This window comes from Canis aureus, chromosome 10, assembly GCF_053574225.1.
Source record: "Canis aureus isolate CA01 chromosome 10, VMU_Caureus_v.1.0, whole genome shotgun sequence".
Classification (NCBI taxonomy): domain Eukaryota; kingdom Metazoa; phylum Chordata; class Mammalia; order Carnivora; family Canidae; genus Canis; species Canis aureus.
Window position 1 is genome coordinate 42,863,353 of NC_135620.1, and position 71,898 is coordinate 42,935,250.

General features: G+C 42.6%; 1 protein-coding gene and 2 long non-coding RNA genes across 4 annotated transcripts; 1 reads left to right on the plus strand and 2 right to left on the minus strand.

The window, feature by feature from the left end:
• Nucleotides 1-1,662: 1,662 nt before the first annotated feature.
• On the plus strand, nt 1,663-60,224 carry MTAP (methylthioadenosine phosphorylase). Of its 2 annotated transcripts, none has more exons than XM_077912136.1 (8): nt 1,663-1,821; nt 14,303-14,389; nt 15,648-15,706; nt 25,704-25,871; nt 47,257-47,359; nt 51,790-52,029; nt 56,796-56,918; nt 59,281-60,224. In XM_077912136.1, the coding sequence occupies exons 1-8, from the start codon at nt 1,678-1,680 to the stop codon at nt 59,317-59,319; spliced, it is 963 nt and encodes a 320-aa protein (XP_077768262.1). In that variant the 5' UTR covers nt 1,663-1,677; the 3' UTR covers nt 59,320-60,224. The 2 variants fall into 2 exon arrangements, with proteins under 2 accessions (XP_077768262.1, XP_077768263.1); XM_077912137.1 differs by lacking the exon at nt 1,663-1,821 and adding an exon at nt 2,257-2,389.
• LOC144322294 (uncharacterized) lies at nt 5,416-28,020 on the minus strand. Its single transcript, XR_013387886.1, has 4 exons — nt 27,153-28,020; nt 25,682-26,014; nt 16,385-17,061; nt 5,416-9,449 (listed from the first exon to the last, which is right to left on the minus strand). It is a non-coding gene; the product is annotated as an uncharacterized LOC144322294 (long non-coding RNA).
• Nucleotides 46,675-51,966, minus strand: LOC144322291 (uncharacterized). Its single transcript, XR_013387884.1, has 2 exons — nt 51,274-51,966; nt 46,675-47,210 (listed from the first exon to the last, which is right to left on the minus strand). It is a non-coding gene; the product is annotated as an uncharacterized LOC144322291 (long non-coding RNA).
• Nucleotides 60,225-71,898: the final 11,674 nt, after the last annotated feature.

Sequence of the window (71,898 nt, forward strand, 5' to 3'; positions counted from 1 at the left end):
TATGGTTGATTACTTTTTTTCCCAATAGTATCTATTGGTAGACGAGATAATCCCAAAGGCTACGGTTTTATTTTTATTTTTTTTGTAAAACATAAATCAGTTTTGTTTCTAATTTTGCCACCGTATTCTATCATTCTCTTTTCTATTGTTCGGCTTCTTATATCCTTCTTTGAATTTGCTTTGCCACTCTGCTGGTTCCTTCATTGATAAGCTAAGTGCGTCTCTGAACCGGCTGACTATATATTTATTTGAATGTTATGTTTTCAACTTTCTGAAAATTTACTTTGACTCATTCTTCTAAAATGGATTTTGATTAAGAGAACCCTGTAGTGGCTGTTATGAGTTCAAATCACCTATAGTTTGCCAGTCCCATGCTCCTAAGTACTTGTATGCCTTTTTCTCATAATGCATAATGATGAAAACTGCAGGAATCTCCTTGGGAGGTGAACGAATTGGTCTTAAACTACATGTCACACACACACACACACACACACACACACACACACACTGCCTCACAATCAGCTGGTGGATAGGTGCCTGGTTTCTTACAAGAGGTTAGAAAATTGCTTAAATTTTATCTAGAAATGCTAATTGTCTCCCATTAATGGCTTGTGAATTAAATCACTCAAAAAACTTGACCAGATTTGGGACAATTTTCCCTTCACAGATATCACATGGTCAAAAGCAAATGATTGAGCCCAGACCTACAAGTTACAGTAGAAAAGTCCAGAAGTCCAGTGTAACCCCTTCCAAGTTTCCACCTCCTTCTCTGAGGGTCTTCTAAGGCTTATGGTATCTGACCTGCTTACAGGGTCTAACTTAGGCAGAGACACAGTACTGAGTAGACACTGGACTTGCTGATCACATCAAAGCACCTAAATTGGTCAAGATCCCCTAATTACATAGCAGTGATAAACCCCAGGGTATGCGGGTCCCTGCCATGGTTCCCTTCTGATCAGAGGGCTTCCTGGTCTCCAATAGAGCAATCAGCAGACAGACTCCTAGAAAACCACATTTGGGGGACTCTCCGGCTTCTGCCCTTTCAAAGGAACACTCCAATCTATTCATTACCCATTTCATTGTGTAACTTAAGAGACAGAAAAAAACTTGCATCGTAAAAAAAAAAAAGTCAGACTTAGAGCGAGCAATAAATAAATTAATAAATAGAAGAGAGTGGAAGTCCATACTATTTCAGTGAACAGGTTAGATGGGCGGCACCCCCACAGTGATACTGTAGATGAAACTGTACTTGTGTCTCGTCTCAGTGTTTTGCTGCTGTAGGGAAAGAAGGCAGTATACTCTTCCACAGCCGTCCTTCTCCACCCCCGGGGTCATGTGCAGAGTTTTTGTGTCTCAGAACATTGCTGCCACCCAGCATTTACTCTAGGAGAGCTTAATCCATCAAGGGAGGTAAAGTGGATTATCCTAGCGGGGAAGGGATGGAGACTTTGAGAGTGAGGGACCGTCGCAGTGGAGGGCCGGTGCTATGCGCTGGGGAAGAGGGGGACACGGGAACGACGATGAACCCGTGAGTCTGGATTCTGAGTCTAGGTGTACTGGACATTGGCCGAGCTGGGAGAGGTTAGGGATGGCCTTGGCCGCGTCAAGCCAAAGGGCGGGGGGGGGGGGGGGGGGGGAGGGGGTGTGGCAGTGTCTCCGCCTCCCCTGAAATTGAAGATGAGCAGGCTACAGTCTGCACATCAGGTTATCCAGGAGCACGTTAGTCTGTTTATTTCCTTCTTGTCATCCCCGAGTCCGGGGTCAGCGCCGTCGGTGCTCTGCCTCCCAGGACTTCGGGGTCCAGGTGGTGGGAAGAGCAAGGTGAGCCGCGTCAGCAGCTGGAGGGAGGTCGCGGAGCAGGAGGGGGAGGAGCGGGTGGAGGGGGAGCTCCCTCCCGCGAGGACTTGTGGAAGGCGCCCCCGCCCGACCTCCCCGCGGAGGCCGAGCGCGCCGGGCCTGCTGGCGGAGCGGGGGGGGCGGGGGGAGGGTCTTGCAGAAGTTACCGGAGCCGGTTGAAGTGCAGCGCCGAGTGGGGGGCAGGGCAAGGGCTGACCGCCGGGACCCCGCTGCTCAGAACCCGCGTGGGGAGAGAAAGCACCGCGAACCGGAAAGGTCTGCAGAAGGGGCGGGACGCGGGAACCTCGAATTGAGGAAGGGGGCGGCGGGGGCGAGCCCGCACTAGCAGCCAATCCAGCTGTCCTGGGGAGGAAGAGGAGGAGCCAGGGCCGCCCCCGGGACTCCGCGCCGCGAGTCCGGAGCTGCCGCTGCCGCTGCCGCTGCCGCTCCCGCCCGCTCGGCCGCCGGCCCCGCGCCTCCGCCTCCGCCTCCGCCGCCGCCGCCGCCGCGCCGCGCAGCCATGGCCTCGGGGGCCGCCCCCACGGCCGTGAAGGTGAGAGGCGCCGTCCCGGGCCGCAGCCGCCCGGCCCCGTGCGCTCGCTCCCGCCCGGGGGACCGCGCCCCGGGGCCACGCGCCTGGCCTGACGCCGCTGAGACCCGGCCCGGCCGGGGTCGCTCGCCGGGGCGGGGCGGGGCGGGGCGGGGGAGAGAGAACGCTCGCGAGGTTAGGCCCCCGCCTGCGCGCCCCGTGGGCTCCGCGGCAGCCGCGCGGCGCAGGGAGCGGGCAGCCCTTTGGGGGGCGCAGTGCGCGGGGGCCGCGGGGGGCGCCGGCTGGGCGGGGGGGGGCCGGGGCTCCTGGCGCCTGCCCGCCCGCCGGACTCCGGCTTCCGCCCCGCCTCGGCTCGCGGAGCCCACGTGAACTGGGTGCTGGCCCTTTGGCGAGCTTCCGGCTTTTTTTCTTCTTCTTCTTCCAAACGCGGGGCTTTGCCGTCCTGAAGTGTTCCCTGCGGCAGCGCTTGGGGAAGTGCCGGGACTTCTGGACTCCCCGGCCTGGAGCCCGGGGCCGCGCCCTGCCTCGAGGCCTCTGGGTTTGTTGCAGCCCTGAAAGCTAGAGACCAGTTTCCTGGGGCCTCACACCTGGCGGGTCCCGGCCGGGAGGTGGGCGCGAGGGCTGAAGCGCGCGGCCCGCCGCCCTGGGGCTCTCAAACGCCTGGGTCCTGCGGGGTGTCTTGCTTGGGAGAGAGCGTGTGTAGAATTACAGTGCAATGGAAAAATCGGTGCTAGAACTTAAGATCTCTTCTAGGTTGTTTGGTTGGCTGAGAACTCAGTTAACTTGACTTTAGAAATTCTTGCCTGACGGCGTGGGAAGGTCTGGGATAGATCCTCCTTCGGGTGTCTGCAGGTCTCTCCGGTGTGTTACTCAGCCCGTGATTCGCTGATCAGGCTCTTTGGCTCTTAGAAGCAGAAGGGGTAGGGTGGAGAGTGCTGCGTTCATACTTAGAGACATGAAGTTTGTTTTGCCACTTTGAAAGGCATCTTGAATTTAACAAGTATTTGTAGATCGCCTCTCCCTGATCAGTAACCGAGAACAAGGCAGAACGTTTTTCCAAAGCTTATGTGCGAAGTAGGTGAGCCAGGGCCTTAGGAGCCAATCTGTAAATGGAGATTTTCCTACAGGGTTTGCTGGGATGGTTCCAATTATCTGTCTGGCACTGGTTGAAACTTATTAAAAGTTAGTGCTTAATGGGGGGGGGTGTGAAATTAATCTCGCATGACTTTTTTCCAGCAGTTCTGGTGTTTTATAGGTTATTATAAGTGTTACTAGGCCACAGCTTTCAGTGGGTAAGCAGGAAGTGATCAACTTTCCCTTACAGGAATACACTTAAAAGTGATGTTAAGAGCAGTTCTGGTGTTTTATAGGTTATTATAAGTGTTACTAGGCCACAGCTTTCAGTGGGTAAGCAGGAAGTGATCAACTTTCCCTTACAGGAATACACTTAAAAGTGATGTTAAGAGCAGGATGATTTTTAAAATTTTAAAATTTAAATCCTATTTAATTAACATATACCGTATTGTTAGTTTCAGGGGTAGAATTCAGTAATTCATCAGTTGCATAAAACACCCAGTGCTCATTACATCATGTGCCCTCCTCAGTGCCTGTCACCCACTTATCCCATCCCCTTACCCCCATTCCCTCCAGCAACCCTCAGTTTGTTTCCTGTAGTTAAGAGTCTTTTATGGTTTGCCTCCCTTGCAAAGAGGGATGATTTTGAAAAAACAGTCTCACTTCAGTCTTGTTTGGCATTTTCCAGCCACGCAGCTTCCCTGCAAAATTAGTGCAGTGCATTTAAGTGCAGAATGGGCGCTGATTAGAGCCCTGATGTAAATATTGAATGATGTATATTTTTGGTTTTGGCAAGATGCTGAATATAAAATTAAGAGGTACAAATAGCGCTAGGCCAGCCTGCTGATTGCTCTTTGAGCTTAGAGAGGTGACAGCTTTGCTCTGAGAATCCATGACAGTGACACCAAGTCCCCCAAACTGCTGAGGCATCATCCTCTACAGGAGACAGCAGGTGCCAGTGTGCAGAGCAAAACAGGTTCATAAAAACCATACCCTATCCTCTGATCATAGACTGCGGAACTAGAACATTTCTTAAGACCATATAGCCACACAGACCCCTTTTGGTGGACATAAAGCTGAGTCCCAGAGAGGTTGACCAAGCTGTTCAGAGCTACACAGGTGGACCTAGATCGAGAATTGGGCCTAGAAACTGGTGTTCCACCAACTAGATGCTGTGAGGCAGTTCTGAAATCTAACATGGGGTCTTTGGGCCCCATTTTATTATGTAAGTAGGGAGATCATGCCACCTGTTCCCCCCCCCGCCATGGACACTTGCCCATGTTATTCATGACAGTTGTTGTCTGGGAGGACCTCAGGGAGACATGATCCTCCAGCGTCAGACATGGGCAGGTGGTATGCATGACCATGCAGAGGGATGAACCGGTCTTTGGCACCCAGACAGAACATTCTAAAGGGCTCTTTCAATGGGCTATGGCTCCCCCAGGCAGCTGCCCAGCCTTTGTTCTGGAGGGTTAAAAATAAGCCTTATTAATCATGGTTCTCAGGACAAGGTGGGGATGTAGTCCTATCATAAGTGGGTAGTGGCCTACAGTAAAACTGCATTGAGAGACGGACAAGTCATGGAGTCGACTGGGACGACAGACCTTTTAAGCTCTCCTTTTGGCTCCCTGATTATAGCTGGCCAAAGCCTTCGGACTGAAAGTCCCTAAGTGACTCTCAGAAACCAAGGAACAACCCTCAAGTCCCAGTTGGAAGCCAAAGAACCAGCTAGCCTTCATGTTTTTGTTTAGTCCACAGTGGCATTTTGGGTAGGACAGTCCCTCCTTTTGTAGGACTGTTCTGAGCATTGCAAGACCTATTGCGCATCTTGGACGCCTCCCCACAAAATGCCCCAGTCTTCGTGGCAGCCAGAAATGTCCCCTTGGGTTTCCACACACTTCCGGGAGAGCCAGTACACACTTGGTTGAGGGACCTGGGCCAGATCCCTGATACAGAGACTGGTGAGGAGAGGTATGAGAGCCCACTTTGTATCCTGACCAGCAGAGAAAGACCAAGAGATAAGGAGACTTTTGTTGTTGCTTGCAGGGATGTTTTTTATTTTGTTTCTGTTGGAGATGGGGGGATAGACAGAAATAATGACGGGTACTAATGCGTTATTTCATTGGATTCTCATAATTCTGCGGATTAAGGAAGAATCTGACCGTTTCTGTACAGATGAGCAAACAGGTGATAGAAATTTTTGTGTGCAGTGGACCTTCATCCTTCACTGTGATTGTGATCATGGTATTCTAGTCTGTGCCTCAGAAGCATCTAAAGTAGTGATTCTCAAAGTGTGTGAGGCATCCGCACCTGCCGGGGGATTTGTTAGAAATGCACCTTATTAGGCCCTGTCCCAGTCCTGCTGAATCAGAAGCACTGGGTTGGGGGCCCCGCAATCTGGGTTTTGAAAAGCTTCAGTATAGGGCAGCCCTGGTGGCGCAGAGGTTTAGCGCCGCCTGCAGCCCAGGGTGTGATCCTGGAGACCCGGGATCAAGTCCCACGTCAGGCTCCCTGCATGGAGCCTGCTTCTCCCTCTGCCTGTGCCTCTGCCTCTCTCTCTGTGTCTCTCATGAATAAATAAATAAAATCTTTAAAAAAAAAATGAAGAGCTTCAGTATATTCAGATGCCCTCAAAAGTGTGACAAGTGGTGACCCAGAGAGCTTGGAAGACCCAGGCATCTTCATTTTTAACAAGCTCGCCAGGTGATTCGTGATGTACTAGTTTTCTGTGGCTGCTATAACAGTCACCACAGCCTGGATGGCTTAAAACTGTGCAAATGCATTCTCTCACAGTTCAGGAGGTTAGAAGTACAGAGTGAGTCCTGCTAGAATCTGGGCAGCTTCTCTTGGGAGATCCAAGGGAGAGTCTGTTTCCTTCCTTTTCCATCTTCTAAAAGTCACCAGCATTTTTGGCATCATGTTGCCTTCTTCCTCATTGGACCATCTTACAGGGGCGCTTATGATCACATTTAGGTCCTACCAGATAATCCAGGATAATCTCCCTATCTCAAAACTTTTGATTTAATCAGGTAAGGTGACGTTCACAGGTTCTGGGAATTAGGACACAGATAGTCACAGACAGTGACCTTCAGTGAGCCCAGATTTTGGAAATTCCTGGTCTGGGCCCTAGAGTGAGGTGCTCAGTGCTGCCTGCACATTAGAACTACCTGTGGAGTTTTAAGAAAACAGACTTTTCCTTTCCCGATTAAAAAGAGTCTCTAGAATCTTGGACCTGAGCTTTGGTATTGAAAACTCCCCGTGGGATTGAGGAACTCACCGGGTGGGGGCACCAGGAGGATTCCTGCTGTTGTCCCACAAGTAGGAGGGAGCTCTATAGAATACAATAAACATTGAGGAAAATGCTTCTCAAAAAAAAAAAAAAAATGGGCCATTTCAAGAGGTAAACTATATCTTCAAGAGGGTGTGTCTACCCATTAGAATAGCATCCTGACTTTGTAGGAGGAGATTGGTTAAGTAAAAATGATGGATGTTCTGTGTCATAAGATTGTCTCTGACCAAAATGTTGCTTTACTGTATTAGTTTGCCAGGCTGCCATAACAAAGTACCAAAAACTGGATGGCTTTCTTCATAGCCTGAGGGCTGGAAGGCCAAGATCAAGGTGTCAGCAGGGTTGGTTGCTTTAGAGGCCTCTCTCCTTGGCTTACAGACAGCCAGCTTCGTCCTGTGCTTCACACGGTCTTCCTCGGTGTGTGCTTGTGTCCTAATCTTGCTTTATAGGGACAACAGTCATAGTAGATTAGGGCCCTCCCCATGACTTCATTCAACCTCAATGATCTCATCAAAGATCTTTTTCCAAAAATAGTTACATACTGAGGTATGGGCGTTAGGACTTCAACATATAAATTTGAGCCAGTTCACCATGACCAATGCCTACAAGGGTGGCTTAGAGAGGAGCATCAGATCCAAGATAGAGCCCCCAGCCATCTCTGTGGACCATATTGCAGGTTTTAAACAGGCCATCCAGACTGAGACATTTGGCCACTCTCTCTCCATACAGCTGGCCTTTCAGGATTTTACAAGGCCCTGGGAGGCTCAAAGCCAGGTTGTCTTAATAAATGGAGAACTTCTGTCTGTTGCGCCTGCCAGATATGTCAGTGGCAACCAGAGCTGAAGGACTGAAGTGCTCAGATCAGGGATAGCTGCCAGCTTGAGCTCTGGTCCTCTCACCTCATCATGAATTTGAAGCACTCAGAGGCAGCCCAGCTCCCTAGCAGGAGTTAGTCTGAATTGCTTGGGCTTAGGTGTTTTAAGAATGCCGTCATGCAGTGCTGGTTTCTTTAAGGTAATGTATCTAGGCCTCAACGTGATGGTGAGTGGTTCTTGAAACCAAGTAGTATATGTGTAATTTCCTGGGTCCAGGTCCTAGGGGAAATAGACACAGGGTAGGGGTTCGTATGAGCCCTTTCAGCATTGCTGGAAATAACCATTCTGGCCAACATTCAGATAAAAGGCTTTTGCACTCTAAGGGAGGAAGTCAAACCCTCTTTTTTTTAAAGGAAAATGATGCAGTGGCCTGCTGTGGGAAAGTATGGGATGAACCCGTAGCTGTTAAAAGTTGGCAATGACCATGATTGACCAAGGGTTCTCTATTTCAGAACCTTATCTTGTGTAAAGAAGTCCCAGCTGAGTAGGACTGGCCCAGAAATTCCATCCCAGTCCTCAAATATATTTCTAGGCAGCCTGGGACTACCTGGACTAAGGACTGATGCTTTTGGCTCAGGAGGCCTAGTAAGGTCTTGTCCTTGCTTCCTGAATGTGGATGAGGTCACTGATGGAGAGGCCCCTCCCTTTGGAAGTGTCATTGCCCAGGGTCATTGTTTCTATACTTACCCTGTGACCTTGGCCCAGAACTTGACCTCTCTGAGCATCAGATTCCTCAGTACATGGAGAGAATACGACTTTCCTAAAGGGGTATGATATAAAGGACTCCAGGGGGTATCAAGAGACAGTAAATCATCGCAGTTGAGCGTGAAAAACCACTCCTATTCCAGCTTTGCTTCTGACAATTTGTTAGGAGTTTCTTAATTTGATACTTTTCTTTTGTCTTTGGGAAAATGAGTATAATACTGTAAGGCATATCTTATGGAGTGGTTGTGAAGATCAGATGAGGTAAGGTGGCTGGGGCACTGGGCACAGTGCCTGGCACATCTCAGTACTCAGACACAGTGACTTTATCACTGAGGCAGGTACAGAGTCAGCTGTTGGATTCAGAGGCTCCAGGCCTGGGAGTTCCATGCTGGTTATCCTTTGCTGTGGGGCCAGCAGGTGGCGACATTGCCCCATCCTGGCGCTGAGATCCTCCCTCTGCTGCAGGAAGATGGTTAGTGGACCATTTCCCGGTGTGGCTATATTGTCCTGTGTACCTTGCAAGATACGACTGTCTGTAAACAACTGGAGCCTGTTGGGTGACTGGACACGCTCACCTACAGATCATTCCAGCGCCAGAGACCCCATCCCAGCGTTTCTGGGGAGCAGTAGCAGGTCTTGCTTTCATGGCCAGTACATGTTTCTCTTCCAGGGCTTCCTAATGCAGTCATGCAGCCTGGGAGCTGTGGACTGAAGCTTGAGGCTGCTGACCTCTCGGGCTTACGGGTGCTGAACTTTGGCAGGACCTCTCTGGTGGGTGTTTCTTAGTCACTGCTGTGATGCTGGGCTAGCTTGCCCCAAACCGAGAGGTGGTTTCACCACAGTCAGTTTTGTTTTGTATGTGCAAGCCTGAGACTCCAGTGTTGAATCCAGAATATGAGATGCCATGGCCCAGGGGACCTCCAGAAAGAGCCAAGTCAAAGTGGTAAGAAACCTCTAAAAAGAGGAGAGAGGGCAGCCCTGGTGGCGCAGCGGTTTAGTGCCTCCTGCAGCCCAGGGCGTGATCCTGGAGACCCTGGATCGAGTCCCGCGTCGGGCTCTCTGCATGGAGCCTGCTTCTCCCTCTGCCTGTGTCTCTGCCTCTCATTCTCCCTCTGTGTCTCTATGAATAAATAAATAAAATCTTTAAAAAAAAAAAAAAAGAGGGGAGAAAAAAGGCAGAAATTTTCAAGAGCAACAGAATCCCCCAACTGCTGAGTATAATTTCAGAGTCAGCAGTTCAGTTTTGTGACCTGGGGTGAGGACACAGGCTGGGCAGCTTATTGGGTCCCCACCACCCCATGATCTGGGGTGCTTCGCGGATGTATGAAATGAAGGATAAAATGGAGTAGCCAGTTAGAGGAAGGATTAAGATTCTATAAAACCTATTTAAAGTTTTTTTTTTCTAGTGCATTGGCATGATTTAAGTGTACTGACTTAAATGAACACTTCTGTTGATGGGAAAACTGGAATATTGGTTAGTCTTAGGATGTTAATGAGGTAGCAAGGTAGGAGAGAGATGTGGGGTTGGCACAGAATGTGTAACCTGCTGTGGTTTCAACAACCTACCACAAGGTGGCACCAACTTCAAAAGCTAGTTTAGCCAACTTTAGGAAGTTGTGGGGACACTTCCAAGTTCTGAATCACGTAACTAGCAGTTCTTCAGTAAAATCTCACTAAATTGCCCCTATGGTTTTGTTTTGTTTCCAGAAAACTGGGAGCCAGAGAGATCACCATTTCCCCATATATTACTATAAAGTCAACTTGTATAACCTGATCTGAAAATTATTCAAATGTTCAGTGAATTCTTAATTCTGGGATTTTTTTTTTTCTTTCTCAAGGAGCTGTGTTTTTCATTTAGTAGAAATTTTACTCAAGCGAAAATAGGCTTAAAGCTTTTCACTGAAAAAAAAAAATAATGCTCAGTCACTTTCCATTCAGTTTTTAGTAAAAGTGTCCTCTCTCTAACCTGTCACTGATAATTTAAAAATTATTTTTCCTTTAGGAATTATCAACCCAGAGAAGCTTTAATGATTTCAGTCACTTAATTTTTAGTCAACACTTCAGTTAATATTTAGTTGTCTTTGTAACTGTTCCTGTTTGTGTTTATTAGTCATCAAATTAGATTAACCCTGGAGTTGCAGTACCAGATTCCTTTTTTTTTTTTTAATTTTTTTTTTTTTAAGATTTTATTTATTTATTCATGGCAGACACAGAGAGAGAGAGGCAGAGACACAGGCAGAGGGAGAAGCAGGCTCCATGCAGGGAGCCCGATGTGGGACTCGATCCCAGGTCTCCAGGATCACACCCTGGGCCGAAGGCAGCACCAAACCACTGGGTCACCGGGGCTGCCCACAGTACCAGATTCCTGTAACTCCCATTAGCCCTCGAAGATAGCTGTTAAGTTCATCTCTGCAAAATGCAATACAACACTTGAAATTTAAAAAAAATTCAGAGCTACCTTTGCATTATTCATATTGACTATATAAGAGGGATGGTTTGATTTTATAAATATACATGAGGCTAACTTTCTGCTTTTCCAGACTCTTATTCATGATCTCTTACAGCTCTGTGATTTTAGTGGCATAGGAAAGAGAATCTTTCTTGTTTCTTTATCAAATGGTATAATGAGGAGGAAACATTACCAACTTGGTATATAGAATATTTTCTGTCCTGGAGGTCTTTTGAACATTCCTTATTTCATAACCCATTTAGAAGACAAAATAAAATTCATTAGAAAGTACTGTCTGCATCCACACATGTATTTCTTGGGTTTTTTTTTTTTTTTTTTTTTTAAGATTTTATTTATTTACTCATGAGAGACAGAGAGAGGCAGAGGGAGAAGCAGGCTCTCTGCAGAGCAGAGAGCCTGGCTCAGGACTCAATCCCAGGACCCTGGGATCACAACCTGAACCAAAGGCAGACACTCAGCCACTTAGCCACCCAGGTGCCCCTAGGTTTGGTTTTCTAACTTAAGCTAGCTAAAGTATCTTTCTGTGCTAATTTGTTAATTTTCAGAGTCAGCAATAAATGTCCTAAACATGACCCCTGTTTTGGTTATTTCTGGAGTATGGAAGGCCCTCAAATATTTATTGAATGGGTGATTGTTTTTCAATAATGTGCAGTTTTTAAAAAGGACTGGGGCTGAGAGGAGTTAGGATGACAGAGGAGTAGGGGACCCTAAGTTTGCCTGGTCCCAGGAATTCAGCTAGATTGCTATCACATCATTCTGAACACCTGTGAAATCACTCCGAGATCTGAGAAAAGAAATGGTGCAATTCTACAAATAGAAAAGTGACCACTTTTTGGAAGGTAGGAAGTGTGGAGACATGCATCTGGGGTGATATGTTGGAGAATACCTTCTGGGGAGGGAGCCTCTGGCAGCCGGCACTAGGGAGCGACAGAGCAGCAGAGCCCGAGATGGGAACCTCAAGGATTCTGCTGTGCTGAGGGACATCCCTGCTGAAAGGCACTGGGGTGGCACAGGGCTGAATCCTAGGTGGGACAGTGCACAGGTCACAGGAAGACCAGGGGCAGCCGGCTGCCGTCAGCGAGCCCAGAGGTGGGATCTCGGCTCTGGGAGGGCATAAAGCACTAACCGTGGCACAGTCCTGACTGCTTTGTGGTTGGGTGACTGCTCTCCAAGTAGGGCCCAGCAAGCACCAGACCCTCCCTCCTTGTAGGGTAGGGATAGAGGGAACATTCCTCAATATCTTAAAAGCTATCTATGAAAAAGCCCACAGCGAATATCATTCTCAATGGGGGAAAAACCCAGAGCCTTTCCCCTAAGATCAGGAATGCGAGAGAGGTGTCCACTCTCACCACTGCTATTCAACATGGTACTAGAAGTCCTAGCCTCAGCAGTCAGACAACAAAAAGAAATAAAAGGCACCCAGATTGGCAAAGAAGTCAAACTCTCACTCTTCTTCATAGATGATACTCCATATAGAAAGCCCAAAAAACTCCACCCCAACATTGCTAGAACAGATACAGGAATTCAGCAAAGTGGCAGGATATAAAATCAACACACAGAAGCCAGTTGCATTTCTGTACACTGCCAGTGAGGCAGAAGAAAGAGAAATCAGGGAATTGATCCCATCTACAACTGCACCAAAACCCATGAGATATGTAGGAATAAGACCAAAGAAGTAAAGGATCTGTACCCTGAACATTAGAACACTGATGAAAGAAATTGAGGAAGACACAAAGAAATGGAAAAACATTCTATGCTCAGGGGTTAGAAGAACAAATATTGCTAAAATGTCTATGCTACTCAGAGCAGTCTATACATTCAATGCAATCCCCATCAAAATACCATCAGCATTTTTCACAGAGCTGGAACAAGCAATCCTAAAATTTGTATGAAAAGACCCCAAATAGCCAAAGGAATATTGAAAAAGAAAAAGCTGGGGGCATCACAATGCCTGACTTCATGCTATGTTAAAAAGCTTGATCATCAAGACAGGATGGTACTGGCACAAAAAACAGACACATAGACCAATGGAACAGAACAGAGAATCCAGAAATGGACCCTCAACTCTATGGTTAACTCATCTTTGACAAAGCAGGAAAGAATATCCCATGGGAAAAAAGACAGTCTCTTCCACAAATGATGTTGGGAAAATTGGCCAGCCACATGCAGAAGAATGAATATGGACCATTTCCTCACCCCATGTGCAAAAATTGACTCAAAATGGATTGAAGACCTAAATGTGAGACAGGAATCCATCAAAATCCTAGAGGAGAACACAGGCAGCAACCTCTTTGACCTCAGCCACAGCAACTTATTGCTAGACACGTCTCCAAAGGCAAGGGAAACAAAAGCAAAAATGAACTATTGGGACTTCATCAGGATAAATGCTTCTGCCCAGCAAAGGAAACTGTCAACAAAACTGTAAGACAACCTACAGAATGGGAGACTATATTTGCAAATGTCTTATCAGATAAAGGGCTAGTATCCAAATCTATAAAGAACTTATCAAACTCAACACCCAAAAGGCAAACAATCCAGTCAAGAAATGAGCAGAAGACATGAACCGACATTTCTCCAAAGAAGACCTACCAAAGGCCAACAGACACACAAAAGAATGCTCAACATCACTCGGCATCAGGGAAATACAAAACAAAACCATGATGAAATTCCACCTCACACTGGTCAGAATGGCTAAAATTAACAACTCAGGAAACAATAGATGTTGGTGAGAATGCAGAGGAAAGGGAACCTTTTTACACTGTTGGTGGGAATGCAAACTGGTGGACCACTCTGGAAAATAGTATGGAGATTCCTCAAAAAGTTAAAAAAAGAACTACCCTACCACCCAGCAATTGCACTACTAGGTGTTTGTCCAAAGGATACAAACATAGTGATTCGAAGGGGCGCCTGCCCCCCAATGTTTACAGCAGCAATGTCCACAATAGCCAAACTATGGAAAGAGCCCAGATGTCCATCAGCAGGTGAATGGATAAAGAAGATGTGGTGTATATGTACAATGGAATATTAGCCATCAGAAAGATTGAAATCTTGCCATCTGCAACAACGTGGATGGAACTAGAGGGTATTATGCTAAGTGAAATAAGTCAGAGAAAGACAAATACCATATGATTCCACCCACGTGGATTTTAAGAAATAAAAACGATGAACATAGGGGAAGGGGAGGAAAAATAAGACGACAATAGAGAGGGAGGCAAACTAAGAGATGCTCAACTCTAGGAAACAAACTGAGGGTTGATAGAGGAGAGGTGTGGGGTGTGGGGTAACTGGGTGATGGGCATTAAGGAGAGTACTTGATGTAATGAGCACTGGGTGTTACATGCATCTGATAGATCACTAAATTCTATCTCTGAAACTAATTTTTTTTAAAAGCAACTGGGGCTTAGGAATGGAGAAGAGTATATATATATAGTGAGTTTGCTTGCAATAATTTTGTTTCTAATGAAAAATGATCAAATCTGTTGTCTTTTTATTGTCTCCTTTAGATTGGGATAATTGGTGGAACAGGCCTGGATGATCCAGAAATCTTAGAAGGAAGAACTGAAAAATATGTGGATACTCCATTTGGCAAGGTTAATATCCATTTAGTGGAGACATACCAGCTTTTTCCTTCTTCTTGCTGGCTTGATTTTTAAGTTCACAAAAAAATTGTTTTAATTACCTTCATCTTGGAAGCACAGAGCTGTCTGCCCCAGGGTGAGAGGGGTCACTGGCCCTGTCCTTGGGTCCTAACAGCTGAGACAGTGTTCCTAAGAATGCCTTAGACTTCACAGATTATGAACATGCACATAGGACTTTATAATTTTTATCTCTAGAAACCAGATTCTCATTTCAGAGATAGCAACTACTTCTTCAGATCTCTGCATTCACATTAGCTCCTCATTTGCTTCTATGTCTTCCACGCTCATTAGACAGACTGATGGCAAACAGAAATAAATAATGCAAAGTAGCCCTTTTTTAGTAAGCCCTAGCCCAAGGCGGGGATTTCCTGAGGATCCAGAAAGCAGTGGCATAACTGAACTAAAAATCACACACTCTCCCTTTTCTGTTAAAATGATGCTGTTCTCCTAGCTCCTGTGTCATCCATCAGGATGAGGTGTCTACCTTCTAATTCCATAGTGCTGCTTCCAAACACAGCAGTTCTTCTGGTCCTCCTGTGAGGATCCCTGCATCTGGCAGCCCAACCCAACCCTTCTTTCCAGCCAGGTCCTCAGACCTCATGTTCTCTAGGACCTGCTCTCAGCTTAGCTCATCTCATGGCCTCATGTTTGGTTAACCCTCTCCAGTTTTCAGGACCTTCCCCTCCCTTACTTCAGGCCATCCCATGGCCACCCCCTCCCTTACCTTAAGTCATCCCATGGCCATCCCCTTCCTTGCCTCAGGGTATCCTGTGACAGCCTTAGACTTGGTTAACAGGACAAGCGGTTCCAATGCTGAGTTCTTAAATTCTGTGACAGTGGCCTCCTTATTGCCTGTCACTTGCACATCTGTTCTCATAGCTACCAAATACCGTTGACACATCTGTATTTGAGCAGTGTGACATCAGAGTCCCCCGGGGTGCTTGCTCCAAATAGATCATACTAGGTAGTATCTGTTCATGCACCCAAGACAACCCTCCCAGTCCCATGCACCTCTGTGCTTAAAGAGGGCTCAGTAAGCATTCCTTATTGAGTGATTAAGTTGGTGAAATCTGGACTCTTCCTTCCTTCCAGTGGATCTTCCAAGTTTCCATGAATCCTGTTGTGGTCAAACAACTGAAATGATGGTTTTTAAGTTGTCCTGTGAATGTTTTCAAGTCTTAGGTTGTAACCATTTTCCCTTATGTTCAAGCCTTCTGATGCCTTAATTTTGGGGAAGATCAAGAATGTCGATTGTGTCCTCCTTGCAAGGTAAGATACTTTTAAGCTTTTTGAATGTTGCTGCTATCGGAGGGATGAAATTCTGGAGAGTGTAATGGTGTGGGTGTGTGAGTATCTGGTGTTAGAGCCAGAGCATCTAGGGCACTTTTATACCCCACTCACAGTTTGGGAGCAAACTGTAGTGACTTTGGAGGTCAGAGATCTCACCCACTCCCCCACCCCCCCTTAGGCTGGAAAAGTGGTCAGCATCCTCAGTGAGCCATGGAAGGAGTCTGATTAAAATCAAAGCTTCTGGTTTTAGTTCTAACTGCAAGAGGGGAGATGCTTTCCCTTGTTTATTGTTTTTCTCCTAAGTAACAAGATAACTTCTTCATTCAGGACTGCTTCATTTGTTCCTTGTGGAATAATAGTTACGGGTTTACCAGGAGTGGGTTCCCTTTGGTATCCACACTGTTTCCTGGACAAGACTAGCAGGGGCACATCATTTTTACCACGCAGTTGGGATTTAGTCAGACTTACACGTATGAGTTTTCTCTTGCTGTGGAACAAATGATCATACATATAGCAGCTTCTGACAACATAGCATCCTGCATTTTCTGAGCACCAGGAGCGTGGGTGCAGCTTAACTGGCTCCTCTGCTCAGGATCCCATAAGGTCAACTCAGGGCCTGGTTCTCACCTGGAGCCCCAGGTTCTCATTCAGGCTTACCTGCTTGCTGACAGAATGGGTATCCTCACAGTTGGAGGCCTGGGGCCTTCAGCTCCTATGGGCTTGTTCACTTTCTTGGTCATGTGGTGTCCTCCAGGTTCCCGAGGGGCTCTCGAGGGCATGCTGGTGAGGTGGAAACCTCATCATGGAGGTGACCCCCAGCACCTTTGGTGGAGCCCATTGGCCAGAAGCAAATCTCAGGTCCACCTGCAGTGGCAGGATCACCCTATAATCTGCCATGCCACAGTTCTGAAATGGAAGTGACTTTGCTGAATCCAGTAAAACTAAATTGTAGTTTTAGATGGTCACATGGAGTCCATTTCAGGCAACCTCCTTTATTGGAGGATTGATTCATTTTTTTTCTAGGCTCTAGGAGAAAGCAGCTGGTGGTGTGGCCCTCTGGTGAGGCTTTTATGCTCCCACTCATTGAACGGAATCGCCTTGGACTGTGGACTCTGTCCCTCTGATGCACATGTTTCTTAACGACTTTGGATTTTTTAATTTCTATTGAGAATCCCGATTAGTGTATTGGAGACTAGCCTTAGGAAGATGCATACACTTCCTGGGCTTACGTGGACCTCCACCTTCTGAGAGGTCATCTGTCCGCTCGGTAAAAACCGTGACGTGCTCTGCCTCTCTGAAATTACATACAGAGCATTCTGATGTTTTTCACAGTCCTGTTGGTGAACAGAAAAGTTTTTTCTCAATATTAATACGAGATGAGTAGGGAGGAGCAAGATGGCGGAGGAGTAGGGTCTCCAAATCACCTGTCTCCACCAAACTACCTAGAAAACCTTCAAATTATCCTGAAAATCTATGAATTCGGCCTGAGATTTAAAGAGAGACCAGCTGGAATGCTACAGTGAGAAGAGTTCGCGCTTCTATCAAGGTAGGAAGACGGGGAAAAAGAAATAAAGGAACAAAGGCCTCCAAGGGGGAGGGGCCCCGCGAGGAGCCGGGCTGAGGCCGGGGCGAGTGTCCCCAGGTCAGGAGAGCCCCGTCCCGGAGGAGCAGGAGCTGCACCGACCTTCCCGGGGGAAAGGGGCTCGCAGGGAGTTGGAGCAGGACCCAGAAGGAAGGGGATGCCCTCGGGCTCCCCGGGTCAGTAACAGCAACTGCGCACCCAGGAGAGTGCGCCGAGCTCCCTAAGGGCTGCAGCGCGCACGGCGGGACCCGGCGGGACCCGGAGCAGCTGGAGGGGCTCGGGCGGCGGCTCCGCGGAGGGGGCTGCGCGGCCCCGGGAGCAGCTCGGAGGGGCTCCGGCAGAGGAAGAGGCTCCGTGCGGAGGGGGCTGCGCGGTTCCAGGAGCAGCTCGGAGGGGCTCGGGCGGCGGCTCCGCGGAGGGGGCTGCGCGGCCCGGGAGCGCGAATCCACCAGCGCAGGCTCCGGAGCACAGGGCGCCGGGACACAGCCCAGGATCCCGCCTCCCCCGGGACAGGCAGAGGCCGGGAGGGCCCAGGACAGCGAGGACGCTCCTGCCCCAGCTGAGCAGATCAGCGGCCCCGCCCCGGAGCCTCCAGGCCCTGCAGACGGAGTTCCTGCCGGAGCTGAATCCAGGGCTCCAGAGCTGCCCCGCCACTGGGGCTGTTCCTCCTGCGGCCTCACGGGGTAAACAACCCCCACCGAGCCCTGCACCAGGCAGGGGCACAGCAGCTCCCCCAACTGCTAACACCTGAAAATCAGCACAGCAGGCCCCTCCCCCAGAACACCAGCTAGACGGACAACTTCCAGGAGAAGCCAAGGGACTTAAAGTACACAGAATCAGAAGATACTCCCCGGTGGTTCTTTTTTTGTTTGTTTGTTTTTGTTTTTGTTTTTGTTTTGTTTTGCTTTTTGATTTGTTTCCTTCCCCCACCCCCTTTTTTTCTCCTTTCTTTTTCTTTCTCTTTTTCTTCTTTTTTTTTTTTTTTCGTTTTTTTTTTCTTTTTCTTCCCTTTTTTTTTCTCTTTCTCTTTTCTTTCCTTCTTTCTCTCCTCTCTTTTTCTCTTTTTCCCAATACAACTTGCTTTTGGCCACTCTGCACTGAGCAAAATGACTAGAAGGAAAACCTCACCTCAAAAGAAAGAATCAGAAACAGTCCTCTCTCCCACAGAGTTACAAAATCTGGATTACAATTCAATGTCAGAAAGCCAATTCAGAAGCACTATTATACAGCTACTGGTGGCTCTAGAAAAAAGTATAAAGGACTCAAGAGACTTCATGACTGCAGAATTTAGAGCTAATCAGGCAGAAATTAAAAATCAATTGAATGAGATGCAATCCAAACTAGAAGTCCTAACGACGAGGGTTAACGAGGTGGAAGAACGAGTGAGTGACCTAGAAGACAAGTTGATAGCAAAGAGGGAAACTGAGGAAAAAAGAGACAAACAATTAAAAGACCATGAAGATAGATTAAGGGAAATAAACGACAGCCTGAGGAAGAAAAACCTACGTTTAATTGGGGTTCCCGAGGGCGCCGAAAGGGACAGAGGGCCAGAATATGTATTTGAACAAATTCTAGCTGAAAACTTTCCTAATCTGGGAAGGGAAACAGGCATTCAGATCCAGGAAATAGAGAGATCCCCCCCTAAAATCAATAAAAACCGTTCAACACCTCGACATTTAATTGTGAAGCTTGCAAATTCCAAAGATAAGGAGAAGATCCTTAAAGCAGCAAGAGACAAGAAATCCCTGACTTTTATGGGGAGGAGTATTAGGGTAACAGCAGACCTCTCCACAGAGACCTGGCAGGCCAGAAAGGGCTGGCAGGATATATTCAGGGTCCTAAATGAGAAGAACATGCAACCAAGAATACTTTATCCAGCAAGGCTCTCATTCAAAATGGAAGGAGAGATAAAGAGCTTCCAAGACAGGCAGCAACTAAAAGAATATGTGACCTCCAAACCAGCTCTGCAAGAAATTTTAAGGGGGACTCTTAAAATTCCCCTTTAAGAAGAAGTTCAGTGGAACAGTCCACAAAAACAAAGACTGAATAGATATCATGATGACACTAAACTCATATCTCTCAATAGTAACTCTGAATGTGAACGGGCTTAATGACCCCATCAAAAGGCGCAGGGTTTCAGACTGGATAAAAAAGCAGGACCCATCTATTTGCTGTCTACAAGAGACTCATTTGAGACAGAAGGACACCTACAGCCTGAAAATAAAAGGTTGGAGAACCATTTACCATTCGAATGGTCCTCAAAAGAAAGCAGGGGTAGCCATCCTTATATCAGATAAACTAAAATTTACCCCAAAGACTGTAGTGAGAGATGAAGAGGGACACTATATCATACTTAAAGGATCTATTCAACAAGAGGACTTAACAATCCTCAATATATATGCTCCGAATGTGGGAGCTGCCAAATATATAAATCAATTATTAACCAAAGTGAAGAAATACTTAGATAATAATACACTTATACTTGGTGACTTCAATCTAGCTCTTTCTATACTCGATAGGTCTTCTAAGCAAAACATCTCCAAAGAAACGAGAGCTTTAAATGATACACTGGACCAGATGGATTTCACAGATATCTACAGAACTTTACATCCAAACTCAACTGAATACACATTCTTCTCAAGCGCACATGGAACTTTCTCCAGAATAGACCACATATTGGGTCACAAATCGGGTCTGAACCGATACCAAAAGACTGGGATTGTCCCCTGCATATTCTCGGACCATAATGCCCTGAAATTAGAACTAAATCACAACAAGAAGTTTGGAAGGACCTCAAACACATGGAGGTTAAGGACCATCCTGCTAAAAGATAAAAGGGTCAACCAGGAAATTAAGGAAGAATTAAAAAGATTCATGGAAACTAATGAGAATGAAGATACAACCGTTCAAAATCTTTGGGATGCAGCAAAAGCAGTCCTAAGGGGGAAATACATCGCAATACAAGCATCCATTCAAAAACTGGAAAGAACTCAAATACAAAAGCTAACCTTACACATAAAGGAGCTAGAGAAAAAACAGCAAATAGATCCTACACCCAAGAGAAGAAGGGAGTTAATAAAGATTCGAGCAGAACTCAACGAAATCGAGACCAGAAGAACTGTGGAACAGATCAACAGAACCAGGAGTTGGTTCTTTGAAAGAATTAATAAGATAGATAAACCATTAGCCAGCCTTATTAAAAAGAAGACAGAGAAGACTCAAATTAATAAAATCATGAATGAGAAAGGAGAGATCACTACCAACACCAAGGAAATACAAACGATTTTAAAAACATATTATGAACAGCTATACGCCAATAAATTAGGCAATCTAGAAGAAATGGATGCATTCCTGGAAAGCCACAAACTACCAAAACTGGAACAGGAAGAAATAGAAAACCTGAACAGGCCAATAACCAGGGAGGAAATTGAAGCAGTCATCAAAAACCTCCCAAGACACAAGAGTCCAGGGCCAGATGGCTTCCCAGGAGAATTTTATCAAACGTTTAAAGAAGAAATCATACCTATTCTCCTAAAGCTGTTTGGAAAGATAGAAAGAGATGGAGTACTTCCAAATTCGTTCTATGAAGCCAGCATCACCTTAATTCCAAAGCCAGACAAAGACCCCGCCAAAAAGGAGAATTACAGACCAATATCCCTGATGAACATGGATGCAAAAATTCTCAACAAGATACTGGCCAATAGGATCCAACAGTACATTAAGAAAATTATTCACCATGACCAAGTAGGATTTATCCCTGGGACACAAGGCTGGTTCAACACCCGTAAAACAATCAATGTGATTCATCATATCAGCAAGAGAAAAACCAAGAACCATATGATCCTCTCATTGGATGCAGAGAAAGCATTTGACAAAATACAGCATCCATTCCTGATTAAAACTCTTCAGAGTGTAGGGATAGAGGGAACATTCCTCGACATCTTAAAAGCCATCTATGAAAAGCCCACAGCAAATATCATTCTCAATGGGGAAGCACTGGGAGCCTTTCCCCTAAGATCAGGAACAAGACAGGGATGTCCACTCTCACCGCTGCTATTCAACATAGTACTGGAAGTCCTAGCCTCAGCAATCAGACAACAAAAAGACATTAAAGGCATTCAAATTGGCAAAGAAGAAGTCAAACTCTCTCTCTTCGCCGATGACATGATACTCTACATAGAAAACCCAAAAGTCTCCACCCCAAGATTGCTAGAACTCATACAGCAATTCGGTAGCGTGGCAGGATACAAAATCAATGCCCAGAAGTCAGTGGCATTTCTATACACTAACAATGAGACTGAAGAAAGAGAAATTAAGGAGTCAATCCCATTTACAATTGCACCCAAAAGCATAAGATACCTAGGAATAAACCTCACCAAAGATGTAAAGGATCTATACCCTCAAAACTATAGAACACTTCTGAAAGAAATTGAGGAAGACACAAAGAGATGGAAAAATATTCCATGCTCATGGATTGGCAGAATTAATATTGTGAAAATGTCAATGTTACCCAGGGCAATATACACGTTTAATGCAATCCCTATCAAAATACCATGGACTTTCTTCAGAGAGTTAGAACAAATTATTTTAAGATTTGTGTGGAATCAGAAAAGACCCCGAATAGCCAGGGGAATTTTCAAAAAGAAAACCATATCTGGGGGCATCACAATGCCAGATTTCAGGTTGTACTACAAAGCTGTGGTCATCAAGACAGTGTGGTACTGGCACAAAAACAGACACATAGATCAGTGGAACAGAATAGAGAATCCAGAAGTGGACCCTGAACTTTATGGGCAACTAATATTCGATAAAGGAGGAAAGACTATCCATTGGAAGAAAGACAGTCTCTTCAATAAATGGTGCTGGGAAAATTGGACATCCACATGCAGAAGAATGAAACTAGACCACTCTCTTTCACCATATACAAAGATAAACTCAAAATGGATGAAAGATCTAAATGTGAGACAAGATTCCATCAAAATCCTAGAGAAGAACACAGGCAACACCCTTTTTGAACTCGGCCATAGTAACTTCTTGCAAGATACATCCACGAAGGCAAAAGAAACAAAAGCAAAAATGAACTATTGGGACTTCATCAAGATAAGAAGCTTTTGCACAGCAAAGGATACAGTCAACAAAACTCAAAGACAACCTACAGAATGGGAGAAGATATTTGCAAATGACATATCAGATAAAGGGCTAGTTTCCAAGATCTATAAAGAACTTATTAAACTCAACACCAAAGAAACAAACAATCCAATCATGAAATGGGCAAAAGACATGAACAGAAATCTCACAGAGGAAGACATAGACATGGCCAACATGCATATGAGAAAATGCTCTGCATCACTTGCCATCAGGGAAATACAAATCAAAACTACAATGAGATACCACCTCACACCAGTGAGAATGGGGAAAATTAACAAGGCAGGAAACAACAAATGTTGGAGAGGATGCGGAGAAAAGGGAACCCTCCTACACTGTTGGTGGGAATGTGAACTGGTGCAGCCACTCTGGAAAACTGTGTGGAGGTTCCTCAAACAGTTAAAAATATACCTGCCCTACGACCCAGCAATTGCACTGTTGGGGATTTACCCCAAAGATACAAATGCAATGAAACGCCGGGACACCTGCACCCCGATGTTTCTAGCAGCAATGGCCACGATAGCCAAACTGTGGAAGGAGCCTCGGTGTCCAACGAAAGATGAATGGATAAAGAAGATGTGGTTTATGTATACAATGGAATATTACTCAGCTATTAGAAATGACAAATACCCACCATTTGCTTCAACGTGGATGGAACTGGAGGGTATTATGCTGAGTGAAGTAAGTCAGTCGGAGAAGGACAAACATTATATGTTCTCATTCATTTGGGGAATATAAATAATAGTGAAAGGGAAAATAAGGGAAGGGGGAAGAAATGTGTGGGAAATATCAGAAAGGGAGACAGAATGTAAAGACTGCTAACTCTGGGAAACGAACTGGGGGTGGTGGAAGGGGAGGAGGGCGGGGGGTGGGAGTGAATGGGTGACGGGCACTGGGTGTTATTCTGTATGTTAGTAAATTGAACACCAATAAAAAAAAAAAAAGAAAAAAAAAAAAAAAAAAAAAACCAAAAAAAAAAAAAAAAAAAAAAAAAAAAAAAAAAAAAAAAAAAAAAAAAAAAAAAAAAAAAAAAAAAATATTAATACGAGATGAAGCAAGGGTTGTTTAATAACAATCCAACACGTGGTACATGTGGGTGGCTCAGTGGTTAAGCATCTGCCTTTGGCTCAGGTCATGAACCCGGGGTCCTGGGATCGAGTCCCACATCAGACATCAGACTCCCTCCAGGGAGCCTGCTTCTCCCTCTGCCTATGTCTCTGCCTCTCTCTCTCTCTCTCTCTCTCTCTCTCTCTCTTTCTCTCTCTCTGTGTCTCATGAATAAATAAAAATTTTTTAAAAATCTTTAAAAAACAATCCTATGTGCAGGTAGTATTATTAACCATTTCACAGATGGAAAAAAATCAGGCTGAGAGCACTGAGTGGCTATGAGGGGGCCCCACCACTAGTGAATGGCAAAGCTAAGACTTGAACCCAGGCAGTTTTACTCCAAAGCCCAAACTTAATCGTCAGTGTAGAAAGTGAGATTTTTGTGTGTTCACCTACTTCTTGAAAGCCTGTTTCTGCATTATCACACATAAAGGACCCTGGACTCGACACTGCCTTTTTGTGGTGGACCGTTTCACCCTTCTATTGGTAGTTTCTCAAGTGGCCCAGAATAATTTTAACTCTATGAAATGCTGCTTATATAATGTATCATCAGGGCACCACTCAGTGGTTGAGTATCTGTCTTTGGCTCAGGTCATGGTCCTGGGGTCGAGTTGCACATCGGGCTCCTCACAGGGAACCCTCTTCTCTCTCTATGTCTCTGCCTCTCTCTGTGTGTCTCTCATGAGTAAATAAATAAAATCTTTAAATATATATATAAGTGTATCACCTAACATGTGAATTTTAAAAAAATAATTTTAGAAATTGGGTTCCCTTGACTGGCCATTTACTGGCACTCCTGGTCGTGTTCTGCATTCCAGCGAGGAGCAGAGATAAGGGCCTTACCCTCTCGGGGCTAATTCTAGTGGGAAAGATAGACATGGAAAAGGAACTGTAGTTTGAGCTAACAACAGGTGATAGAAAGAAAAGAAGATAGTGATGTGATTCTGACCCACTGGTTATGAAAAGCACTTCTCTGCAGAGGTGATGTTGGAGTCGAGACCTAAACCGGCCAGAGACTGAAGCAGGAATGAGCATAGAGGCCAGGAATGAGCCAGAAGGCCAGTAAGGCTGACTTAGGATGGGAGGAACACGGTCAAGAGCTGAGGCTGCGTAGTACACTGGTACCCAAGTGGTATGAGGGCCATCATTAGGCGTTTGGATTTTATTTGAAGTATGGTAGGAAGTCATTGGTGGTTGTATTAGTTTGCTGGAGCTGGCACAGAATAGGTGAAAACAGAAATTTGATTGTTCACAGTTCCTGGAAGCTAGAATTCCAAGATGAAGGTGTCAGCAGAATGGGCCTTCTGAGGGCCTGGAGGGAAGGACCTATTCCAGGCCTCTTTTTTTGTGTGTTTTTTTGTTTTTTTGTGTTTATTTTTGGCTTGCGGATGGCCATCTGCCTGTGCCTTCCCACATTCTTCCCAGTGTGCAAGTCTGTATCCAGATCTCCTTTTCTTGTAAGGACACTGGATTGGGATCTACCATAATGACCTCATTTTAACTTCATTATCTTACTAGAGTCTCTGCAAATACAGGTGCATTCTGGCATACTGGGGATTGGAACTTCAAAATAAGAACCACGAGGGGACAGGCACACAATTCAGGCACTAACAGTGGTCATATGTGAGGCGACTAGTTCTTGGATGAAACCTGCTAGTGTCATAACAGCAGGGAATTATTTTTAAGGTTTCATTGACTTACTTGGGTGATCAGATCAGACAAAGGAATGGAGAGGTCAACTGGAAATTTGAGTTTCTATTTCTCTTTTGTACCTTTCTTCATTGGCACCTCTTGTTTTCCATGTTGGGGCTCCTGTGAAACCATCTGCCTCAGACTCTGGGGGAGTGGGTGCACCAGAGGATAGACACCGTCTATGTCTTCCTTACTTGCTCTTTTTTTTTTTTTTCTTACCTGCTCTTGATAGGAACATAAATACATACCACGTAAAGGCAGCGTGCACTTTAAGACCAAATAGTTTGTATTTGCAGTAGGCTAGTTACAGCCTCGCCTCTGCCCATTCTTTCTGTGACCATAAAAGTGCTCTGATGGAAAGGGCTAGAAGGCACTGCTATAAATTAGTTTTCTCTTCTTACCGGTATTCGAGTGCCCTGTTCACTCACCCTCTGCATTCACTCCTCGCAGGCACGGGAGACAGCACAGCATCATGCCTTCAAATGTCAACTACCAGGCGAACATCTGGGCTCTGAAGGAGGAGGGCTGTACACATGTCATAGTGACCACAGCTTGCGGTTCCTTGAGGGAAGAGATTCAGCCTGGCGATATCGTCATTATTGATCAGTTCATTGACAGGTGAGCAGGTCATCTGAGATGCTTTAGGCTCATGTAAAATCATTCCCAACCCAAGCAGATGTTGTATGGGGACCCAGGAGAGAAGGGGGAGGCAGGCCCACAGACTTGCTCTTAGCTTTTCATTGTGGGATGTTTTTAAACATCTGCAAACCAGAATAAGAATCCACTCTCAGGTTACCAGTTCCCAGCTTTGCCATTTATCAGTTCACTGCAATCTGTAACTTGAATAGATAAGGACTCTCTTTTAGAAACAAGCACATCACCTAATATTTCCCTAGTCTTGGCTGTCTAGACAGTGCTCCCCTTTTCCTTGTTGTCTCACAGACCTTGTTTGTTTTTTTCAAAAAAGGTGCCAGAGGGGCTCCACTCGTTACACGCATGAGCTGATAATGTTTCGGCCACCTCCTTTTTTCCTTTTCTTTTGTTGTCCTATGGTGTCCCCAGTTCGGATTTTACTGACCGCATCCTTAAGTGTCACTTAGTGTCTTCCCCTGCTGCCAACACAGGTTACTTGTAAACCAGCATTAGCTCTGAGGGCTGAATAAGAACCGGGTTCAAATTCTTGGCAGGAAACCTCCCTTCTGCATCAAATCAGCAGGCGTGTAATGTCTGGTTGTCTTTGGTGTTAAGATTGACCAATTGGTTTGGGAGTTAGGGACTCTTTTATTATTTAATTGTACAAGTACTAGATAACATTCCTTTACTCTCCCCCCCGCCCCCCCAAAAAAATCACCAGTATTAGACTGCCAAGATCCTGGGCTTTTTCAACATTTAGAATTAGTTGAAGAGGGGCACCTGGGTGGGTCAGTTGGTTAAGCATCCAGCTCTTGATTTAGACTCTGGTCATGATCTCTGGGTCGTGAGATTGAGCCCTGCATTGGGCTTCACCCTCAGCGTGGAGTCTGCTTGAGATTCTCTCTCCCTCCCCCTTTTCCGCTTTCTCTCTCAAATAAAAAAATAAATAAAATCTTTAAAAAAAAAAAAAAAAAAAGGAAAGAAAAAAAAAAGTTGAAGAAATCACAAGGGAAACCGAGTGGTCTCCAGGGGATTGCTTCCCACGGCGCCCTGCCCCCTTACAATTCCTAGTGAAAGGAACCACCTCCCAAGATGTTCTGGATAGAGACCGGTGTCTGCACTCCATGCCTGGAGTCAATGGTGGGGAGAAGTCGCACAGAGTATAAGCCATTTGGTGGATCCTGCTGAAGTCCCCAGAGCATCATCTCTGTCCTACCCTCCCCATCTGCTGTCTCTGAGTTTACTACACCCCCAAATGCCTCTTACCTCTTCCATGGGAGGAAAGTTTATTCAGTCCAGTTCTCTGAGTCTTCTTCCTATTAGGGATCTGTTCTAATTTAGAGTCTATCAGAAGCATTCTTGATGGTTTCCTGATGGAGCGAGACTATTAAGTTGAACCGTATGAAATTGACCATTCTGTAGGTCAGAAATAGTTGAGGGGCACCTAGGTAGCTCAGTCAGTTAAGTGTCTACCTTCAGCTCAGGCCATGATCCTGGGGTCCTGGGATTGAGCCCCGCATCAGGCTTCCTGCTCAGTGGGGAGCCTGCTTCTCCCTCTCCTTCCGTCTGCTTCTCCTCTTGCTTGCGCTAGCTCTATGTGTCAAATAAAATATAAAAAAGAAGAAGAAGAAGAAGAAGAAGAAGAAGAAGAAATGACTGAAAATCAGCACTTTGTAGGGGGGAGGGCAAGATGGCGGAGGAGTAGGGTCCTCACCTCACCAGGCTCCACCAACTTACCCAGATTACTGTCAAATCATCCTGAAAACCTACGAATTCAACCTAAGATTTAAAGAGAGAATAGCCGGAACACTACAGAGAGAAGGGTTTTTGTTTCTAACAGGGTAGGAAGGCGGGAAAAAAAAAAGAATCCAATGGGGAATGCGATGGTTACTGCGGGAGCTGATTCCAGAGCTGGAGAGCTGGCCACCGCCACTGTTGTTCTTCCTGATGTCACCCTGTGCCTGGGAGAGGTGGGGCCGCCAGGGAACAAGGGACTCACAGGACAAACAGCTCCACTGAGCCTGGCACCCAGCGGGGGGCGGGGCAGCTCCCCCAGGTGCACACACCTGAGAACCAGCACAGCAGCCCCTCCCCCAGAAGGCCAGCTGGAAGGATGGGAAGAACAAGTTCTTGACCAAGCAGTGCTGGAAAGCTCCAGGGGAAGTTGAGGGGTTTACAGTATGTAGAACCAAAGAATACCCCTCCTTTTTTTTCTCTTCCTTTTTCCAGTACAACTCATTTTTATATCAGACTGTAAATTTCCAATTTTTTTCTCTTTTCCCACCTTAACTACAATATTTTACCACCTTTTCATTTTTAAGATTCTTCCTTTTTGACTTTAATATTAATTTCTACAATTACAGGTCCTAGATATATTTCCCACTTCTAGATTCTCTTCAACATATGCAACTTAATTTTTTTTTTAATTTTTATTTATTTGTGATAGTCACAGAGAGAGAGAGAGAATGAGGCAGAGACACAGGCAGAGGGAGAAGCAGGCTCCATGTACCGGGAGGCCGACGTGGGATTCGATCCCGGGTCTCCAGGATCGCGCCCTGGGCCAAAGGCAGGCGCCAAACCGCTGCGCCACCCAGGGATCCCTGCAACTTAATTTTGGGAGATATACAAGATATGTTGTTTTTGTTTTGTTTTTTGAGAAATCTGCCTCATTTTGTTTTACAATGGTAGAAGTTAATACCTTCTAAAACATGACCAGTATGCACCCAGAACCAAGTGGTATACTGTGCTGGTTCATTCTGTGAGATTCTTCATTCCCATTCTGCCTCCCTCTTTTATCTCCTTTATTATGTTTTGGTGGTCAATACTGGGGCCTTCTACAAGTATTTCTGGTTTATATAAATTTGGGACTGAGCATCTTCTAACATACAGAACTTAATATACTCAGAAACAAGAGGATCACCCTCTAGGACCCCTCAGGTAGACTACATTCTCCCTCTACTACCACTTCGTCATGACCACCATCTCCCAGTCCCCCTCCCCTTTTTTTTTCTTTGTTTTTCTTTTTCTCTCTTCTTTAGGATTCCTGGCCTTTTATTTTTTACTACTTTGTTTTAAAATTTGTTTTTCACTTTAGTGGTTCTTTTGTTTTATTTTGTTCTGATCTTTGTTTTCAATTTCTGGTCTCTGACTTTAGCAGAATCATCTAGGGTGAAATTTACTTAGGTTGTGGTTGACTCTTGATGCAGCCCACTCATACAGCCACTCTGCAATGAGCAAAATGACTAGAAACAAGAACTCACCACAAAAGAAAGAATCAGAAACAGTACTCTCTGCCACAGAGTTACAGAATTTGAATTACAATTCGATGTCAGAAAGCCAATTTAGAAGCACAATTATAAAGCTACTGGTGGCTCTGGAAAAGAGCATAAAGGAATCAAGAGACTTCATGACTGCAGAATTTAGATCTAATCAGGCTGAAATTAAAAATCAATTAAATGAGATGAAATCCAAACTGGAGATCCTAAGGAGGGTTAATGAGGTAAAAGAAAGAGTGAGTGACATAGAAGACAAGTTGATGGCAAAGAAAGAAGCTGAGGAAAAAAAGAGAAAAAGAATTAAAAGACCATGAGGAAAGGTTAAAGAAAATAAATGGCAGCCTCAGAAGGAAAAATCTATGTATAATTGAGGTTGCAGAGGGCACCAAGAGGGACAGAGAGCCAGAAAGCATATTTGAACAAATCATAGCTGAGAACTTCCCTAATTTGGGGAGGGAAACAGGCATTCAGATCCAGGAGATAGAGAGGTACCCCCCTAAAATCAAAGACTGTTCAACACCTCGACATTTAATAGTGAAACTTGCAAATTCCAAAGATAAAGAGAAAATCCTTAAAGTAGCAAGAGACAAGAGATCCCTAACTTACATGGGGAGAAATATTAGATTAACGGCAACCTCTCCACAGAGACCTGGCAGGCCAGAAAGGGCTGGCAGGATATATTCAGGGTCCTAAATGAGAAGAACATGCAACCAAGAATACTTTATCCAGCAAGGCTCTCATTCAGAATAGAAGGAGAGATAAAGAGCTTCCAAGATAGGCAGAAACTGAAAGAATATGTGACCACCAAACCAGGTCTGCAAGAAATATTAAGGGGGACTCTGTAAAAAAAGAGGAAGCCCTAAGAAATAATCGACAAAAACAGGGACTGAATAGGTATTATGATGACACTAAATTCATATCTTTCAGTAGTAACTCTGAATGTGAATGGGCTAAATGATCCCATCAAAAAGTGCAGGGTTTCAGACTGGATAAAAAAAGCAAGACCCATCTATTTCCTGTCTACAAGAGACTCATTTTAGACGTAAGGACACCTACAGCCTGAAAATAAAAGGTTGGAGAACCGTTTACCATTCAAATGGTCCTCAAAAAAAGGGGTAGCCATCCTCATATCAGATCAATTAAAGTTTATCCCAAAGACTGTAGTAAGAGATGAAGAGGGACACTATATCATACTTAAAGGATCTATCCAACAAGAGGACCTAACAGTCATGAATATTTATGCCCCTAATGTGGGAGCTGCCAAGTATATCAATCAGTTAATAACCAAAGTAAAGACCTACTTAGATAATAATATACTAATACTGGGAGACTTCAACATGGCACTTTCTGCAAATGACTAATATTCTAAGCACAACATCTCCGGAGAAACAAGAGCTTTAAATGATACGCTGGACCAGATGGATTTTACAGATATTTACAGACCTTTACATCCAAACGCAATTGAATACACATTCTTCTCAAGTGCACATGGAACTTTCTCCAGAATAGACCACATACTGGGTCACAAATCAGGTCTCAACCGATACCAAAAGATTGGGATTGTCCCCTGCATATTTTCAGACCATAATGCTTTGAAACTTGAACTCAATCACAGGAAGAAATTTGGAAGAAACTCAAACACGTGGAGGTTAAAGAGCATCCTGTTAAAAGATGAAAGGGTCAACCAGGAAGTTAGAGAATTAAAAACATTCATGGAAACTAATGAAAATGAAGATACAACCATTCAAAATCTTTGGGATACAGCAAAAGCAGTCCTAAGAGGGAAATACATCACAATACAAGCGCCCCTCAAAAAATTGGAAAGAACTCAAATACACAAGCTAAGCTTGCACCTAAAGGAACTGGAGAAAGAACAGCAAGTAAAATGTACACCAAGCAGAAGAGAGTTAATAAAGATTCGAGCAGAACTCAATGAGATAGAGACCAGAAGAACTGTGGAACAGATCAACAAAACCAGGAGTTAATTCTTTGAAAGAATAAGATAGATAAACCATTAGCCAGCCTTATTAAAAACAAAAGAGAAAACACTCTAATAATATCACAAATGAAAAAGGAGAGATCACAACCAATATCAAGGAAATACAAACAAATTTAAAAACATGAGCCACTATATGCCAATAAATTAGGCAATCTGGAAGAAATGGACACATTTCTGGAAAACCACAAACTACCCATCTGGAACAGGAAGAAATAGAAAACCTGAACAGGCCGATAACCAGGGAGGAAACTGAAGCCGTCATCAAAAACCTCCCAAGACACAAAAGTTCGGGGCCAGATGGCTTCCTAGGGGAGTTCTATCAAAAGCTTAAAGAAGAAGCAATACCTGTTTTACTAAAGCTGTTCCGAAAGATAGATAGGGATGGAATACTGCCAAACTCGTCTTATGAGGCCAGCTACACCTTAATTCCAAAACCAGACATAGACCCCACCAAAAAGGAGAATTACAGACCAATATCCCTGATGAACACAGATGCAAAAATTCTCAACAAGATACTAGCCAATAGGATCCAACAGTACATTAAGAAGATTATTCACCATGACCAAGTGGGATTTATCCCCGGATGCAAGACTGGTTTAACACTGATAAAGCAATCAGTGTGATAGATCATATCAACAAGAGAAAAATCAAGAACCATATGATCCTCTCAGTAGATGCAGAGAAAGCATTTGACAAAATACAGCATCCATTCCTGATCAAAACTCTTCTGATTGTAGGGATAGAGGGAACATTCCTCAGCATCTTAAAAGCCATCTATGAAAAGCCCCCAGCAAATATCATTCTTAAGGGGGAAGCACTGGGAGCCTTTCAGGAACAAGACAGGGATGTCCACTCTCTCACCACTGCTATTCAACATAGTACTGGAAGTCCTAGCATCAGCAATCAGGCAACAAAAAGAAATAAAAGGCATTCAGATTGGCAAAGAAGAAGTCAAACTCTCTTCACAGATGACATGATACTGTACAAAGAAAACCCAAAAGACACTACCCCAAGATTGCTAGAACTCATACAGCAATTTGGCAGCGTGGCCGGATACAAAATCAATGCCCAGAAATCAGTGGTATTTCTATACACTAATAATGAAACTGAAGAAAGAGAAATTAAGGAATCAATCCCATTTAGAGTTGGACCCAAAAGCATAAGATACCTAGGAATAAATCTAACCAAAGAGGTAAAGGATCTCTACCCTAAAAACTACAGAACACTTCTGATAGAAATTGAGGAAGACACAAAGAGATGGAAAAATATTCTATGCTCATGGGTTGGAAGAATTAATATTGTGAAAATGTCAATGCTACTCAGGGGAATTTACACATTTAATGCAATCCCTATCAAAATACCATGGACTTTTTTCAGAGAGTTGGAACAAATCATCTTAAGATTTGTGTGGAATCAGAAAAGACCCTGAATAGCCAGGGGTATATTGAAAAAGAAAACCAAAGCCGGGGCAACACAATGCCGGATTTCAAGTTGTACTAAAAAGCAATGGTCATCAAGACAGTGTGGTACTGGCACAAAAACAGACACACAGATCGATGGAACAGAATAAAGAACCCAGAAATGGGTCCTCAACTCTATGGTCAACTAATATTTGACAGCAGGAAAGACTATCCACTGGAAAAAGGACAGTCTCTTCAATAAATGGTGCTGGGAAAATTGGACAGCCACATGCAGAAGAATGAAACTAGACCATTCTCTTACGTCATACACAAAGATAAACTCAGAATGGATGAAAGATCTAAATGTGAGACAAGAATCCATCAAAATCCTAGAGGAGAACACAGGCAACACCCTTTTTGAACTTGGCCACAGCAACTTCTTGCAAGAGACATCTATGAAGACAAGGGAAACAAGCAAAAATGAACTATTGGGACTAAATCAAGATAAAAGCTTCTGCACAGCAAACTGTCAACAAAACTAAAGGACAACCTACAGAATGGGAGAAGATATTTGCAAATGATATTATCAGATAAAGGGCTAGTATTCAAGATCTATAAAGAACTGATTAAGCTCAACAGCAAAGAAACAATCCAATCATGAAATTGGCAACAGACATGAACAGAAATTTCCCCAAAGAAGACATAGACATGGCCAACAAGCACATGAGAAAATGCTCTGCATCACTTGCCATCAGGGAAATACAAATCAAAACCACAGTGAGATACCACCTCACACCAGTGAGAATGGGGAAAATTAACAAGGCAGGAAACCACAAATGTTGGAGAGGATGTGGAGAAAGGGGAAGCCTCTTGCACTGTTGGTGGGAATGTGAACTGGTCCAGCCACTCTGGAAAACTGTGAAGGTTCCTCAAAGAGTTAAAAATAGAGCTACCCTGTGCCCCCAGCAATTGCACTGCTGGGGATTTACCCCAAAGGTACAGATGCAGTGAAGAACCGAGACAACTGCACCCTGATGTTTCTAGCAGCAATGTCCCCAATAGCCAAACTGTGGAAGGAACCTCGGTGTCCATCGAAAGATGAATGGATAAAAAATATATGGTCTATATATACAATGGAATATTACCCGTTAGACACGACCATTTGCTTCGAAGTGGCTGGAACTGGAGCGTATTATGCTGAGTGAAGTAAGTCAGTCAGAGAAGGACAAACATGGTTTCACCCATATAGGGAATATAAAAAATAGTGAAAGGGAATAAAGGGGAAAGGAGAGAAAATGAGTGGGAAATGTCAGTGAAGGTGACGGAACATGAGAGACACCTAACTCTGGGAAACGAACCAGGGGTAGTGGAAGGGGAGGTGGGTGGGATTGTTGGGGTGCCTGGGTGACGGGCACTCAGGGGGGCACTTGGCGGGAAGAGCACTGGGTCTTATGCTATATATTGGCAAATCGAACTCCAATAAAAATTAAAAAAAAAAAATCAGCACTTTCATGTAGCTTAGCCTAATAAATAACAGGGATAGACTAAAATCATACGCCCTTTACTTATCACTTTTACTATTATTTTTTCAACACCTGACACTATGTATGTATTATTCATCTTTCCCTCTAGAATACAGGCCATGTGAGGACAAAAATCCTATCTGCCACTTTATCCCTAACACTCACAACAGTGCATGTAGTTGCTTAGTCAGTATTTTTAGAGCAATTGAATGAACATGATCATTCGAAGAAAAGACTGGAATTCTTGACAAAGATCCCTGTGGTTGTGAAAGTCCATTTGTTTGGAAGTGATGATTTAAGAAAATGATTGTAATATGCTTGTTTAATAAAGCAGAGTGTATGTGCTGCTTGCCTGGCTCAGTCCATAGAGCATGGGACACTTGATCTCAGGGTCATAAGTTCAAGCCCCACAGTCGGCATGGGGACTACTTAAAAAAATAAAGCAGAATATAAAGCTTCCTATTCAGACTGATCCAGATATATAAAGTATCATAGATGCTCCTGGAAAGAAAAGTCTGACTTGGGTATTAAACCTCAGATTAATCTGTTACATAAAAGGTGTAACTGTACACTGTCACATTTGCCGGATCTTTTCTTCACAAATAGCAAATGTAAATGTTTCACATCCTGGCTCTTTGAAGAAAGTAGTTGGGGCAGAAAGATGAAGAATAGAAAGAAAACCGGTGTTACCATCATATCTGGTTTCATTCTGTCGTAGCACTCCTAAGCCGTGTAACCTTAAGATCTTCTGGTATCTATTTTGTTTTAGGTGGTGTCACCTAAACCTAAGTCAGGTGGATAACCTGACTCCTTATTCTTGCCTTGGAAATTCAAAGTCTCTAGCAAGTGCCTTTTATGGGATCTAGCACCTGTTGCCTGCCCAGTACATGGGTGCCATTATTTTGAATATGGTGTGTTGGCTGAAGGGGTCTGTAGTTAACAGCAGAAGAAAAGTTCTCTTAAAAGGAAGATCCCTGTGGGAGTATCATTTAGAAGAAATCTCAAATTTTATATTGCTACTACAATGATAACATTTTGAGTTTATTGAGTTAGATAAAATTTAAAGCTAATTTTACCTGTTTTTTTCCCGTTTTCTTTATATCACTGTTAGGAGATTTAATATTATGTTAAGTGGCTTGAATTATATTGCTGTTGGACAGTGTTTCTGAATGATGCTGCCGCTGGCTGAGTCATTTCACCAAGCTTCAGTACATACATGATTCACTGTATGTCTCAGAAGAGAAGAGAATCAGCACTTTCTGCTTTTATGAGTAATGGCCTTTATGTGTTGTACTAATAACACATTGTTTAAGGTAAATCTTGGTGTGTTCAGGCAGGCACCTGATGTGTCCTCTTGGTGCGTTCTCAGGCATACAGTGGTGGGCTAGAGGCTGTGCAGTTCATAGCCTGGTTCCCACTGCTGTGTCCCCAGCCTCAGCTTGGGTGACAAAATTGCAGCACCTTACAAAGCCACCCAGTGAGCCCTGGGTCAAGAGGTTTTGTCTTGGCTGTTTGGCCTCAGGCAAATCAATGACCTGTGGCTCTCTCTTCAGAATCCAAGGTTGAGCTCCACCATGGCTGAGGCATCTTCTCCCTACCCAGTCACTTCTCCAGGGACTGATCTGGAAACTCATGTTTCCTTATTGCCACCACTTTGCTGGCACATTATCTTAGAAAAAAATATTCTCGTCCTAAGGGGGTCTTCAGGGGTTTAGAGGAATCTTTTTAATCTTCCTAACATAAATTTGTGATGAAGAATCAGGATGGAGTAGTGTGGCTGTTCTTACTAGATGGCAGAACTAAAGCTCTCTTACGTCTTCTGCCCCTGGTGCCCAGCGTAGGGAAGAACACCACCGTCCTGGTCTATCGGCCATGTGTGTATACCTTCGAGGCCATTAAAATGTTGAAGACTGACAGGTGGCTCTGATTTTATGGTTGTTTTTAAAAACATTAGATTTCTACTCTAAAAATGGAATATACCCTTAAAGGAGTCTGATGGGCTGGAAGGTTTTTTTTAAGAAAATAAGCTTGTTGTCTTCTGAAAAATAATTGTTTTCTCTCGAGCTGTGTTCCAACCTGTGAAAAGTGGAAAGCCGGGCCTGAGAAAAGGGGAATCCGGGGTGTGGCTGACCTGGAGAGCACAGGACAACAGACAGGTGGGGACGGGAGTGGCTCCAGGTGTTTTTGGGGATGTGCGCAGTCGTGTGTCTCGTTCTCAGACATGCAAGGAGATGCCTTAGCTAATATATAAAGTGAAAATAATCCTCTTGGTGTTTGTGATCAGGGCAGCTATAGAAAGCAAAATGGATCTCGGCCTCAAATTTAAATATCAGAACTGGGTTGGTTTTGTCACTTTCCCATTCTTACGTACAGTGATGGGTTGCTTGACTCTTCCCTTGCCCCAGGGTCTGGGGGCTCCACATGCAATCACGGTACCAAAGTTAAAAATAGTTAATATGAAGAACTCACAGGAGGCTGGTCCACGATAAGTTCCTTCAGTGCCTGATGAATTGGGTTCGACTGATCCTGTTTCTTCTGCCTTGATGGAGGTCCTTGCTGTCAGAGCCACAAGTCATTCGACAATTTGGGATATAAAACCTGGTTAAGAATAGATCTAATTTCACTTCTTGATGGCGATTCCACAGTCCATCTGAACTAGGGAAAGAGTGCACCCGACCTTTCTTCTGCCCCAGGAGACCCTTGTGAGGCTATGTATACTTTAAAAGGATCTCACAAGGGAGGTACTCCAAGATCCATAATTTGGGGATTCTTCTATGATACAGACCCTTTATGTGCAGCATTACCTGTCAACCCAGACTACTGACGAGCCATGCCATGCAGGGTACACAAGGGTAGAGAATTCTAGCACTTCAACACATGACCTTTCTCCTTTTCACCATCACTTCTGATTGTTAGCATGGAAAAGGATGGAACTCACCACATATCTATAAACTGGAAATATGCCCACATTCTATTAAGTTAAAAAAAAAAAAAAGATGCAGGGGACACCTGGGTGGCTCAGTAGTTGGCGGTCTGCCTTTGGCTCAGGTTGTGATCCTGGAGTCCTGGGATCAAATCCCAAATCAGGCTCACCCACAGGGGAGCCTGCTTCTCCCTCTGCCTATGTCTCTGCCTCTCTCTCTGTCTCTCACGAATAAATAAATAAGATCTTAAAAAAGGAAAGAAGGATGCAAATTAGGAGGACCCATTAAACTGCTCTGGCTGTTGTCACTGTCTAAAGCTGGGTCCAGCAAACGTATCCATTAAGGACAAGGATAGGATTCATACTTTATTTTTTTAAAGATTTTATCTATTTATTCATGAGAGACACAGAGGGAGGCAGAGACATAGGCAGAGGGAAAAGCAGGCTTCTCCCAGATAGCCCGATGTGGGACTTGACCCCGAGACCCAGGGTCAAGCCCTCAGCTGAAGGCAGACGCTCAACTGCTGAGCCACCCAGACGTCCTGGGATTCATACTTTTAACAGTGGTCTTTATCAGGAATGTTTTGCAGATAAGGACTTTTTCTTTTTGGACAATGAGAAGAATACAACCAAAAAAAATTAAAATGAAAAACAGAGTGGAGTGTGATGCCTAGAGGCACATGTTTTCTGTAAAACACTGTTAACACATTGGCCTGATATGCCTGAGCCACCCAGCTAGGTTCTGCTTGAAGAATGCAGTGGGAGAAGCCCCAGCTTGGAAGTGGGAACATCCAGAATTGTTTCCTGGCTCTGTCCCCAAATTCTTTTGTCACTTAGTGTCCTCATCTGCACACTGAGGGTGTTGCGTCGATTCCTGAGTTCTAATGTCCCTTTTAGGAGGCCTGTTCACTAGAATAGGGCAAGGTTTGACTAAACTGTGCCTCTGATGCTTGCTGGCTTATTCATCAGGAAAGTCCCGCTGTAAACAGTGGTAAGGGATTATGTCACTTTATTTCCCCCTCCCAGAGCTCTGTGCTTTCCCCTTGATCTCCATGTCATGATGTAAGTTGTTGGTACCCGCCCCTGTGAAGGACTATTGCAGAGGCTGAGATGCGCTCTGATGTCCATTAATCACCAGCTTTGAATCTGTGGGGCAGAGGGTGGATTTTTATACACCTACGTCGGGGTTCTGGTAAAGAGTTTGCACAGGAAGCCCTCCCTTGGCTCTTTTCCCATTCCTCTTAGCAGCTATTTCAAACTCTTACTGTTCTCGCAGCTTCCCGCCCATCTCCTGCACTCTAAGTTGAGAATGTCACCTCTTTATAAGAAAACAGAAACCATTAGATATCAGCGGGCCATGTTCCTTCCCCCTCCCTCTCACCAGCTGTGTACCTGCCTGCCTTTTGTCATCTCCCTGCCTACACCTGTCCTGGAAGCAGGACATGTTCCCAAAGTTCCCACATTCTCCACAACCTAGTTGTCTTATCACTGCCTCACCTGAGAGCCCTTCCCTTAATAAAAATCTGATCAGCTCCGAATTTTTGAGTTACTACCAAGTGCCACAAATCACTTAATCCGTTCACCTCATACAAGGGTAGTATTCGCAGTGTATGGTTGAGGAAGCTTAAAACCCAAAAATATCAGTCATTGCCTAGTAAGTGGGACCTGTGGAGTTTGAATTCTGTGAACGTCCAAAGCCTGTGACCTCACCCACCCCCTCACACACAGACTTCCAGCTCTGCTCTCCCCGCTTCAGATTCACACTGGCCTCCAGGTATGGGACAGGGTCCCAAAGATACCTCGTGCTTTATAATTCAAGATTAAATTAGTCCCCTTGGATGCCTTCTAACCCCACACTTAACACTCTCACCCCACCTCAGCTCCTTCTTCCCTACTTGGTAAATTACTAGGTTGATCGTACTGTGGCACTGCCATGGCCTGGCAGGCAACTGCTATGGCTCTCTGCCACCCCTGCATGGAGAGACCGGCTTCAGGTCATGCCTGTTGGTGCTTGGAGCCATCCTCCATTCTTTGTCACCACTGCCTTCACTTGATCAGTGCTTTCTTTAATATCCCTGTTCTTTTTTTTTATAACCAGCATGCCTCCTGCAAAGCCAGTTTTGAGACTACTCCCTGAAAATATAATAGAAAGGAAGATATGATCAGAAAAGTGCTGGAGGGATGCCTGGGTGGCTTAGTCCGTTGAATGTCCAACTCTTGATCTCAGGGTTGAGTTTAAGCCCTGCATTGAGCTCCATGCCCAGCATGGAATCTACTTTAAAAAAAAAAAAAAAAGTGCAGAAAACAGCATCTGGTCCTCTGGGAGGGCTTGCCCTGGAACTTCATCTTCCATTGAGGTTGTTACCGAGCAGCGATTAATACCAGCTCAGAGTTAATAAGCACAGTCTGAGAGGAAAGAATGTCCTAACAAGCTCTCTATATAGAAAACCTCAGCTCTTCCTGTAATTTGATGTGATTTTTTTCCTAGTTCCTTTTGTCATCAATGCTGATGATCTTTGACATGTACTTAAAAATATCATCACCTTTGTGGCAGTTTCTTCCATTGCCTTTGTACTAAGTATCCCTGCCCATTTCCCTCTCCCCAGTGAAATATTAATGCTTATTAACTGGTTACAGCTATTCTTCTGAACATGAAGTTGTTATTTCTGGATAATTTTTAAGTGAAGAAATATTAAGCTCTTCCCACATGTCAAATGCCATTTGGTCCTGGATAATTAACATTCACATGCCTATTGCTGGTAGAGATAGTTAGGACTCTTTTTTTTTTTTTTTTTTTAATTTTGTTAAAGAGATTTACTTATTTTTAGAGAGGAAGAGCACACGAGTAAGAAGAGGGACAGAAGGAGAGAAACTCAGGCAGAGTTTGTGTTAAGTATAGAGCCCCGTGCCGGGCTCAGTGTCACAGCCCATGAGATTATGACCTGAGTCAAAAGCAAGAGTTGGACACTTAACTGACCAAGTCACCCAGGTGCCCCTAGAACTCATTAAAAGGCAGTCTGAGTTACTAATAAGTTCTAAAATATGCATGCCTTTCCAACAAGCCTTCCCTTTTGTGGCTTGTAGTCCTAAGAATAAAACCAACAAATGGTGTATTTTTCTAGACACATGTACAGTGATGGCTTCTTGAGTGAAGATCCTAAAGCAGCCGTCCTATGGAATGTAGTGAAGTTGTAAACAGGATTTGTTAAATCATACATTGACCAGGAGCCATATGCATGATACTTGATTGTGAAACAAAGCTGCTTCTGTGGTCCTAACTATATTCCTGGTGCTGCTAATTATCACAGCGTCATTAATGTACCCTATGACCCCCTTGTACAGATGAGAAAACCAAGGCCCTTAGAGACTTTATTCACCACCAATGTCAGAGCCAGGATTTTGTTCTTGCACTGCTGCTCTGCATGCTTTGTTTAGCAAGACCTCATGAAAAGTAGAAAATAAGAAGGGAGAACTGTACATGTTTATTAGGCAGACTTGCCTCCTCATTGGAATCTAAACATTATTGATTTTTCTTCTTTCCCATGGCACCATAATCACTCATTAGATAGACCAATAGTGAGATCTTAATGACATTTGTCCAAATACAGAAACTCTCAGTTCCTTCTGATTAATAGAACAGATTCATTCCATGTCATAATGAGTTGCCGTTCCTGTCACTCATGTCAAAGTTTCCTCTACTTCGCTCCACTTGAGTTTTAATTTTTTTTTTTTTTGAGAGAGAGAGAGAGAATAAGGGGAGCAGCAGGGGGCAGAGGGAGAGGGAGAGAGAGAATTTTAAGTGGATTCTACTCTCAGTGCAGAACCCAGACATGGTTCTCAATCTCAGGACTCTGAGATCATGACCTGAGTGAAATCAAGAGGCAGATGCTTAATGGACTGAGCCACCCAGGTGCCCCTTCCCACTGCAGTTTTAAACTCTCTTTCTCCCCCTAAGTGCCCTACATTTCTGCTCCAGATAAGAACCTTATATGCCCTAACTCCATGACCCAAATCTTCTAGGATTTGATCCTTCACTTACATACATGCTCACAACAAGGTGGGGTAGTTGGTTGAGCGTCTAACTCTTGGTTTTGGCTCGGGTCATGATCTTCAGGGTTGTGAGATCAAGCCCTGTGTCAGGCTCTGCACTCAGTACAGAATCTACTTGAGATTCTTTTTCCCTCTCTTTCTGTCCCTCCCACTTGTGCTCTCTATCTCTAAATCTTTTTTAAAAATTTTAATTAATGAACATGCTCACAACAGTGCTGTCCATAAATATGTGCGTGCACATCCATACATGTGCACACCCACACCTAGAAATTTAGAAGACTTTCTCATAATCCTGTTGATCTTAAAATTACTCATATTTCCTAGAATATAAGTATCCTTTTGATGTAAACAGTTGGTGACTTGGCCTTATTTTTGTTGTTGTTGTTTTTTGCCATCTTCACCTATTTGTTGTATACTTTAACATTTTTAACTTAAATTGTCTTTAGGGTTCTAGTGTATGCCAAAACTAAAATGATATCCAACATACCTGTGTTTTAGAGCATTTAAAAAATGATACTTATATTTATAATGAAATAAATTTTAAAAAGTATAGGAGGAAATATGGTGGGGAATCCCTGGGTGGCTCAGTGGTTTGGCACCTGCCTTTGGCCCAGGGCATGATCCTGGAGTCCGGATCGAGTCCCACATTGGGCTCCCTGCATGGAGCCTGCTCCTCCCTCTGCCTGTGTCTCTGCCTCTCTCTCTGTGTCTCTCATGAATGAATAAATAAAATCTTAAATAAAAAAAAAAAAAGGAAATATGGTAAAAGTGAAACCCTCTTATGTTTCTGGTGGGTGTATTCTTGCTATAGCCCTTTGAAGGGAAATTTGGTGAAATCTCGCCATTAAACTTGAAAATGTGTGTGGCCTTTTACTGGAAATTGCTCCTTTTCTTCATTTTTTTTTAAGATTTATTTATTTATATTTTTTATTTATGATAGACACAGAGAGAGAGAGAGAGAGAGAGGCAGAGACACAGGAGGAGGGAGAAGCAGGCCCCATGCCGGGAGCCCAACGCGGGACTCGATTCTGGGACTCCAGGATCACGTCCTGGGCCAAAGGCAGGTGCTAAACCGCCGAGCCACCCAGGGATCCCCTCTTCATTTTTTGAGAACCATGCACAAGACAGTTCATGTGGAGATACTGGTTATGCCATTTTTAATTACCCATTGTGTTTTAAAGATTTTATTTGACAGGGGATCCCTGGGTGGCTCAGTGGTTTAGCACCTGCTTTCTGCCCAGGGCGTGATCCTAGAGTCCCGGGATCAAGCCCCACATCACGCTCCCTGCATGGAGCCTGCTTCTCCCTCTGCCTGTGTCTCTGCCTCTCTTTCTCTCTCTGTGTGTCTCTCATGAATAAATAAATAAATTCTTAAAAAAAAAAAAAGATTTTATTTGACAGCATGAGCACAAGGCAGGGGGAATAGCAGAGGGAGAGGGAGAAGCAGGCTCCTTGTGGAGGAGGGAGCCTGACAAGGGACTCGATCTCAGGATCCTAGGATCATGACCTGAGCCAAAAGCGGATGTTTAATCTATTAAGCCACCTAGGCACCTCTTTAATTACCTTTTTTTTTTTTTTTGCATATTTACTTAAATATACTGATATATCCATCGCCTTCTATTCAAAACTTTAAACAAGATTTATATGTGCTAATACAGAAAAGTCTTCATGGTCTGTCATCATTAAATCAAGCATATTGTGAGACTGTCAATATTGCATACCATTTATGTATTTTTTAAATTTTTTTTTAATTTTTATTTATTTATGATAGTCACACACAGAGAGAGAGAGAGAGAGAGAGGCAGAGACACAGGCAGAGGGAGAAGCAGGCTCCATGCACTGGGAGCCCGACGTGGGACTCGATCCCGGGTCTCCAGGATCGCGCCCTGGGCCAAAGGCAGGCGCCACCCAGGGATCCCCCATTTATGTATTTTTTAACACGAAAAAAAACAATATGTGACTGTAGGAATGCTAGAAAAAGAACAGTTTTTCTTTTTTATGCTATCCTAGCTCACAATGTGTTGTCTTCCCTTTTAACCATCTCTCTTAGCTTTCCACACTTGTAGTCAGATACCACTGTGTTCTTCCTAACACATGTACACTCTTCCATTGTTGGGTATGTGGTTTATTTAAGCTGCCTTCTCAGTGGGAAATCAGTTTTTATTGACTGTGGTTCAGGTAACAATGTCATGCCCACTCATCTTTTATTTGTGTGAATATCCCTGTAGGATAAATTGCTAGCAGAGCTACTGGGTGTCAGGGTGGCTATGACAGACTTGCTACGGAGAACACCTCCGCTTTCTCTCTGAGCTCAGGCTTTAATGAAAAGAGAAATTGGGGGCACCCAGGTGGCTCCATCAGTTGGGGGTCCAACTCTTGATTTTGGCTCAGGTTATGATTTCAGAGTCGTTGGATCGAGCCCTTGAACCCTGAGTTGGACTTGAGTTCAGTGGGGAGTCTGCTAGAGATCCTGTCCTCTCCCTCTGCCCATCTCCCTGCTTGCATTCTATCTTTCTTTCTCCCCACCCCCCACTCTCCCTCTCTTTGGGGCAAATAAGTAATCTTGAGAAAGAGAAAGGAAGAAAAGAGAGATTGGGAGGATTTTTTGTTTTATTTTGTTTTCTTAGAAACTGAGTTTGAATTTGTCCATACGCATTACTACTTGGATATCTTTTAAGACGTGAGTGGAATCATTTCCCCAAAACTATGCTATTTAGAAGCAGCCGTTGGCCCTGCTTTGCCAGTAGATTAATTGACTCATGTTCCTGCATGCTGAGGCTTGTTGGGGACATGTGCCTCCTCAGAGATGTGCAGTTGTGTTTGCTTCTGTGGTAGAACAAGTGTTTTCCTTGTTGTTTGCTCAACTTTTCCTTGGAGGAAAATTATTAACCAATGGCTCTCAGAGAGCCAATTCAAGAGTCTTGATTCAGAAACAACCTACCAGTCAGTTTTTTTCTGGGCTTGTCCCTGTTCTGTATGTGAAAGTGCCCAGTGTTTTCTCCTTGGCAGTCTGGAACTTACTTCCCTTGCCAATACACAACACAATTTTGCCTCCTTCACTCTTCCATGGGCAGTTTTTTTGTGTAAGCACACTTGACTTCTCTTAGCCTGGATCCCTGTTTGCTGGCCTCCACGGTTTTTGTATACTTTGAACGCGAGGTCTGTAAATGTGTCAGGCCCTGCAGTTGGCAAGTGAGAAGTGCAGAGGCAGATTTCCCATAAATGGCAGTTGGTAGTGCTGAGCACTTGCTTCCCGGGTCTCCTTAAGTCATCATATCGACCTTGGAAGGTAGGTGGTATTATTTATTCCCCATTCTAAATATGAGAAAATGGATACCAACTGAGGTGCAGAGATGAGATTGACTTTTCCCGGAGGCACACAGTCACTAAGTGAACGGTAAAGCCAACTGGATTGGTCAGTCCCAGAATCTGTTTTCCCAGAGGCCTCACAGTCCCCTTGCTAAAGAAGCCAGAGTGGGGGCCAACCTTCAGCATTGTTTCTTTATTACTGTGGAAGCCATTACTGGGTTGATTATATCTTAAACCACAGAAGTACATGTATTAGTGTCCTGTTGCTGCTGTAACAAATTACAGTTGACACTGACACCCATATCTGTTGAGCTGAAAATCCATGTATAACTTTTGACCTCCCAAAAACTTAACTGCTAATAGCCTACCATTGACTAGAAGCCTTCCTGATAACACACAGTTGATTAATACCTATTTATCTGTTATACATATTATATACTATATTCTTATGGTAAAGTATGCTACAGAAAATCATAAGAAAAAGAAAAATACATTTATACACTATACTGTATTAAGGAAAAAGTGTGCTCCACTCACCGCCCCAGTGATTGTAAATCCCATCACTCTTGGTCAGTCAGAATGCCTTCAGCATTAATCATACCTTATCATTTTATGCTGGACAGGAGTATTATTATTTACAGTGATTTAAGTTTAGGTTATTAGGTGTTTCATTGAATGTTTGATGCATAAGTTAGTTATGTGGAACAGCACAGAGAGGTGGGCAGGCTGTGTGAAGAGGTGTTTCTCATGTGCTGCTCCTTCCTTTTCCTAGATCTTAAACAACATAGCCATTAGAAATATTAGAAACCATTAGAAATAATGGTATTAAAGTCTTCATTGCTGGGGCTTCTGGGAGGCTCAGTGGTTAAGCATCTGCCTTTGGTACAGGTTGTGATCCCAGAGTCCTGGGATCGAGTCCCACACCGGGGTCTCTGCAGGAAGACTGCTTCTCCCTCTGGCTATGTCTCTGCCTCTCTCTCTGTCTCTCATGAATAAATAAAATCTTAAAAAAAAAAAAAGCTGGGTGGATAAACTACATTTTATGATTAGAAATCGAGAATCAAAAAGATATGGCTGTTTGCTCTCTAAGCCCTATAGCTTTGTTTAAAGAAAAAAATGGAAAATGTTCCACTTGATAGAGGAGTGAAAACCATAGTTAATGAGTATTGAGTTTATGTGACATAACTAATGCCTGTTTTTGTCTTCAGATGGGAGTTCAGAATGAAGTGGAGTGAGTAGGCAAAGAAGGGGTAGAAAAAGAAGGGAGAGGACATAGATAGGTAAGGTAGGGGTGTTATGGTATTTATGGGTGTATAGCTGCTGGAGGTTTCTGTGACCCTGTTTTCATACTTCATCACGGTTGTAAATGAGGATATTGCTAATCCTTGACTCATGGAAGGCTGATACCAAGCCAGAGCTGGAGTACGAGGCACGATTTTATTGGTTAATTGTACAAAAAGAGAAAAGCCTCTGTGTATGTGGGCTAGGACAGCCATTTGACCTGTGCTTCAACCCCATCTGGGACTGCTTTGGTGTTAACTTGGCCTTCCCCTAAGACACATAGGACAGAAGGCTGGGAGGAGCACAGGCTAGGTTTTCATCCCTGCAGAGCACTGAGGCCTCGTTATTAAGCCAGGCGACTTTGGTGCCAGCTAGTGCTACTGTTTTTAGTATGTGACAGGATGGAAGTAACAGATGAATTTTGGTAGGTGGGCACACCAGCTGTATGAACCCAACCAGTATATTTTCTCCACGCTGTTCCTTCCCTCCTGCTCCCGGAAGTAGATGTTAAGCCATCCGCCTCCCCCTCCTTTCCCTTGGGCTGTCCCTCGCCGGCCCTCCCCTCTGTAGGAAAGATGAAGACTCTCTTTCCTGTATTACTCATGAGTTCAAGTTGAGAACAATATAAAGGACATAGAAGGTGCTTTATTCTGAAAACTTTGGGTGAAAAATTGCAGGGTGACTTGGCTCCGGGTTAATTTTAGCCTCTCTTTTGTGGATTCAAAACGTTTTACCAAAAAGATGAACTAAGAGACTTCCGAACCAATTCTAGCGGGTAGAGAAACAAGCTAAATAATGTGGCAGAGAGAGTCCCCAAAGCGGAGCAGGACAAAGCTGCATTCTTCAGTGGGTCAAAGGAATGAAAGACTAAGGTTGGGGGTGGAGGGCAGGAGCTACTCTCATCAGAGACAGGCCAAGCAAATGCCAAGTTTAGGACCTTGTTTGGAACTTGAAACTAAAAAAGCATTTGTTAAAGAGAAATAATAATTTAAAATACATAAATGAAAGACACTTCTGAGGACATCAGGAAGATTTGCATATGGTCTGTGTATTAGTTGGTATTGAGGAATTAATTTTTATTGAATGTGATCATCACATTACAGTGAAAAATCCCGTATTTTGGTACATCTGAAGTAGGCGTGAAACGTCAAAGTCTGAGATTTGCAACCATGGAAAAGCTAACAGAGGAAACAAGGTGGACAAAATTTGAATGGTTGAATCTAGGTAATGGCGATGTGTGGGGCTCACTGTACAGCTCTCTACATCTACAATGACGGAATTTCCTAGTGACTTCCTTAAGTGTTTTACCCAACCTCCCAAGCTCAAAGTTGAGTTGTACCTGCAGTCCGCTGCAGTTGTCCTGTCAGTCACGAGACCACACCCTTGAATTCCTGTTGGAAGGCATGTTGCCACCAACCCAGAGCCAGAAAAACTGAATACTGTCCTGAAGGGGCTTTTCCAACAATTGCCTTCAGCTTATCCAGAGCTCCTGATTCTGGATGAAGGACCAAGGTGTTGACCTCGATACAGGGGATTCACCAGCCCCTGGAGGATGGAGTGATAGCTTTAAAAAAAAAAAAACAAAAAAAACTTTTCACTTTATTTTGTAGGACCACCAAAAGGCCTCAGACCTTCTATGATGGAAGTCATGCCTGTGCCAGAGGAGTATGCCATATTCCCATGGCTGAACCGTTCTGCCCCAAAACGAGAGAGGTTCGTAGTCTTTCTGGAAGGTGCACCGAAATAAGTTGTGGAGGGCTTGGGTGGCATCTAGAGTTATATTGATTGGCTAAGCAGGTGATCCCTTTTCCCCCTCTCAAGCTTGCTTCTTATGCAAGGTTTCTAGAAGACTTTCCCCTTGTTAGTACTGCCTCCACTACTGTCACTCAAAGTTGCGACCTACCTTTTTTATAGGTTTTGATTTTGCTGTCAGAATGTCTTTTAAATAATTTAGTGTAGGACAGCATATTAATCAAGAGTGTATAGTCTGGAACTAGATTACTTGGGATCAAATCTCTGCTCTTATGCTTAAGAGTTGTGTGTTGTTGGACAAGTTATTCCATGCCCCCAGGCCTCAGTTTCCTTGTTTGGAAAGTGAAGGTAATGATAACGTGTACCTCATAGAACTGTGTGAGGGGTAAATGAGTTATTACTTACAAAGTGCTTTGAACTCTACCTGTCAAGGTATGCAACATCCAACAACTGGTAACTGCTTTTATTAATTCAGTTTTTGATAATCTATAAATTGTCAGATTGGTATCATTGGCCTTTGAGCTGAGTTTGGCTATTACTGTTCAGCCTCCTCTCTAGGAATAGTAAAATCTTAGAACTAAGGGGGTAGCTCTACAAAGATCAGTGGAACAACTTAAGCATGTTACTCATTCAGAGAATTTTAACACCTACTTCTGGAAAGCAGATTTATTGTAACTTTTTTTTTTTTTTTTTTTAGATTTATTGTAACTTCTATGTCCAGCCCTCGTAAGTGTGTAAAAGTAGTTTTCTTGTAGTTAACAGCAAGGGCACCTTAACTTCACTGTGGACCCAAACAAAAATCTAGAATCTGAAGCCAGGAGTCAGGGGGAGCCATTTCAGATATATCACTGCTTGTTGATTTCTCTGTGATTTCTGTGAAAATACATTTTTTTTGTTTGTTTGTTTAAAAAAAAAATGGCAGGTTAAGTTTGTATTTGGGTATTTGGGAAATATATGTTAACAGATACCAGCAGAATATATCAAATGCTGCTGGTAGTCTTCCCTCTGAAACACAGATCTGTCCACATAATAGATTTGCTTTCCAAGGGTATTAGATGTATATAAGATTCTTGTCCATTTCAAAATCGGGACAGCTTAGGAAGAAATAGACTAAGGAGAGAATAGGCCTGAGATTTTGTCCCAGGGAGGGAACACTGATTTCAGGTACTAGCAGTAAAGATAAGAGAGGGGAAATACTAATGATGTATACAGACAACATGCAAATGTGGTGGCTTGGTGATTGTTCCCAGTAATAGGGTTTGGCCTCCCTTGAGACCACGCTAACTCAGCTCTTCTTGGTGTAGCTAAGCCAGGGTACCTTCCCATGTAAGACTAAAAGAACACTAGGTTTAAGAAAACAGGAAAAAAATAAGTCTTTGAAATATGACCTCATTCCTACATACTCTGAAAGAGATTTGTAAATACCATCCAGAAATATAGAGAAGTTGATGCTGTATCCCTTGATAATTATCTCTTTAACTTTCAACATTCACATGACCTTTCATGTACAGATGAGGAAGGATTGTCAAGGTGAACTGTCAAGTGGTGAACAAGATGTGAACAGTGGTTGTACCATATTTTTGTGTATATATAAAGAGGTAAATATGAAAGTATTTACATGCAAATAGTGTTTTTGGAAAATTGAACCAAAAAAACTGGTAGTTTTTTTTTTTTTCCCTTGGAAGGGATGAAGTGTGGTTTGCTACAAAAAAATACTTGTCACAGTAGTGGGGTAAATGTTTTGTTCCATGTCACTTTTACCCCAAAAATATTTTCACCTCTAGTCATTTTAGGAGGTAATCAGAAGCCAAGTTTTTCAAAAGTCCAGACACATAAAATATATTTAGCTTGGGTAATTTAATATTGCTAATACATTTGCAGGATAGTGGGAAATTCAGGATTTCCATTATCTTTGCTCCAAACATGCAAATGAAAGAGTCTTCACCTCAGACCCAGAGATCTCTTAGCCTGTGGTTTGGTGCAAAGTGCTGGTTCAAGTGACAAGACCCCGGAGTCTGTCTCTATGGCCGGTCCACATCCATAATCCTTCACTTCCTCCTCCTCACTATCATGGCACCTGCCTCCCAGGGTGACGTGAGACTCAATATGCCACAGCCCAGTATACAAGGTTGTTGTGATATTCCTTCACTTATCTTTAGAAGTACTGAAGTTTGCTTAAGACATACAGCTTTGTTATTCAGGATTTTAAAAGATATTTAATGAAAACAGGACTGGGCTGGCTGTATTTTAATTTGGGGATGGGGGGCATAGGTAGGGGAAGGAGGAATGCTTTAGGCCCACAAATTTATAATCTGTACTCTAGGGGAAAGTTTTTAAGCAGCAAAATCTTATTTTCAGCATATATAGTATAATAAATAAACATGATATAACCTCAACTGTTCATTGTGACTTGTCATGCTTCTAAATTTGGAGTTGCCAGGGCTCTCATTAAAATTCTTTCTCCCGTTGCTATAGCATAATGAAAATTATTTTTAAAGAAATAGGTTAATTTGCCTATGTGGTTCTGACATGTGCAGGCTAGACTTTGGCCTAAATTGGAGCCTTTATTGACACTGAGTCACACTATTTTATATATAGAGTACCCCAGGAATCTTTGCCAATTATTTGGCAATTAAGTGTAGAAGGTGCCAGTGTAATTGTTAGAAGACTGGTTTAGCTTTATCCAGTGTTTACAGTGTGCCCAATACAATTCTTTGCTGTATTATTTTTTAGCTCATTTAATCCTCACAATACTTCTATAATACAATCTAATTATTCCCATTTTACAGATGAGAAAATGAAAACATTGAAAGATTAAGTGAATTTTTGGCAGTGCTTAATCAGGTTAACAATTAATTAATTGATTTTTTTAAAGATTTTATTTATTTATTTATTTATTCATTCATTCATTCATTCATTCATTCATTCATGAGAGACACAGAGAGAGGCAGAGACATAGGCAGAGGGAGAAGCTCACAGGGAGCCTGATGCAGGACTCGATCCCCAGACTGGAGTCATGCTCTGAGCAAAAAGACAGACAGATGCTCAACCGCTGAGCCAGTCAGGCGTCCCAACAGTTAATTTATTTTTTTTTCCAGCTAAATTTATTTTTTAATTAGAAAGGAATGTTGAAGCAAAGGCTAGAAATTGGGCAGCCCGGGTGGCTCAGTAGTTTAGCACCGCCTTCAGTCCAGGGCCTGATCCTGGAGACCTGGAATCGAGTTCCACGTCGGGCTCCCTGCATGGAGCCTGCTTCTCCCTCTGCCTATGTCTCTGTCCCCCGCCCCTCTCTGTGCCTCTCATTAATAAATAAATAAAATCTTTAAAAAAAAAAAAAAGGCTAGAAATTGATAACCTGAGGATTAGATGTGTATTAATAATTAGACTATGGAAAAAGTGATCATTCTTTTATTTATTTTTTTTAAAGATTTAATTTATTTATTAGAGAGAGAGCGAGAGTAGCATAGGGAGAAGCAGCCTCCATGCAGGGAGCCTGACACGGGACTCGATCCTGGGACTCCAGGATCAGGGCCCTGGCTAAAGGCAGCGCTAAACAGCTGAGCCACCCGAGCTGCCCGTGATCATTCTTTTAAATAATGTTTTTAAAACCCATGCATGGCCTTAAAGTGGTATCATGATAAATTTATTCTTAGAAAAAACCAGAATAGCTTCATTCTGTTTTTGTATGTGTTTTGGGAGAGGCAACAGGCTAAAGAGATTATGAAGAAACCATTTTCTTTTTGGGGGGTGTGGAAAGAGAGAGAGAGAATCTGAAGCAGGCTCCATCTCCATGCCCAGTTTGGAGTCCGATACAGGGCTCCATCTCACAACCCTGAGATCATGATCTGTGCCAAAACAAAGAGTTGGATGCTTACCTAGCTGAGCCACCCAGAAATTGTTTTCTAACCAAAAAAGGGTTCTAGAAAAGTCTTTAGCTCTTGTGTGAAATACCAATCAGGAGCTTGGAAACCATTCTTAGCATGTCTTTGAGGAGATGTGAGTCGGACTGGCACCCTCGCTCAGCCTGGGAGGGGAAGGGATCAGACTCAAATCCATGTTCACAACCCAGCTTAGTCTCTTCAAGCTGTAAAGAAATAAGTGAAATTAAAGTATATAAACAAATGCCTGGTATATAGAAAAAGTTCACAGTTTGCTTTTATATCTGTAAGCTGTGTGTGCAAGGGGCTGGGGGAACAGGGTTACGTAAGTGGGTGAGGGTCTAGAAAACACCCTTCTGTGATCTCCAGGCACTGTCTGAGGACCTGAGGTACTGACCATTTACAGTAAAAATTTTAAGTAATGGAACATGTTGAACATCAGGGAAAACCCCAAAATAACTCAGCTGTTACTTATGTTTGTAAGTTTTGAGTTTGTGGTTCTTTGTTTTCTAGGTCCTCATAGAGACGGCTAAAAAGTTAGGACTCCGGTGCCATTCAAAAGGGGCAATGGTCACAATCGAGGGACCTCGTTTTAGCTCCCGGGCAGAAAGTTTCATGTTCCGCACCTGGGGGGCGGATGTTATCAACATGACCACGGTTCCAGAGGTGGTTCTTGCTAAGGAGGCTGGAATTTGCTACGCAAGTATTGCCATGGCAACAGATTATGATTGCTGGAAGGAGCATGAGGAAGTGGTACGTAGAATTCTCTTCTCAACATGTATGACCTGGGTTTCCAGGCATCATGGGAGTGTCTTAACTATTAGTTCCATTGTATTGGGTCTGGAAAGTGCCTTTCTACCAGGTTTTAAAGTTAGCTTTCCCTATGTGGTCAGGTATTTTCTTTATACTTCTCCTTGGAAGATATGATCTCCACAGGGAAGAAAAAGACACTTTGATCCAAGGATAAACAGTACATTTTGGACATGTAGGTGTGATGGGAATCATATTGTGACTTGGGCCTTATTTTAAGGATGAAAATGTGTTTTGGTTATCATTTCTTTATCCTGTGCTACTGGTTATTATGTTTGTTTTCAAAGGGAAAGACCTATTACCTCTTCCCTATAAGAGGACTCTATTCATATCTGTTTAACCTACCATGACTGGATGATGTTGGTGTAGGAATATGACAGCAGATAGACAAGCCTGTGAGAAGCAAACATTCTGAGGCTTTTGCGGGGTTGGGGGGGAAGTGCAGAGGTTAAGCTGACCAGTGTAAGGAAGCTCAGGGTTCTACAGAAATAGTATGGTGAACAGTACATATCCAATTGACCCAACCAAATATTTGCAGTCTGAAAAGGCTTTCTGGTGTAAGAATGGTGGGAAAGACAGGCATCCTTGGGTGGAGTGGAGAAGAAGGAGTAGACTATGTAAGTATTTCAGAGGGGAGATCAATTATGGGTTCTGGGCAGGAAAGATAGCGAGGTCCAGCTGATGTGTGAAGACACTAGACCACTTCAGTCAGGCTTCCAAAATAAATATACTTTTTTTTAAAGATTTTATTTATTTATTCATGAGAGACACAGAGAGAGAGAGGCAGAGACATAGGCAGAGGGAGAAGCGGGCTCCATGCAGGGAGCCCAATGTGGGACTCCATCCTGGGACTCCAGGATCACACCCTGAGCCAAAGGCAGATACTCTACCACTGAGCCACCCAGGCGTCCCAGTAAATATTCTACTTATTGTGGAAAACTTCAAACATCTGTAAAAAGTTGATAGTCTAGTATGATGAACCTCCAGTTATCCATCACACAGCTTTCCAGTTAGCCATGGCCAGTCTTGTGTCCTATATATAGTGCCCCTACCCACTTCTCTCTCCCCTGCCTTCATTACTTTGAAGTAAATATTTTTCCAGAAGGCCTCCTCTTTAAACTAAAATAATAACAAAATAACTTCAATACCACTATTGTAACCAAGAAATATTGATATTAATTCCTTAGTGTAACCAAATATCCAGACTGTTTACATTTTCCTTCTTGTCTCATATAACCGTTCAAATCAGGGTCCCTTATAATCCACACATTGCATTTGAATGATCTGCCTCTTAAATCTCTTCTGATATTCCCCATCTGTCTTTTCACTCCTTACATTTCCCTGGAAGAAGCTGAATCATTTGTCTTGTCCCCTGTCTGATTTTAAAATAGAGAAAAGGGGCAGAGGGTGCTTGGGTGGCCAGTCTATTGAGCATCTGACTCTTGATTTCAGCTCAGGTCATGATCTCAGGGTCGTGGGACCAAGCCCCATGTCAGGCTCCGCACTCAGGGAGTCTGCTGGAGATTCTCTCCCTCTGCCCCTCCTCCCCCTTAACATGTACATGTGCGCACTTGCTTGCTCTCTCTCAAATAAATAAATAAAAATCTTTTAAAAATAAAATAGAAAAAGGGACAAAATTACAGTCAAGGAGTTTTTAAGATTTTATTTGTTTATTCATGAGACACACACAGAGAGGCAGAGACGTAGGCAGACGGAGAAGCAGGCTCCATGCAGGGAGCCTGATGTGGGACTTGATCCCAGAACTCCAGGATCATGATCTGAGCCAAAGGCAGACACTCAACCACTGAGCCACCCAGGCACCCCCAGTCAAGGAGTTTTGAAGTAAAGAACAAGTGCACGGGTAGCTATTATGAGCACACTTATGGGAGGTGACGTCTTCTCCAAGATGACCCTTCCCACCATCTCAGAGATGCTTGTTGTGCTGTCCATTTTCATGTAAAACCGTAAGATATCCATCTGTCAGTCCATCTATGTATTTGGAATTTGGGTTGTACTTGAACACAGGTTCTTTGTTTTGCATGGATACCTTGTCCTGATTCCTCAGTGTAATTAACCACTGCACTACTAAGGTATTTTGTGTGTAAGAAACTTCCAGATCCTGACACAGCATAATCTCTAACTTGGCAGCTCTGGTCACCTAAGGGACACGCTCAGCCTTATGGATGTTAAGAAGCTTCTTCCAATTAGCAGGAGGCTCCAGCCTCTGCCACACCCTAAGAGCAGGTTGCTTCCTGCCTCTGGCTTTCTGCTCAGTCTAGTAATATTTGCCTCCTGCAGATCAAATGGTGCTTTCCTTTACTACATGAGGTTTGGAAAGAAGTCAGTTGGAGCCACTTGAGTTGAAAGCAGAGAAGCTAAGCTGTGTGTAAGTGGTAAGGCACGAAGGCAGATAATGCTAAATGCCACAAGAAAAGCACAGACGGAGATCACATCATCACCCAGCCATGTGTGTCATTGAGCTTTAAACCAGATGTGCGGCCTGGTGTGGTGCAAAGATTTGAGTTGCCTACACCCACCTTCAAATTCCTGTTGCTCCATTTACTTGTGAGACTGGACAAGTTCTCTAATCCATCTACTCCTGTGTGGGATGGAGCCAGAGGTGAGGGGTGGAGGTTTTTCACTTACACTTCTAACCTTGCAGGATTTCTGGGAGAATTAAACCAAATGTAGAGTAGCTGCTATAGTGCCAGCTCCTAAGAGAGGGTGGTTATCACCAGGCAGCTATGATGGAGAGAGGTGGTGCAGAAATGTTTGAGAAGAAAACTTGTTTTTTAGGCTGGACATTAAGCAGAGGGTTAGATTTTACTGTGAAGAGGTTAGTAGAATGGGCATTTTGGATGGAGCCCAACAGCAGAAACAAAGAGAAAAGAGAGGTCAGAGTCCAAAGAAGTCAATATCAGTCAAAAGAAGGAGTGCCTCAGTCAGTTCAGTGTCTACCTTCAGCTCAGGTCATGACCTCGGGGTCGTGGGATCAAGCCCTGCATTGGGAGCTCCCTGTTCATCAGGGAGTCTGCTTCTCCTTCTGCTCCCTACCCCCCACTCATGCTCTCTCTCTCTTGCTCTCAAATAAAGTCTTAAAAAAATACATCAATCAAAGGAAAAACAGTAAATATAAGGTAAATCTCTTGGATGCTTCATGAGCCTGCACTGGAAGACTCTGCTTAAAACTTGCTTCTGCAGGTACTTGGCAACACCCATTCACTGCTTTGAATTCCCACAGTGATGGAACTCCCATTGGCTACAGTGCTTGTCATTTTTTTCTAAATACATTTCCGTGTTTGTGGGATGGGTCTGGAGTTTATAAAAACTCTAAGAAATAGAAAGATGTAATCTTTGTGCGCTTGAACCCCAGATTCCCTCTAAGTATAATGAGGTGTGACAAGTACTCTACCTCTGATAGCCATCTTACATTCACAACTTTTTTTCAACGTTTTTATGGAAGCAATTTTGGTGATATATAGAAGTTGACCATAGTATGAGCTTTTGTAAATCAACATCCCGCTTCAATTGTAAATGTATCAGCTTAGGGCCAAATCATATTTCATCTGGACTCTGATCCATAATTTTATCCATAACACCTAACATAACCACATTATCATTATCACATCCCAGTGGTAATTCCTTAATATTTCAAAGCACAGTTCACATTTCTAGTTATCCCAAATATCACAACTTTTTACCTCCAAGTGTTCTGAAGAGAAACTAGGTCATTTGTCCTGTAGAGTTTCCCACAGGAAACTTTCTGGATCACTGAACTCATCTCCTTGGGGTATGACATCTCCTTTGACAGATTCCTCTGTCCTCTGTATTTCCTTTAAATTGACAGCTGGTTCTAGAGATTTGTTCCAATTCAGGTGTCAAAACTAGTGTTGAGGGGCAGCCTGGGTGGCTCAGCGGTTTAAGCGCCTGTCGTCAGCCCGGGGCGTGATCCTGGGGTCCTGGGATTGAGTCCCATGTCAGGCTCCCTGCATGGATCCTGCTTCTCCCTCTCCCTGCGTCTCTGCCTCTCTCTCTCTCTCTCTCTCTCTCTCTCTCTGTCTCTCTCTCTCTCTATCATGAATAATAATCTTTTAAAAAAATAACTAATAAATAAATCTTTAAAAAAAGTGTTGAATTAATATGATTCCTGTAAGGAAGCTCATTAAAGTGGATTGTTTGTTTTGGGATTTGTTTTTGTCGTTGTTCTGTGATGTTAGCTGTCCATCCATTAATTCATTGGGAGCTAAATACATTTGGGAGCTATATAAATACATTTGGGAGCTCCCAATACATTGGGAGCTATAAAAATGACAATACTCTGATTCCAGCATTTCTCTTTATTAGCTGGAAGACTTCTTGAAAGATAAATGTGCTTATCTTGTGATTGGCTAGCCAGTGTAGCAGCAGTTTTAAGACTGGAATCCATTCTATTGTGGATGTAAGGAGCATTAGCCACATCTTTCCAGACCTGCTAACATATTATACATCTGAGAAAGTTTCTCAAACGTTACATTGAAAACCAGCAGTTTTTTTCAGAGATACCATTGGATTCCTCCACCATCTCCCCTCTGGGACCAAGCCTGCCTTGAAAAGTGCAGAGCTAGTGCCCAGGGGATTGGAATTGGAGTGAACTGACTCTACAGTTCTGTGAACAGCAGTGGAATTATAAAATTGCTAGTAACATTTTCTGCTGTTTTTTTTTTCTCTAGGTTTCAGTGGACCGGGTCTTAAAGACCCTGAAAGAAAATGCCAATAAAGCCAAAAGTTTACTCCTCACTACCATACCTCAGATAGGTTCCATGGAATGGTCAGAAACCCTCCATAACCTGAAGGTAAGTACCCTCAGCCATCTGCAAGCAGACACTTCCATGGACCATCATCTGCCTTACACTAGTCTAGAGGTTCTCTACCAGTTTTCATGCTCTTTCCTACCATACTACCAGTGTGAAATTGAGTAGTTATGGATTTTGGCTAGTAATACAAGACTGCTGAAAGTTGAGGTGGTAAGAGTTTTATTATCTAGTCTGCCAAGTTCTTAACATTGTCATGCTCTACAGGATATTCCTAAGTCATACTACAGAAGGTTGAAGATAGTGCTTGTTCTGTACATGGCTTATATCGCTGACAAAGCTGTTTGCTTTTTGGCAGACCCAGGCAAAGTGTTGGCAGCCTTTAAAGCCAAAACACGAATAGCAATACCAAAACGGTGCCAGGAGTGTACTTAGGATTGATGTTATATCAGACTAAGACAGTGATTAATGATAAACATGGGATGGGTTGTAGATTGGTAGCTTTTCAACTCTAGCATTAGTTCCCAGAATATCATTTAAACTGAGTGCTAAACTCAGAGACCCATGATTTTTATTTGGACATTTTTTGATTCTCTTGATTAACCACACTGGATAAGGAGTTGCCTCAAATTGATTGGATAGTCCCCTATCCAGAGAAAGTAGCTAGCATGGCCTAAGGTGTTGAACATACTGTACTCTTGGGTCTTAAGACAGGTAGTTGAGAGAGGATTTGAAAAGTTGATAAAAGCCCTCCTTACCTGAACTGCTACCACCAAGGAGCCCTAGAATGAGAGTCACAATTTTAGTGTGATGAAGACACCGCATGGTGGTCAGTGATTGACAGCTGCTGGGCACAGAGGAGCCATGATTTATAGCAGATACTGACTGCATGGTTTAAGTGCTCCAGCATAGCCGATTTCAGTCCATCAATCCAAAACCACTGATGGATCCAAAGAGCTGATTCTTGCAAGCTGATACAGCAGGCTACACTACACACCCCTCTAACAAGGTGTCTCTCAGCCCTAAGGACTGGCAAGTCAGGAATATTGGAATTTGTATTCCAGTCTTTCCCACTAGACTTCAAGTGCATAAGAGACAGGAAATACATGTGTTGGTTTCAGCCTTTATACCTAGGAGCTAAATATTCTAAATGACTAAATGATAGCCCCTCTTTCCCCCATGAAGTGTTTCATCATAATTGAAATGGAGACAAACCTTGTTAATAATTACAAAGAAAAGGGAAACAAAAGAATTCTAAGAATTGAGGAAAGTCCGTTTAAACTGGAAACCGAAAAAAATAAAAAAAATAAAAAAAATAAACTGGAAACCGTTATATCTCCCTGGGTGCAGTGCAATAAGAACAGCATGACGTTAGCTTGTCTAAATAAGCACACTATTGATTGTGGGAAATATGACTCATACTTTTTGCTGCTGCTGAGGCTAGTGTCACCTGCAAGACGTGATGGGTTTTATTTTTTTCTTTAGGTTTTTCAACTGACCCCATTTTGACCATAGTCTTTCGAATTTGAATATAATTTCTCAAGGAGTAAAATTTATCATTTCAGCTTCATTTTTAAATAAATCTTAGATGGTAGAAATCCATGTTCTCCTTTCCTTCTGAGAAGTTTCTGAAAGTATGCAATTATAGTGTGTTTCCCTATGTGTGCATTTTTAAAGAGGGTTAATATTTATAGCTTTCATCAGATTCTCAAAGAGTTATACGATCTAAAGAAAGAAAATGAAGCATTTTGCTCTAGGCGAAACTGAGAATCATGGCCTTTGTTGTGACACATTAAGGCACACCCTACTAATAACCCTTTATTCTTGGGGGTATTTTGGGGGTAGTGTGTTCAGTTCTCTGTACACTGAAATGTGTGTCATGCATTCACTCATTTCAGAAACTGTGAGCACCTGCCATATGGCCAGCTGTGGTTTACAAAGGTACATAAGACCTGTGGTGATGAAGATGATCCTCTTATGTTTAGAGATACTGATGTACTAAAATTTCAAGGGTGTTTTCCAGTGGGATAAGGTGAATGACAGAGGTTGATATACATTAATCCAGGCTGGAGGTTAGTGCGTAATACATATCCTAGTGGATATGAAAGAGGGTGGAGATCTGGGAAAACCTGGACAGCCCTCTTGAGATAAACAAAACTCACTTAGCAGGAGAGTGAGGAACTACGAGTTAAGAGCTGTATTGCAAGTTCCACGTCTAGTTGGTTATTTTTAAGTTTTAATGAACATGAGAATTTTCTGAGTTTATTGAAAGTGTGGATACCCTGGGCCCTCAAGTCTCTGAAATCAAAATCTGGTTTTTAATAAGGACTCCTGGTGATTATCCTGATCTTAAGAATCACAACCTATAGCAAGCTTTTATCTGTGCCTGTTTTCTTTCTTTTAGAATATGGCCCAGTTTTCTGTTTTATTACCAAGACATTAAACTAGCATGGCCACCTAGAGGACAAGAAGACTTGCTAATTCCAGTCATTTGGGAAATTTCAGCTTAACTTGGAAAAAACATGGAAAAGACATGCAGCTCTCATGCCCTCGCCTACTAAGGAAGAACATATTAGACCACACGTGCACATACCAGAGATGCCTTCTAGAAGGGTTAGACTGCTTCAGAAAAATGGCCAATGAACATGTGGAAAAATTCTGACATCTGACACTTTAGAAAAAAAAATAAGACCTCATTTACCTTTGTAAATTTGTAATAATAAAGGGTTTCCCATGTTACCAAGGAAATATGAAGAAGAAATGGGAATTCTTAGACTGTTTATTGGTGTGACTATAAATTTCATACAGTCTTTTTGGAGGGCAGTTTGGTAAAATGTATCAAAAGGCTTAAAAATACTTATACTCTTTGTGCTGGTTACCCCACTCCTAGGAATTTATCTTTAAAAAATTATCAGGGATACAAAGAACCGTGTATAAGGAAGGATGTCTAATATAGCATTAGTCATAATAGCAAATATTCAAAAGAATCTTAATATCCCAACAGTCAGAGGTAAATTATGGTATAGTTCTAATTAGATTGTGAAGCAGCCAACTGAAGATCCTGTTTTCACATAATATTTGATGTCCTAAAGAAATGGTTGCTCTATAATATGAAATGAAAAAAGGGTATGTGTACACATTTTACATTGCTAATGTTGTTTTAAAGTTCTACATTAATGTACAAAAAGACCAGAAATGGATATATAATCTTTTGTTAACTGTATTTGGGGTTGGGACACTGAATCATTTTAATTTTCTTTATATTTTTCTGTGTCTTCACATTTTTCTACAATGAATATAACCAAATAATAAAGTCTTAAAAATAAAAAGATCCAGCTCTTGAAAACATACTGGTGTGAAGCAAAGTTTAAGATGGTAATCCTAAGAGGAGTTCTGTTTGAGTTCCATCTTCATTTTGTTAAAAAAAAAAAAAAAAAAAAGGATCAATGATAACTGTATAGTAAGAACGATACTTGGGCTTGCAACAACTTGAGAAAAGTTGGGTGTTTAATCATCACAGAGTAAATAAAATCTTTTTTTGTTTTTTAATAAAATCTTAAAAAAAAAAAATGTTTAAAAAAAATTTAGGGGCAGCCCCGGTGGCGCAGTGGTTTAGCACTGCCTGCAGCCCAAGGTATGATCCTGGAGACCCAGGATCGAGTCCCACGTCGGGTTCCCTGCATGGAGCCTGCTTCTCCCTCTGCCTGTGTCTCTGCCTCTCTCTCTCTCTCTCTGTCTCTATGAATAAATAAAATCTTAAAAAAAAAAAAGTTTAATCCTCACAGTCTGAAACTCTGAGAGATAATAGACATTCTAGTGTGTCAAGTTTTTTTAAAATTAATATTTGGCCTTTGTTTCTACTTTTTATGAGTTGATTATTTTACATGGGTGGGTGGTTTGGATTTTTTCATAAAACAGAAGCTTGCTTCTTACTCTTTTTTGTTGTTTTATAGGAATGTGTTTTGTTTTCTGTCATAAAGATCTTTTTTTCTTCAGAATTACTACTTTTCACTGTGGTCTGTTACTGGGTCTGTTAGTCATATAGCTTGTCTGTTTAAAGAGTGTAAAGTCAGTGTGTTTGTGTCTAAGGAGACTGTCCTCAAGATAATAAGCTGCTAGTTGTAAACAACAAAATAAACCAGTTATCCACCCCTCCCCCCCAGCATTAATATTGAGCTGTTTGGGTTACAAGTGATTATGATTCTCACATTCCCCAATGCAGTGATTCAGCCCTGGCTGGACATTAGTTATACACACATCACATAACAGATCTGAATCCAGGGCTCCCTGTCTCCGTAAACCCTGATCTGCCACTCTGTAATACTATATATATACTTTTCTTTCATTCTTAGTACATATCTGATGATGTCAAGGCAAAAATGTGAGCATTTTGCTGCCTTCAGAAAGCACAGTTCTCCCTCACCAACTTCTAGGGGCACTTTTCTTTCTTTTTTTTTTTTTTTTTTAAGATTTTATGTATTTATTCATGATAGTCACACACAGAGAGAGAGAGAGAGAGAGGCAGAGACACAGGCAGAGGGAGAAGCAGGCTCCATGCAGGGAGCCCGACGTGGGATTCGATCCCGGGTCTCCAGGATCGTGCCCTGGGCCAAAGGCAGGCGCCAAACCGCTGAGCCACCCAGGGATCCCAAGGGGCACTTTTCTTGATTCAGCAGTCTCGAGTAGCAACCTCACTTTCAGACTTCTCACATGGAGTATACTCCTGTTTCATTGCTATTTCCCATCAGCTGCTCCTTATTCAAAACCAACATAATCTTCCTGATTTCTTCGTTCTTGAGGACTTTGCTGACCATTTCTTCCTGGAGTGCTTTTTACTTATGTGATCTTTCACTTTTTCTTTTTTAAGCTAAAAAATTAAGTAAACACGGTGAACAGTTTATTTCAGTTTCCCCAGTGGATTATGGGCATAATGGAAAAGCTGTGGCTTAGTGACCTAGTCCTTTGGGAGAGTGCCAAGTTATTGATAAGTGCATTTGCATCTACTCTTGGTAATGCATCATTTTGCATTGTTTTTCATTGATTCTGTAGATGAACCTGAATGGTTCTATCTGTAGAGTGTTACCTCAAGAAAAGATGGAGGAGCCTGGAATACCAGGGTTATATTTGAGACCTGAAATGTTTTGCAAATTAGCCCCAGTGCATCCTGGAGTTGTTTATAATAAGCAAATGCTTAGGAAAACTTTTGAGATAAAATATTTAAAGGGATGTATGCAGTTAAGGACTTTCCCATCTCCCTATCTGATGAACTTCCATAAAAGGAAAACCTTTGTCTTTTTCACTTAGGATCCTGAGTTCCTTGAACTTAGCACAAGTTCAAGGAATCTTTGTGTAAATGAAAATCTAATCCGGGCAGCCCCGGTGGCTTGGTGGTTTAGCGCTGCCTTCAGCCCAGGGTGTGATCCTGGAGACCCGGGATCAAGTCCTACATCGGGCTCCCTGCATGGAGCCTGCTTCTCCCTCTGCCTGTGTCTCTGCCTCTCTCTCTCTCTCTCTGTCTCTCATGAATAACTAAATAAAAATCTTTGAAAAAAAAGGGAAAAAAAAAGGAAAATCTAATCCTGTCTTTCCTACATCACTCTCAGCTGGTCAAAGACCTCACTCTAGTGGTTGCCCATCTCCATGCTCAAATTTTCCCTCATTGGATCATTTTTCCGAGGGCACAAATATGCTGGTACTTCTCCCAATAAAAAAAAATTCTTGGCTACAATTCAGTGTGGTGTCTGTCTTATTGCTTTGCCTTTTATTGGGATAAAGTCCCCAAAGATCTCTGTCTCCAATTCCTCTTCTTGTTTCTTTAGCTCACTCCAATCCAAATTGTGCCAGTACCCCACTTTCAACATCACCACCATCCTCAAGGTCACCTCCTTACTAAATCTACTGGTGAGTTCTCAGACTTCATCTTTCTTTTCCTATCAGCAGCATTTGATACATTTAATCCCTCCCTCCTCCTTGATAAATATTCTTCACATGTCTTCCGAGGACACCACAATTGGTTTTCCTTCTACCTCAATGGTTGCTATTCAGTCTTTTCTGGTTTTTGCTGTTCTCTCAGATCTTTTAGTGTCACCTGCTCCAGCACTCATTCTTCATTCATTCCTGTTTCCAGCCCCCCTCCCAGATCTCTCCCAGCACTCTCCCATCTCGGTTGTTGGCAGTTTCATCCTTCCAGTCCCTCAGATCAAAAACGTGGAGTTATTCTTAACTCTTCAAAACCTACATTCGCATCAGCAAGATATTTGTTCACTCTACCTACCATCCAAAATATATCCAGGAGGGCAGCCCGGGCGGCTGAAGCGCCGCCTTCAGCCCAGGGCCTGATCCTGGAGACCCGGGATCGAGTCCCGTGTCGGGCTCCCTGCATGGAGCCTGCTTCTCCCTCTGCCTGTGTCTCTGTCTCTCTGTATCTCTCATGAATAGATAAATAAAATCTTTAAAATATATATATATTTATATAGGAAATGTGGCGCGTGGGTGGCTCAGTTGATTAAGTGTCTGCCTTTGGCTCAGATCGTGATCTCTGGGTTGTAGGATCGAGCCCCATGTTTGGCTCCCTGCGCAGTAGGGAGCCTGCTTCTCCCTTTGCCTCTGCTCCTCCCCCACCCACTCTCCCTCAAATAAAATCTTAATATATATATAAAGAAACTGACTTCCTCACATCAGCTACTGCCTCTACCCTGGCCTGAGTCACTCGCCTCTCACCTGGGTGCTGCAATAATCTAACTGGTTCTCCTGCTTCTACTCTAATAGCAACCCAGAAGCTAGAATGATCCTTGTAAAACATGAGTCATTCTTCTGCTCATTTCTCTCAGAATAAGAGCCCAAATCCTCATAGTAGTGCATGAATCCTCATAGGATCTGCACGTATCCCTAATCTCGAAATTCCTGCCATCCTCTGTACCACTGACCATGCTTTTCCTAGAACACACCACGCCCTTTTCAGCCTTTAATGCTAGAGTACTTGCTTTATGTTTCTTCTACCTGGGAAACCTCTCCCAGGTAATCACGTCACTCACTCTATCACCTTCAAACCTCTGCTCAAAAATCACCCCACTGGATCAACCCCAACCATCCTATTTTAATGCAGGGCAGTGATTCTCACTACACATCCCCAGTACTCCTGCCCATTCTCACCTGAATCAACTTTTGTTTTTCCACAAGCTCTTAACACCTCCCAACATACCCTTAATATTTGTGTTTGCTTGCTTGCTATTGTTTGTTGGTATCTTCCACCCCCATTCCCTACAAAATAAAAATTCTGTGAAGGCAGAAATCTTGTTCACTGATATATATCCCAAGTGGCCAGAATGTGGCCTTAGTAAACTTTCAGCCAATACTGTTTTGAATGTACAGCTTCCTACTGATTATCACAATATTTGCAAAGCCCTGCATGTTCTGACATTTCTGGCTTACTCCAGCCTCTTCTCTCTACCTCCAACACCTGATGGCACTCCAGGCCAGCACTGTCCATAGAAAACATAATGCGAGCCAGTATGTAATTTTGAATCTAGAAGCCACATTTTTTAAAATGAAATTGTAATAATATATTAACCTAATTGACCCAAAGTACCATGTCAACCTGTAATCAATATTAAGTCAAAAAATTTTATGCATTCTTTTTCAAATACTAAATCTTTGGAATCGATTGTGTATTTTACACTAACAGCACATCTCAAGTCAGGTGCTAAATTTTTATCAGAAATAATTTGATCTGTATTAAATTTTACTATGAAAGGTAGATCCACAAACCCAAGTCATTGCAAGTATAATGAAACATCAATTTTTAGTTCATTAAAATTTTGTACTAAAATTATAAATTCAGGGCACCTGGGTTGTTCAGTTGGTCAAGTGTCCAACTCTTCATTTCAGCTCAGGCCATGATCTCAGTGTTGTGGGATCAAGTCCTGAGTTGAACTTTGTGCTCAGCACTGAGTCTGCTTGTCCTTCTCCCTACCCCAAGCTCACTCTGTCTCTCTCAAACAACTAAAATCTTAAAAAATAAAATTATAAATTCCATTTCTCAATTAGCTACATTTCAAGTGTTTGATGACCACATTTGTCTAACAGCCATCATATGGGACAGAGCAGCTCTTCACTTCAGATCCAAGCAGGCTGGACTTTCTCCTTGCTTCTGCCCTTTGTTGTCTCTACCTGAAAGACTGCTCCACCACCACCTTCCTTTATTTGGCTCATTGCCTGGCTGTCCTTTTTCTGATTCCCAAATGCCCTGCTCTACTATAGTACTTGTCTATTTATAGTTGTTACTTGTCACACTGTAATTGCCCAGTTCATTGTCTAATTAGCATAGTGACTGACACATAAGAGTTACTATATATATTGATTAAATGTATAAATCCATGACACTTCTACCTGTGGATATTTAGTCATGCATCCATTTCCAAATAACTTCTCCCCAGGCCCAGAGTCTGGCTCCTTGTAATAGTTCAATTCATGATAAAAATCATAGTGTCCTGGCATGGCAGACACTGAAAGTCCATATTTTCCAAGAAAGGAATGAATATATTTACAGATATTATGTTGGTACCTTAATGAATGTTACTAGAGCCCCGTATCCATTCTCTTCTATTTTCCCAATTTATGTCCCCTTGTTATCTTAGCAGATATGGGGGTTAGTCAGGTTTTAATACAATTGAAAAATTCCTCAGATGGAGGGAATGAGGAATTCTGGGTATTGAATCTTGAGTTTAAAAATATATATATAATTTGTTGCCTTTACTATTATTTACATCTTTCTTGTTCATCTTGGCATGTAATTTGTTTTCCCAAGGAGATTGTAGTTTTCTGTGAGTGGTGGACTGATTCCCGAGGGCCTGGTCCATGCCTTACATTTAATGAGCAACCAATAAAAAGTTGTTGGTGTTCCCTCAATCAGTAGTTTAAATTGAACACACACAGAAATTGAACAGCTGGTCATATCAATAGGATCTTGAGGAAATGATTTTTGAAAAAGTACAAATACCAAAATACTTAAGTGTTTTAGAATTCAGCATATAATTGAAAAAGATGTATGCTTGATTTCATAGGTATTTTGCCACAGAGAACATTTGTTTCAGAACAAAAACAAAAGCATTTGATGATTTCATTTAGAGAAAATTAACAGGAAATTGTAGGTGTTTTCAAACGATGCTCTCAGTTTTATAGATGATTCAGATTTATTTATTTTTTTTTTAATTTTTTTTTAATTTTTATTTATTTATGATAGTCACAGAGAGACAGAGAGAGAGAGGCAGAGACATAGGCAGAGGGAGAAGCAGGCTCCATGCACCGGGAGCCTGATGTGGGATTCGATCCCGGGTCTCCAGGATCGCGCCCTGGGCCAAAGGCAGGCGCCAAACCGCTGCGCCACCCAGGGATCCCGATGATTCAGATTTAAAAAGTCTACACATCGGAATGTGATGATGTGTTCCTTAACTGCTCTTTTTGACCTCACCTTAGTTTACAAATCCCTCCCTATAAGAATTAAGGTTACAAGGTTAAAGCAGTAAGTTTTAGGAAAGTCAGTTCCAAATGTATACAAAAACAAAGAATAGTAATGAACCTTTATGTATTACCCAGCTTCAAGAATTTTCATCTCAGGGACGCCTGGGTGGCTCAGCAGTTGAGTGTCTGCCTTTGGCTCAGGGTGTAACCCCAGAGTCCTGGGACCAAGTCTCACATCGGGCTTCCTGCATGGAGCCTGCTTCTCCCTCTGTCTATGTCTCTGCCTCTCTCTCTGTGTGTATCTCTCATGAATAAATGGATAAAATCTTAAAAAAAAAAAATCATCATCTCATAGCTAATGTGTTTTTTCTATATTCTCACCTACTACACTCCTTCCATGTTATTTTGAAGCATTTCACATACATCATATAATTTCATCCATGAGTATTTTCATTGTTACTTCTAAAGGATAAGTATTTTTAAGGGAGTCACAATACCAGTAGTGCACATTTAAAAATAAATTAAAATTCCTTCATAGCATCAAATATGCAATGAATACTCAAAAGTTCAAATATCTTGGGGTGCCTGGGTGGCTTAGTCGGTTAAGTGTCCAACTCTTGATTTTGGCTCAGGTCATGATCTCAGGGCCATGAGTTTGAGCCCCCAACAGGCTCTGCGGCTGAGTGTGGATCAGCCTGCTTGAGATTCTCTCCCTTTCCCTCTGCCCCTTCCTTCCCTCAAATAAATACATTTTAAAAATAGATATCTTAATATATACACAGAAAGAGCATTTCATAAAGTTCACCAGTCCTTTATGGCAAACAATGTTAGTAAACAAAAAATAGAAATTCCTTAGAATTTAAGAATGGATCAGATATATACTATGAAATACATATGGGATAAATAGAAACAAAGCCATGGGAAGAGAAAATATAAGAAAACAATGAGACTATCTTAAAATACCAGGCAGATTAAAAAAAACTAAATAGTACTGAAGAAAATTTAAAATATAGCCAATAAAATTAGAAACTCAAAAGAGTAATTCAGAATATTAGGGTTGGAGAGAAAATTGATTAGCTGGATTATGAACTAAAAATAAACTCAGAATGTACAGAGAAATAGAGACAGAAAACATGACAGACAGCTTGACATGTAAAACACAGCAGAAGTTCCATCATAAGGCTTACTGAAGAGAATACATGTTCCAGAAACAGGAAATAAAGAAGATGGGTGGCATTCTTCTGACTCTCAGCATGACAGCATAAGGAACTCTGGACAAGCTCACCAGTAAAACCAGTGAAAATTATTTTTAAACAACCAGTTAAAACCTTTGGATATGGTTGAAGCACACTTAGCAATGAAATAAACACACATTCAAGAGAACTTAATAAAATGTATTAGGAACCATGGCAGTCTGTGATATTTGAACTGAAAGTTCTGCTTCCCCCTTTCTCCCTCCCAATTCAACAAGATGGAAATTTACTTAAGACTGATGCAGCCAAGAATGCAGAGTATCATCTCCTTTAGTTCTCAATTGGAGAGCTATCATCCCAGAAGGGGCAGGACATCACTATTTCTCATCCTAGCCCCATATATCTGCCGGTTAAGAGGCTAAGAGGCAAGCATAGGTGAGGGGTAGAGTCTTTCTTTTTCTACCCAGCCCATAAGGAACTCTACCCTGGGTGTGCTATTGCTGAGAATACTGGGACCCCAATCATCCTTCCCCCAGCCTGTAAGGCACTGACTACATGCTGGAAGAGTCAAAAAAAAAAAAAAAAAAAAAAAAAAAGCTGAAGGAGTGACTGGCTGGCAGTTGGTTGAGCATCCAACTCTTGATTTCCACTTCGGTCAGGGTTGTGGGATCAAGCCCATGTTGGGCTCCCCAACACAGTGGGGAGTCTGCTTCTCCTCCTTTTCCCTCTGTACCTTCCACCTGCTTGCATGTGTACGCCTGTGCTCACTCTCTCTAAAATAAAATATTTTTACAAAAATAAGCTGAAGGTACTGTCCTCTACCACCAACAACCACCACCACTGAGCACTCAGCTCCTAAACTGGGAGTGCCATTCAGCAAGAAGCTTGCCATTGTCCTCACTTCCAGCTCCATGGCCATAAGTCAGAGATTTTGCCTTGGAGGAACAGTAGGCAATAAACCAGATGATTCTAATTATTTTCCTAAAGGAACTGACTTCATTTGCAACAGTGTGGAGAAGTTTAAGCTTAAGGGTGCCTCCCAATACAGTGAAGGTAGTAGTGAAGAGCAATTGAGATGATATTGGTAGAACCATTTGACATATAAGCTAAACTGTAGACCAGCTAGTGTGCATGAGAGAACCTAGAAGAACATGGCTGACAGGAGACTATCTGGGGTCAGAACAAATATTGATAACTGACTTCCAGAACAATCCCTCTGAAGGAATCTGAATTTCAGTGGTTTAGTTTATGAGCAACTTATGCCTCAGCATATTGTTGTAGGCAATAAAGAATCACCCAGCCATTGTTTAACAGCTGGATCTTATCAGGGAAAGAGAAAACCTTGAAAAAACCCTCACTGTTAACCAGGGTGACTGTGTGCATAACCCATGGGTATGCTCTCTGAAGAACAATATCAGAAGCTTATTGATGCCAGAGACAAAAAAATTCTGATAAAATAAAAAAAAATTAAAAATAAATAAAAGATTCTGCTAAAATAATGTTACTAAAAAAGAAAGAGAGCGAGAGAGAAAGAAAGAAAGAAAGAAAGAAAGAAAGAGAGAGAGAGAGAAAGAGAACAAACTGGTTACTAAACAAATAAGTAAATAATAATAAGCACAATAATAACAAGCACCAGAGGGGAGGCATCAGTACTCAGATTTGCTACAATATATTATCTAAAGTGTCCAAATTCCAATAAAAATGATTAGTCATGCAAGGAAACAGGAAAGTATGACCCATACACTGGGGAAAAAAAGCAGACAACAGAAACTGCCTGTAGAGCACCAGATGTCAAATTTAACAAAGTCTTCAATGTAGCCGTTAGAAACATGTTCAGTGAACTAAAGGGAACCATGATTAAAGAGTTAAAAAGGTATGATGAACATGTTGATGGGGATCCCTGGGTGGCTCGGTGGTTTGGCGCCTGCCTTTGGCCTGGGGTGTGGTCCTGAAGTCCCGGGATCGAGTCCCACATTGGGCTCCCTGCATGGAGCCTGCTTCTCCCTCTGCCTGTGTCTCTGCCTCTCTCTGTCTCTCAGGAATAAATAAATAAAATCTTTTAAAAACTTTTAAGAGAAGAAGAAAAGAAATAATATTAGAATGGAAATAAATAAAACAGTAGAAAATCAATTAAAAAGCTGATTCTCTGAAAAGAGCAACAGAATTGACAAAACTTCAGCTTGATTAATCAAGACCAAAAAAGATGGCATCCAAATTGCTGCATTAGAAATGAAAGATGAGACACTCCTACTGTTCTTAAAGAAATAAAAAGGAGGGGATCCCTGGGTGGCTCAGTGGTTTAGTGCCTGCCTTTGGCCCACGGTGTGATCTTGGAGTCCCGGGGGGTCAAGTCCCACATCAGGCTCCCTGCATGGAGCCTGCTTCTCCCTCTGGCTGTGTCTCTGCCTCTCTCTCTATCTCTCTCTCTCTCTCTCTGTCCCTTATGAATAAATAAATAAAATCTTTAAAAGAAGAAATAAAAAGGATTATAAAAGAATACTAATGAACAGCTGTATGTCAACTAATTAGATATCCCAAATAAAGTAAGCAAAGTCCTGGAAACACACAATGTACAAATTGACTTGAGAATAAAAAGTCTGAATAGATCTATAATAAGAGATTAAATTAGTAACAAAAACATGATCCACAATGATTATTTCGATACAGAAAAACATTTGACAAAATTCAATTCCCTTTCATGATAAAACTGTCAATAAACTAGGAATTGAAGAAAATTAACATAATAAAGTTCATATATGAAAAACCCATGATTAATATACTGAGCAGTGAAAAACGGAAAGTTGTTCCTAAAACTGAAAAATCAGCAACAAGGCAAAGATACCTATACTTTCCACTTCAACAGGGTACTGAAAGTCTTAGTCACTACAATTAGACAAGAAAATAAAAAGCATCCAAATTGGAAAGAAAGTAGTAAAATTATCTGTGCAGATGGCTTAATTTTACATGCAGAAAGCTCTAAAGACTTAAAAAAACCCAACTATTAGAATTATTAACTCAGTAAAGTGGTATAATGCAAAGTCAATATAGAAAAATCAGTTGTGTTTCTATACACTAACAATGAACTATGTAGAAAGAAAAAGTACCATTTGCAATAGAATCAAAAAGAGTAAAATGCTTTGAAATAAACTTAACTAATGAGGTGAAAGATTTGTATACCAAATACTTCAGAACATTGATAAATGAGGGGTGCCTGGCTGGCTCAGGCAGTAGAGCATGTGTTCTTGATCTCAGGGTTGTGAGTTCAAGCCCCACATTGAGCACAGAGCCTGCTTTAAAAAATTGATAAATGACACTTTAAAAGACATAAATCAATGAAAAAACATCCTATATTCATGGATTGGAATAACTGATATTGTTAAAATGTCCACACTACCCAAAGTGATTTACCAATTCAAAGCATTCTCTATCAAAATCCTAATGGCTTTTTTTCAGAAGTAGAAAAAAAATCCTAAAATTCAAATAGAACCACAAAAGGCACAGAATAGCCAAACAATATTGAGAAAGAACAAAGCTAAAGGCATCACAGTCAAGTGGGACTACATCACTAAAAAGCTTCTTTACAGCAATGAAAACAATTAGCAGAGTGAAAAGGCAACTTACAGCATGGGAGAAAATATGTTCAAGCCATATATCTGGTAAGGGGTTAATATCCAAAATATGTAAGGAACTCCTACAACTCAATAGGAAAACAAACAGACAAACAAAACCTAAAACTTGATTTAAAAATGAGCTAAGGTGGGGTGCCTGGGTGGCTCAGTGATTGAGTATCTGCCCTTGGCTCAGGTTGTGATCCTGGGGTCCTGGGATCAAGTCCCACATCAGGCTCCCTGCAGAAGCCTGCTTCTCCCTCTGCCTATATCTGCATCTCTCTTTGTGTCTCTCATGAGTAAATAAAATCTTAAAAAGAGAAAAGGAGCCAAGTAGTTGAATGGACATTTCTCTAAAGAAGACATATAAATGGTTATCAGGTATGAAAAAATGCCCCAACATCACTAGTCACTAGGGAATGCAAATCAAAACCACAATGAGATATCACTTCACATTTGTCAGGATGTCTATTATAAACAAAACAGAAACAAAAAACCCACAAGTGTGGGTAAAGGATATAGGGAATTTGGAACCCTTGTGCACTGCACCCATTACATTGTGGGAATGTAAAATGGTGTAACCACTATGGTAAACAGAATGGAGATTAAAATTAAAAATAAAACTACTATATGATCCAGCAATCCAACTTCTGGATATTTACCCAAAAGAACTGAAAAAAGGATCTTTAAAAAATATTAGCATTCCCTGGGGCAACTCGGTGGCTCAGTGGTTAGGCATCTGCCTTGGGTCAACCCAAGGCA

Bases quoted from the DNA above. Each gene is read 5' to 3' on its own strand.
- MTAP (XM_077912136.1), top strand. From the start codon at position 1,678: ATGAGCAGGCTACAGTCTGCACATCAGGTTATCCAGGAGCACGTTAGT. The intron at 1,822-14,302 runs GTGAGCCGCGTC...TGTCTCCTTTAG, and splicing joins CAGGTGGTGGGAAGAGCAAG to ATTGGGATAATTGGTGGAAC. The intron at 56,919-59,280 runs GTAAGTACCCTC...TCTTTCTTTTAG, and splicing joins AAACCCTCCATAACCTGAAG to AATATGGCCCAGTTTTCTGT.